Source organism: Syzygium oleosum, unplaced genomic scaffold, assembly GCF_021117445.2.
Source record: "Syzygium oleosum isolate NSW1041296 unplaced genomic scaffold, Sole_v2.1 Sole_v2.28, whole genome shotgun sequence".
NCBI classification, from domain to species: Eukaryota; Viridiplantae; Streptophyta; class Magnoliopsida; order Myrtales; family Myrtaceae; genus Syzygium; species Syzygium oleosum.
In genome coordinates, this window is record NW_026607512.1 from 2,178,310 (window position 1) to 2,239,257 (window position 60,948).

General features: G+C 39.3%; 4 protein-coding genes across 8 annotated transcripts in view; all 4 read left to right on the plus strand.

Moving 5' to 3' along the window:
- Positions 1-1,793, plus strand: part of LOC130135143 (putative disease resistance protein RGA4) — a 1,815-nt gene extending 22 nt beyond the window's left edge. Inside the window, exons 1-3 of the mRNA XM_056303570.1 lie at positions 1-182; positions 475-1,749; positions 1,788-1,793. The exon at positions 1-182 is cut by the window's left edge and continues 22 nt beyond it. Of these exons, the coding sequence (XP_056159545.1) occupies positions 859-1,749; positions 1,788-1,793 (897 nt within the window). The 5' untranslated portion in view covers positions 1-182; positions 475-858. The remainder of the gene's footprint in view (positions 183-474; positions 1,750-1,787) is intronic.
- Positions 1,794-42,282: 40,489 nt separating this feature from the next.
- On the plus strand, positions 42,283-45,872 carry LOC115675268 (putative disease resistance protein RGA4). 5 transcript variants are annotated; one of them, XR_008814628.1, is made up of 3 exons: positions 42,283-42,502; positions 42,789-45,337; positions 45,410-45,872. XR_008814628.1 is itself a non-coding variant. In XM_056303589.1 (2 exons), the coding sequence occupies exon 2, from the start codon at positions 43,173-43,175 to the stop codon at positions 44,145-44,147; it is 975 nt and encodes a 324-aa protein (XP_056159564.1). In that variant the 5' UTR covers positions 42,283-42,502; positions 42,789-43,172; the 3' UTR covers positions 44,148-45,872. The 5 variants fall into 5 exon arrangements, 2 of the variants coding, with proteins under 2 accessions (XP_056159564.1, XP_056159565.1); XR_008814627.1 differs by having other exon boundaries at positions 45,437-45,872; XR_008814629.1 differs by having other exon boundaries at positions 45,516-45,872.
- Positions 45,873-47,203: 1,331 nt separating this feature from the next.
- LOC130135132 (uncharacterized) lies at positions 47,204-48,650 on the plus strand. Its single transcript, XM_056303543.1, has 2 exons — positions 47,204-47,654; positions 48,480-48,650. Exons 1-2 carry the CDS (start codon positions 47,364-47,366, stop codon positions 48,648-48,650), a joined length of 462 nt encoding a protein of 153 aa, XP_056159518.1. The 5' UTR covers positions 47,204-47,363.
- A 1,527-nt stretch (positions 48,651-50,177) lies between these two features.
- On the plus strand, positions 50,178-51,185 carry LOC115675321 (40S ribosomal protein S5-like). Its single transcript, XM_030597925.2, has 3 exons — positions 50,178-50,451; positions 50,659-50,862; positions 50,983-51,185. Exons 1-3 carry the CDS (start codon positions 50,324-50,326, stop codon positions 51,035-51,037), a joined length of 387 nt encoding a protein of 128 aa, XP_030453785.1. The 5' UTR covers positions 50,178-50,323; the 3' UTR covers positions 51,038-51,185.
- The last annotated feature ends 9,763 nt before the right edge of the window (positions 51,186-60,948 follow it).

The following is a 60,948-nucleotide window of genomic DNA, read 5'->3' on the forward strand; positions in this document are numbered from 1 at the left end:
TGCCTCGCCGCCTCGCCTCGCCGCATCGCCTCACCGCCTCACCTCGCCTGTTGTTCGGTTCGCTCTGACTGCTAGGGTTCTCTCTCTCCCCCTTTCTCTCCTGCTAGTCCAGCCATTGTGATCCCGAGGCCAGCCATTGTCTCGAACATTTTCAAGAGATCTCGACGCAGGGAGAGCTTTTGGTCTGGGTCAGTATGATTTACCATTTCACTTTTGTCGTTTTGAATATTACATCTCCTGGTCTTCATCGTCCACGCTCGTCACTCGTGTCTTTGGTTTTGTCATGCTCTGTTTCGGATGGATTTAGAGGTTTCTTTTGCGTTCCGCTTGATTTTTCTCGTAATTTCTTGTGTTGAAGTTCGGTTTTGTGTGATTTTCGTTATATTGCAGTGTTTTTAACGCTCTTATGGTGTTCATTTTTCGCACCATGTGTCTTTCGCTATCTGTCTGATAACAAGTTTATTTCCTGCATAGTGGTTAAGCCAAACCATGACGAGTGCAGTTGTATCTGGCATCCTTAAACCTCTTTTGGAGAAACTAGCTTCATCGGCTGTTGAAGAACTTGAATTGGTATGTGGCGTCAAGGATGATCGAGAGAAGCTCAAGAACACGCTAGAGACGATCCAGAGGGTGCTCGCTGATGCTGAATAGAGGCAGACTAAAGATGAAGCCGTTAGCATTTGGCTATCGAAGCTTAAAGACTTCTGCTACGATGCCGAGGACGTGCTGGACGATTTCGAAGCTAGGGCTTTGGAGAGGCGGGTGAGGTCTACCGAGCACTTGACCCTCAAAAGGAAAGTAAGCTACTTGTTCTCGTGGATATCTAATTTCATTTTCCAGTTTAAGATAGCACATAATATGAAAGAACTGAGAAAGAGACTTGATGGGATCAACGAAGAGAAAAGTCAGTTCAACTTGTCGGGGGATGTTCATGACAAGATTATAGTTCCATGGAGAGAAACCCATTCTTTTGTGACCCCTTTAGTTATGATTGGCAGAAATGAAGAAAAGGAAATGATATTAGAGCTATTAAGAAGATCAAATGATGGTGGGGTTGGAATGATAGGAGTCATTTCGATTCTTGGAATGGGAGGTATTGGAAAGACAGTTCTTACTCAATTGGTGTACAATGACAATTGGGTAAACAAATATTTTGATCTCAAAGTTTGGTTAACCATGCCATTAGGATTCGAAACTGAGAACATAATAAGACGCATCCTCAAGTCTTTGGGTCACAAAAACAAAGATGATGGGCTGGAAATGCTGCAACATATCTTGAGAAGCATTGTGTGGAACAAAAGGTGTCTGTTTGTAATGGACAATGTGTGGGAAGTGAGGCGGGAGGGTTGGGTGGAATTTAGAAATTTGTTACGAGGTGCTTCCGAGGGTAGTAAAGTCATTGTGACTTTGCGGAATATGTCGGTCGCCTCAATCATGGGTTGTGTCCGCCCGCTTAATTTGACCGGACTTTCGTGGAATGATTCTTTTACTTTGTTCGTGAAGTGTGCATTCGATCAAGAGCAAGAGAAGAATCACCCGGACCTTATGGAAATCGCCAATGCCATCGTGAAAAAGTGTTGGGGAAATCCTCTTGCGGTGAAGAGTTTGAGAAGCTTGTTGTATTCAAAATACAACAAAACCGACTGGGCATATGTAAGAGATAGTGAGATGTGGCAACTACAAACTGATATTTTACCTTCACTGAGAATAAGCTATGATATAATGCCGTCATACTTGAAACAATGTTTCGCTTTATTGCTCAATATTCCGAACTGCGTTATCGCGAGCAATGATCCGATCTCACTGTGGATCTCGAATGGGCTTATCTAGTCCAGAGGAGATAATTGGGAGCTGGAAGAGATTGGATGGCAGTACATGATGGAGCTGTGTTCAAGGTCCTTCTTTGAAGTTAGTGTGGAAAGGTTTCCACCGCTGTCTATCTGAATGCACAATCTCGTTTACAAACTTGCCATTTCGGTGGCACGAACCGAATGGTCCATATTTCAAGTGGTCACAGCACAGGATATAACCCCGACGATTCGGCATGTATCTTTTCGACGCCCAGTTTGTTTTTCAAATAACGAAATACGTAGCCAGTTGAGCAAACTCAGGCAAGTTCGTACCATCTCTTTTGATACTGGTACCATTGATGGGTTATTTTCGGAGGCAAGCCTTTCACAACTCAAGCACTTGCAAGTGCTATGGACAAATCGGGGTTATTTTGACCGACTGCCTAGTTCCATTGGTGGTCTAAAGCAATTGAGGTTACTTAGTTTATTAAACAACTTTCATATCAAGAAACTCCCCGAATCGGTCTGCGAGCTTCGCAATCTGTATGAATTACGTCTTGCTGGGTGCATAGAACTCGAGGAATTGCCTGCAAACATCAAGAACATGGTCAGCCTCCGCACTTTGTCTATAACCACGCAACAGCAGCGTTTCCCGGAGAATGGAATAGGATGCTTGACCTCTCTGCGGTCACTATCCATATAACACTGCATGTTTTTGGAGGCCTTGTTCGATGATATTAATTCGCTCATGTTTCTTCGTTCGTTGTTCATTGGATGTTGTCCGAAGTTGGCCTCCTTACCACAAGGCTTAAAAAAATTGATGGCATTGGAGGAACTCTCGATTTGCGACTGCACAAGCTTGAAGCTGCCTGAAGGTGAAAGTAATAAAGAACACTCCATGTTGATGCTTCGTTACTTGAGACTCGAGGAATTACCGGAACTAGTTTCTTTCCTCGGGTGGCTTGAAGGTTCTGCAAGTACACTGCAGATGATAACAATTGAGAACTGTCCCAACTTGAGTGCATTGCCCGAGTGACTGCAAAATAGTTCTTCTCTGAGATCACTGAAGATTGAAGACTGTCCTAGATTATCCTCTTTACTAGACGGCATTCGCCGCATCGTCGCATTGAGAGAGCTGCAGATAATTAATTGCGAGGGAATTGAGCAGGAGAACCGCTATTGAAGGAGAAAATAGTTGCCGAGAGACAGATTACTTGCTTTTACTTACAGGTATGTGTCGACTTTTAGTCCTCCCGTGGAACCTTTAACCTAAGTTCTTGGTTTGTTGTCTTTCATTTGCAGTGACATTATAGCTATGAACTGCTGCAGCTTGCTTTTTCCCTCTTTTTGGAGTATCTTTGGATGCTTTATATTCCTTCCTAATGCTTGGCAAATTCGAGATGCTTGCAGGAGAAGTTAAAAAAGATGGAGCTGCATAACTACTTGGTTTGCATCCATGCATATTCCGGCCTAAGCATTCGAGCGAGCTCGGGAATGAGTTTTGTCTATTCACTAACTACGATCGGGGGATGCGATTGGGAGGATGGGAGCAACAGAAATAGATAATGCTTCTTTTGATGTGAATTTTGTTTGTTAGTGTTGTTTTTCATGTCAAAAGGGATGTCATGGACTAAACAGTTTGCCTGGAGGCATGACCCTAAAATCAAGTGAGACATAGTATTTGCATTTTCTCTGCAAACTTAACCCTAGGTTGATGAATGGTATGACTTTTGCCTTAATGCTTGCATTTGGTTCATTCTTTGTTTCCGATTTTCTTGTTCTAAACCTCTTCTTTACATCGAGTATGATCCAAACGATACACGGATGAGATCATCCTCCACATGTTGAAACTTAGACAAAGATCCAATTGATAGCTTGTCGATGGTTATGCCTCCAGGCGTTCTTTGTGGAGATGGTTGCGCCTAGCGAGGCTTTCTCTATTAGCGAGACTCCTGGTTGGTGATTCCATTGCTTTTTGTGGAAGGGATCTTACAGGCTATATCGTCCTTATTCTTCCCTGTTCTTGTTATATTTTAGCTGATCGCAATGACTTGTAGCTTTATTTGATGCTACGAGTTGCTGGACGTTTCCTTTTTCTTTATGATTTCATTTCCAAAAGATTTTGATGGCGCAACTTCTATCGAGATTTGGAACTTCTTGCTGTTCCTCAATTGCGCAGCATTATTTCGAACTTCCATTTAGCCTATCGTCCCCTTGCTTCAGAAAACTTATAGAGATCGCGGGGAGCAAGTACAGCGCAAGTGCCATAACTTTTGTACGGAGGACACTTAAGTGCCGTAACTTTTTTTTGGCTCACTTGAGTGCCATAACTTCCAAAAAAACAGATCACTTAAGTGCCACTTACGAGCTGGTCGTGAGAGCCCAAAACCGCGACTTTTTCGGCCGAACGGTGACCTTCCCGGTGAGGTGAGCACCACCAGCTTGAAGAAGGGGTGTCGGTGAATCATTCCATGGCCTCCGTTCGTCTCGAAATTTCCGTTTTAGCCTCCGTTGACGAAGGTAAAAATGCTTCGTAGTCACACAATTTATCGAACAATCCTTGTTCGTGTTGCATTCACCAATCACGGCCATTGAAGATGGCAGACTTGCCCACATTGAAACGAAGACGAGCATGAGCACGAGAGCCAACTTAGATGATCTCCTCTCCATCACGATCAATCGACTTTGTTGCAGATGTAAGTATTCACCCGAATGAATCTTGCGTGTAGGACGATGGTGCATTTTATAGGCATCATTGAGGGAGAAAGTAAAAAATTGTAATTTTTTTAATATTTAGTCATTTATGGAAATCAAATCTGAGTTAGAACCTTTCATCATTAAAATTTTCTTGTTGAGGAAACGGATGTGAATTTTTTGAATTTCTTAAAATGTATTTGTGATATGGACAAAAATGGTCAGCACATAATGGCAAAAAATTTATTGTAATTATTTCACGGCATTTTTACAATTCGATATCTCGATTCGATTACTATAGTTAGAGTTATGTCACGCCGCGCCTTTTCGGGCAGGTACTTCCATTTATCACGAATGGGGAAACTGTCCCCGAATGGGCTACTAAGGTTTGATACGGATATTTCGTCCAGACGTCCCACAGACGTCCCATCACTAAACAAACGGGGGTCTCTCCCAGACCATACCTCACGTGATAGCGGATTGTAATTTTTATCTTTCTATTCAATCTATGTTTTTGATTTGGAGTTTCTACTAGTCATTATTGGTAGATTGACTAAAAACCTAATTGGGGTACGGGAGAAATACCACGATTCTACAAACTAGAGATTCTGAATACGGAGACTTGGTTACGTTAATGATCCCGAATCAAGATCCCTAACACCCTTTGGGTACCTAAAATGATATGATGTGTCTAACGTGTCACACGAGTTTCCGAGGTCTATCCAGTAATTCTAACCATTCTAATCGTGGGAACTCAATCAATCAATATAAGCAGCACAATCAATTACAATCAAACAACACAATCTTAATTTGTCTCTAAAATGAAAATCAATTCAAAACACCTAAACCCTAGTAAAGCCCTAAAGCTCATTCATTCAATGATTTGTGCTGATTTAGGGAATTAGGGTTTTTTTAGGGGTTGTGACCATTTTAACCCCTAAATTGAAAGGTCTTAAAAAATGTCATTTAGACACTTCTAAAAATTCTAATTTCACTTGCAAAGGTTGGCCACAATGTTTTTGAGTCATTTTGTGAGTTTTTGAAATTTTTTATTTTTCTTTTGGAAAAATATTTCTGAGAATTATCCTTCCCGAGAGTTAATTTTTTTATTTTCTAAAATTTTTTGAAATTTTTGAAATTTTGAAACTTTTTTATGGATTTTTAAATTTTTTTTGTATTTTTCTGAATTTTTCACATTTTTTTGGATTTTTTTTGAAAATTTTCGAATTTTTATGAAATTTTCAGAAATTTTCCAATTTTTATTAAGATTTCTGAATTTCTGAATTTTTTTTGAATTTTCTGAAATTTTTATTGAATTTTCAATTTTTTTAGAAATTTTTTGAATTTTCTATTTTTTTATAGGAATTTTCAAGATTTTTTTAATTTATTATTTTTAAAATTTTTCCCGCCGGAGGTTGAATCGGACCGGACCGGTTCAAACCTGTCCGACTAAGTCGGACCGGCCGGCACCGGCGTTGGCCAGCGCACCAGCAGGCACAACGCCGAAACAACGTCGTTTCCATTATTTTTCTCTTCAGCATTTTGCCGAGCACCTGGCGAGCATGATCTGGATTTGATCATTATCGAGACCGCCGGTTTGAGCTCACCGTCGGTGAGCCTCCAACGATCTTTTTACCATTTCGATTAATTCTGTGTATAGTTCATGTCACCTCCAATCAGCCTCAACTTACTGATTTACAGCCAGACCATCGCCGGCCGACGAAAAACCGATCAAAATATCTTAAACCATCATTGACTTAATCAACCCAATCTCTTACACAAATCAACCTACAGAACGCCTTAGCCATGTAAATCGATCCAAAACAATATTCAAAACATCAAACAAAGGTTGGGAATCACTGACTTGGATAGCCTAAGTCATTTTGGCACTCCGGCAAAGGTCTCCGATTTCCGGCAAGGTTTAACAATCATGGCCGACTCGGTTAGATGCATTTTCAAGCCAGATTTTGCAATCAATCAATGAAACTTGTGATCAGAATTAGCTTTTGAACATCCAGAAACTCAAAATCATAAAAAAAAAATACACAATTAAGCATGGTAAAGCTCAAACGCACAATCTAGAATTTTTTGTAAACCGTGGGTACGAGCTGACTTTACCTTCTTCGTTTGAGCTTGATTCTGAATTTCCAAACCGAATGGCGACTGTCAAGCCCTTCCTTGTCACCTGAACTTCAAGACGATGGCTTTGGCTTCGCCGGAGTAGCTCTAGACACGCCGGCCGAGGTCAGTTTTCAGAGCTTCATGACTAGATTTGCACTGGTCGCCTTTGGAGGAGATCCTCCCTGGTTGATCGATTTTTCGGCGCCATTCAATTGATTAGCGTCGATCACTCGATCAGGGGATCTCCACTCCTCTTTCTTTCTCTGGATTTCCCTCTCTTTCTCTCTCTATCTCTCTCTCTTCTCTCTTTGGATTTTTCCTAAGCACCTCTTATGAGTTTGATAATGTTTCTTCAGTTTTTCTAGCTAGATTTTCCCGCCCAAAGTTTGTTATTCACCGACCTCGAATTGGTTGGATTGAATCTCCGATGCTAGCCGGAGATTCTCTAGCTGAAATCGGAGTTTAAAACGTGATCATTTAGCTGGATTAAGTCAGTGAAGAGGCGGGCACGAGTTGATTTTTCTAGGAGTTATCACGTTTTGGGCGAGTCGGGTAAGGAAGGAGACCGACACGGGTTGGGTCGGGTTGACCCGGCCGACCAGGTAGACTCGGGTTGGTCTAAAATCGCAAATTAAGCCCGATTTTGACCCAATTTTTCATATTTAACCTCGAAATTGAATTCCTTGGCACATTTTGCATCAAAATATGAGATTTGCCCTAATTTTTGTCACAATTAAACCAAAAATTTCCAAATTTTTGAATTCGAGTCACTGGGGTTCTATTCAATCCAGTACTTAAATGACCTGATTGAGCAAAATTGATGCTAAAATTGGGTTACCCATGACTGATTAACCCTAGAAATAATGGTCTCATGGTTCGACAATTTCAAATTGATAATGATCCCCAATTTGGGCTAAAAATCCCTAATTTTCAATTAGATTTTGGGGTTTTTTTATTTCTTTGGAAAATTGTGCAATTGGACTGACCATTATGTAATTCAAGGTTTCAGGATCATTTGTTGTGAATATACTATAGCCTAAAAATGACTAGAAATGGCTCAATTGAATTTTTTATTCAATTTGGGCTTGTTTTTACCCAATTTTGAGAAAAACACATTCCCAATTGAAATTTTCTAAAATTTATGCTATATTAATGAAATTGGATTTAAAATAAGACTAATGACTATTTTTATGGAATTGTTGGATTCCGTTTGCTATTTTTCTTGATTTTCTCTCTTATTTTGGTTAAAAGAAATTAAAGAAAAATTCTAAAAATTTTATTTTTGGTTTAGGAATAGGTTCCTATGCTTGGCCAAGGTTCCTAATCCTAGTTTTGTGATTTTTGGAAAAATTTGAAAAATGAGCTAAAAATCAAGTGTCAATAGCTGCCTCACTTTGAGATTGAGCTCGTTAGAGGTTAATCTCAAAGACAAGGTGACATATGAACTTTTAGTCGACTCTATGGACAAAACAAATGGAAAATTTACAATAACTGGTTAGGAATCTTGCTTGAAATTCATGATTCAACCCAAAATTTTCTCTTTTAAATGCATTTGAGAGGTTCTGAATGATTGAGGGAAATGGAAACTTATCTGTTTGCGAGCATTTCCTTGTTGATTATCTCCAAAGTGTGAATTGATGATAGTGATGGTGATGATTATGATGAATTAAATTATGATCTCATGGTTTAAGGATATACCCACGAACCATGAGTACCTAGGGCTCATCGCCCAAGAATTTGGTGGTTTGCCGAGTGGCTCCTCGCCAGTAAGACTTAGTAATTGCCTTGTGGCTCCTCGCCAGTAGGACTTAAGATTTACCTAGTAGCTTCTCGCCAGTAGAACTTACGATTTGCCTAGTGGCTCCTCGTCAGTAGGACTTAGGATTTGCCTAGTGGCTCCTCGTCAGTAGGATTTGCCTAGTGGCTCTTCACCAGGAGGACTTAAGATTTGCCTAGTAGCTCCTCGCCAGTAGGACTTAGGATTTACCTAGTGACTCCTCGTTAGTAGGATTTAAAAAGATTTGTCTAGTGACTCTTCGCCAGTAGGACTTGGAAATTTTCTAAGTGGCTCCTCGCTAGCAGGACTTGGGAATTTGTTTAGTGATTCCTCGCCAGTAAGACTTGGGAATTTGGCTAGTGGCTCCTCACCAGTAGGACTTGGGAATTGCTTAGTGATTCCTCGCCAGTAGGACTTAACAAGATTTCAAACAATAAGTACCTGGGGCTCCTCGCCCGAGGATTTGATGATTTGCCTGGTAACTCCTCGCCTACAGGACTTAAAAAAAGCTTCAAATAATAGGTATGTAGGGCTCCTTACCCGAGAATTTAATGATTTGCCTGGTGACTTTTTGCCAGCAGGACTTGAAAAAGGCTTCAAATAATAAGTACCTGGGACTCCTCGCCTGAGGATTTGATGATTTGCCTGGTGACTCCTCGCCATCAGGACTTGAAAAAGGCTCGAGCAATGAGTACCTTATGGTATTAGATTAACCATGAATCATACAGTTTTAAGGTTCCACTAACCTTTGTATGGTTTTTAGTTGATCAAAAACTATTAAAACGTGGTTTTATGTTTACCACTGACTGTTTGAAATGTGGTTTTAAGTTTAGTACTAACTGTCTGAAAACTTGATTTTGAGTTGACCAAAAACTATTTGAAATGTGGATTTGGAAACATGCATTCTTTATGCCAATGCATTCACACAATCAAATTTCCTTTCTAAGAAAGTATTTGAGCAAATTGCTTGTAATCTTTCAAGAGATGCTTGAAACAATCATTTGAAAGACCTTCATTAGAAAGGATGTGTCTCAATATATGAATCTGGTCTTTTCTTCACTATTTGAAATGAGAATCATCTTGAGACTCTCAATTCATCTCTCTTAACTGATCCTTAGGTACTCGGAGATGTTCGCAATGTATACAATCCGATTGATCCGATAAGATCTTTCAAAGGATTGTAAAGTAGGCTTGGTCAATGGCTATTCAAAGGATAGACATTTTGAGGCCAAGAAAAGAATTTCATCATATTTTTTCGACTCACTTCAGGTCAACAAGTTAATAACCTCGAGAACAAGACAAGACATTATAGCGTACACTCCTTTGAGCGATGACTTCTTGTCATAAAGTCATGTTTTCACTCTCAACATCTCAATCTGAAGAGTCTTTGTGGAGAGGTTGTAATGTTGGTATTGGGTAGGCTCAAAAAAGCTCATTTGTTTTAGAATTCAAGGCTTTTGTGAAATTGGTGATTTTCTTGGCATCACCACTCCTTTTCCTTTTGTCTGCTAGGGATCTTTTCTCTTTCATGACCACAAGAGTCATCTAAATACTTATGATGATATTTTTTTTTCTCTTTTTTATCGTACTTGCTTATTGTGATCTTTGATTATTTTGAGCTTTCTTTCGAACTCTCCTTTTCTTTTCTTCATTTTCTTGGACATTTGGCCTTACTTTTACCAAGCACATTACTTTTTTATGCCCCTGATTCTTTTGTTTTTTCTAAACCTTTTGGCTTTCGACCTTTTTGAGTTCTAAGAACTCTGTATCATGCCTTTTGTTTCTTATTTATCCAAAGTGGATCATATGCTCATGCTCTAGTGTGAAGAGATGATAACCAATTTAGGGTTCTGAAATTAATATTCAGGCTCAATCGGGCTTTGCAAAAGGTAATGTGTTTGGGGATAGGAAATGAAATGCTCTTCTTCCTCTTGGGATGTTGTGAGCTTCCATATGACTTCATCTGAAGTCATCACAGAAAGATTGATGCAAGTGTATGCAATAAAATCTTTCTTAATCTTTTTCTCCATAAATGTTGACCATAAACCTCCTAGTTTGCCCCGATGTGGAGTGGTTTTTAACAGGGTTGTTTTGAAAAACTTCTCCACTGTTTAGGCTCAAATTTGGTTTGTAAGGGATAATCATGTGTTTGAGATAGTGAAATGATCGCCTTTCATCATTTTAATCCATGTAATCATTGCGAACATGCCCTATCTCCTTAGGATGAGGTTTTTCTCGCTTTTAGCACTCATTCTGTCATTCCACTCGAGTGTATAGGAGACGTGTTTGGACACAGCTTACCTTTAATCATTTGAAGGTCTTTCCATTGGATTTTATCCAAACGCATTTTTTTTGAAATCTTTCAAAACTTTTTGTCAAATCATCTTTTTTAGGGAATTCTGTTGCATAGTATATGCTCAAAGAATGCATGTTTCAAAACTTTTTTCGATTGAAACTCTTTGAGATGATCATTGAAACAATCTATTTTGTTTTGTTTAGCTTTCACATTAATCCGCTTAGGGAAAAAGAAGTTCCATCTTTCTAGAAAAGTAAACTCTTTAAAACTCAAATTGTTTTTTCAAATATCTGATCGTTTTGATGAAATTCCTTTTTGACTTGATGAAGGTTCTGCAAAATTAGGAATCAAGTGTTAAAATTCATTTGAGCAATTCTTAAAAAAAATTGGAACGATTACCGCCAATTCTATCATATGTTTCCACTTTGATTTCACTGGGGATTTTCTTTTCGTTGCTTTCTATCTTTGAGCTCCCTAGAGATGACAAAAAGTAAGAACATATTAAAAGATGACATTAAGGAAAGTAAATTGGGAACGATACTTTTCTTTATCTTTTATTAACTCCGTTGGGGCTTTAGAGATCTTTGATCATCTTATACTCCTCCAAAAAAGAACAAACATGTTTATGAAATGCATGATATGCACATGTTCTAGAGTGACCCAAATCATTTCATTTCATGGGTTGAATATCTTTACAGCATCTGCATTTACAAGATGTGCCAATTCTGTTCTAACCATATCTATAATAATCAATACTCTTCCAGGAAGAACTTTCTTGACAACATATAGACCTTCATAATTTGGAGTGAATTTCCTGCGAGGATCTAAATTATTGGAAACGACTTTCTTCACTACCAAATCTTCTACCTTAAAATGCCTTGGTTTCACTTTTCAATTAAAGGATTTGACGACTCTCTTCTGATAGGCTTGTCCATGATATATAGCATTTAGCCTCTTTTCATAAATTATGTTGGGTTGTTCACATCTCTGCTGAATCCATTCAGCTTTTGAAAGCTTCAATTGAGATGATATCCTTAATGAAGAAATTTCCACTTTAATGGGTAATACCGCTTCCATTCCATAAACTAAGGAAAATGGAGTTGCCCCAGTTGATATTCGAATTGAAGTTCGGTATGCTATTAGAGCATATGGCAACCTTTCATGCCAGTCACAATAATTCTCAGCTATCTTGGATAATATCTTCTTAATGTTCTCGTTTGCTGCTTTCACCGTTCCATTCATTTGTGGACGATATGGGGACGAGTTCAAATGTCGAACATGAAAATGTTTAAGCAAATTATCCACAATCTTGTTATTTAGTTTGAGCCGTTGTCAGTAATGATTGCTCCTGGAACTTCATATCTAGCAATGATGTCTCGCCTAATGAATTTTGCGACGTTCTTGATAGTGACATTTGTGTAAGAATTTGCTTCAATCCACTTGATGAAATAATCAATTACATCAAAGATGCAGCGATATCCATTCGAGGCCTTGGGGTTGATTGGGCCAATCATATCGATCTCCCACATCGAGAATGGCCATGACTCTGACATTTGATACAGCTCATTCGACGGTGCATTGATTCTGTCTCCATAAACTTGATATTGATGATAACATCTCATATGTTAGATGCAATCCGTTTCCATTGTCATATAATAGTATCCCAACCTCATGATCTTTTAGGCTAGGAGATGGCCATTCATGTGTGGCCCGCATTCGCCTTCATGGATTTCTTTCATGATCTGTTTAGCTTCTTTAATAACCACATCTTAATAGGACCGAATCAAATGATTTCTTGTAAAGAGTTTGACCGCTGAGGAAGAATTTGGTGGCTATCTTCTTTATAAACTTTCTGTCACCTGGTTGGCTTCCTTCAGGAAATTCTCCAGTTTGGAGATACTTCTTAATGTCATGGAACCACGGTTCATTATAAAACTCATATTGAATCACCATGCAAGGGGTTGGTTGTTCAAGAATGTCAATTCTCAATGGTTTTACATCCATACCATCTTCAGTTTGCAGTAAGGACGACAAAGTTGCAAGAGCATTTGCGAAATAATTCTGAGCTCTTGGAAGATAATCAAATGTTATTTCTTCAAATTCCTCCACCATTCCTTCTAAGTATTTGTGATAGGATATCAACTTGGTATCTCGAGTTTGCCACTCACTAGTTATTTACAATATGATGAGCATTGAATCTCCATAAACTTGCAATCTCTTTACCTTCATTAAGATGGCTAATTGTAAGCCAAAAATACATGCTTCATACTCAGCAATGTTATTAGTGCATGGAAATGTCAGTTTTGCAGATACTGGATAATGTTGGCCTTCTGGGGAAATCAACACTACCCCAATTCCTGATCCAGATAAATTGGTTGCACCATCAAAATATATAGTCCATTTATCATCAACCAATGCTAATATACGATTGTCAAATCGTTCCTCCTTAGGATTAATAGTGTTCTGAGAATTCTCTGCCAGCATGTCCACTATTGCTCGTCCCTTGACTAATTTTTATGGTGAACTTCTGATATTAAATTCTGATAACAAGACTTGCCACTTTGCTAACTTTTCGACCAAAGAGGATTTCTCAAGTAAATACTTGATCGGGTCATTTTCAGTCACCAGCAAGATTTGATGATGAAGGGTATATTGCTTTAGTCTATACAACATCCATATCAATGCAACACGTGTCTTTTCAACTGCTGGGTAATTCATCTCTGATATTGTAAACTTCTTGCTCAGATAATAAATGGCTTGCTTCTTACCATTGTCTGGTCTTCTTTGGACAAGCACCGCTCCTAACGACTCGTGGTGAATTGTTAGGTATAAGATCAGTGGAATTTCAGGGATTGGTGGTACAAAGACGAGTGGACATACAAGATATTCTATGATCTTGTCAAAGGCTTGTTGACATTCTGCGTCCCATTTCACTTTAGCATTTTTCTTCAGCAGTTTGAAGAATGGCTTTGCAGTTTCAAAAAGCTGAAAGATAAATCGGACAATGTAATTTAATCGCCCCAATAAACTTTTTACCTCTTTTACTGTGGAAGAAGTCTTAAGATCATATATTGCCTTGATCTTTGAGGGGTCTATTTCAATGCCCCTATTGCTGACCACAAATCCTAGCAACTTACCAGATTTTGCCCCAAATACACATTTGTGGGGGGTTTAACCTCAACTTGTATTTTCTAAGTCTTTTGAACGATTTCCGAGCACTTCAACATGATCTTCTCCTTGTCTGGATTTTGCAATCATGTCATCTGCATATACTTCAATTTCTCTATGCATCATATCATGGAACAAAGTTACCATTGCCCTCTGATACGTGGCACCAGCATTTTTCAAATCGAAAGGCATCACTTTATAACAAAATGTGCCCCATGGTGTAATGAAGGATGTTTTCGCCTTATCCTCTTTCTTCATGAGAATTTGATTATATCTAGAAAAGTCATCCATGAATGAAAGCATTTCAAATCCAGCAGTACTATCCACTAGTACATCGATGTGTGGAAGTGGAAATCATTATTGGAGCTTGCTTTATTTAAGTCACGATAATCAATGCAAACCCGTACCTGCCCATCTTTTTTCAATATGGGAACTATGTTAGCAACCCATTCTGGATATGGTACTACTTCGATGAATCCAACTTAAAGCAATTTCATCAATTCCCCTTCTATTTTCTTTGCTAATTCCGGATTGGTCCGCCGAAGTTTCTGTTTCTTCAGAGGGATACTTGGATCGATTGGTAAAGCATGTTCAACTATATTCGGATCAAGGCCTGGAATGTCGACGTAGGACCATGCGAATATATCTTGATATTCTCTGAGTAAAATAATAATTCTCTTTGCTTTTGCAGAAGAAAGACTTTCTCCGATCTCAACTTCTTTGGGATTCTTCTTATCACCAAGATTGACGGTAACTGTTTTCTCTAATGTAAGTGGCTTTGATTCTTCATGACGAATCCATTCCTTCCTGACCCATTCTTCATCCTCGTTACCCTCTTCGATATCACAAGTGATTTCTTCCAAAGGATTTTGGTCACATAAGAACCTATTATGAATATGCGAATGCTCATGCCTGACATGCAATAAACATGATTAGTAATCGCATATGAAGTATAACAATGCATGAGGTTTCATAAAAAGCCTTTTTGGAAATTCATTTTGAAATCCATTTTAAAAGAATAGAAAGATGGAGCTAGTCCTCATATCCTTGGACTTCCTTGCTCTTAAAACCATTTTTGCAACCAGGAGTAATATAGAAACCCAAAACCTTAAGCCTCACGAGTGAGGATAATTTTCATCATAGGTTTAGTTTTATTTTCATGTGTCCTTAACAAAACATTGAACAATTTTATTGAATTGAAAAGTGTGATTATAGCTACATCAATAGGAATGGAAATTGCAACTAAATTTGAAATTACAAATAGAACTAGTATGAAACTAGAAACTACAAAAGCAATAATGCAATGGAAAAGACAACAAACAAGTAAAAGCTTGAGAGAATCTTCCTAATCCAGTGCGTAGGTATTTTCTGCTTCGGTTATGATGATGTTGATAACATCCTCCTCAAACAAGCCAAGTAAAATAGATTCTTCCTTTGTGCATAAATCATCCTCTTGAAGCAGCTTAGCCTTGATATGAATCTGGTAATAAGATGTAACAGTCTGAATTTTCGATCCTTTTCCCGGGATTTAAGAAATGAATTTGACCAATGCACTATAGTGAGGTCTCACCCGGAAATGCGCATTCACGGGATGCTAACCTTAGGGGTAGGGCCGTTACGGGATTGACTTCGCACGACCAAAGAACTCGACCTGAGTTCGATCTTCGACCATATGGATTGACGAGGGAATGTTTTGAGCCAACCGAGATCGGTCTACTTGATTGATCGTGTCCGAAGGGAACTAGCGACAGACCCTCGCAATTATATGACAACCGAGGTCGTCCTGGGTAGAGTAAACTTAAACATGATTTGACTTAGTGTAAGTCACGGGTCGAGAGCGCGTAATTCCAGAGAGCCACCCGTTAGCCAGAGATAAGCTAAAGTTGCGATTGCTCGATTTTAGTCATTTCTTGGAATTCGGGCCCGGGAATCGAGAATTTTGAAAGTGACAATTTTGGACGGCCGATGACGTTTTTGGCTTGGCCAACTTTGGGGCCAACCATTTCTGCAAAAAAATGGATTTCGGTTCGGGACCGGGAAAATTACGATTTTGCCCCTGTGGGCACCGAGGCTGGATTCGGAGGCCGTTTGAGGTTATTTTTCACGGCCAAGGTCATTTTGGGGTGGCCACGCACATTCAGAGTGGTTTTGGCCAAAAATTGGAATTTCGACAAAAATTGGAAAAATAATATTATTTTATTCCCGAAACTTTGGCGTGGATTTTCAAGGGCTTGCGCGATGAATTTCGCAATTCCGACGCTATATTATGTTGGCCACGTACATATGGAACACGTATGTGCGAAAATTGGAATTTCGGTTTGGGATCGGAAAATTACGAAAATACCCCTAGGCCATTTTTAATTAATTCCGAAATTTGGATTAATTTTGGGATTAACCAAGGTGAGTTAGGCTTAACTCAGGTCTGGTCAACCATGGTTAAGAGTAAATGACCATTCTACCCCTAAATTATTGGATTGGATCAAATTTGGGCCCTTGGATTAGGGGCAAAATTGTCAAATGGGCTTAGATTTTGACACTTGGACTCCACTAAGACCATCTTTGACCCATTTGACCAGACCCTCTCTCTCTCCTCCAGCCATTCTGCCGAGATCTCCCTTCTTCCTCTTCTTCTTCATTGTTTCATCTTCTTCGTGGATTGCATTACGTTCATCCAGATCGTTCACGCCGGAACAGTACCGGCCCAGGTCTTGTCCCCGCCGAGCCGGAACCACCGGCAGCTAGTTCCACCTGCGTGCGCCACCACCCCCGAGTTTTTGTCCAAAACAGCCTTGTTTCTATGTTTTTCTCTTTCCGGTCTCGCAAACAAGATGCAGTCGGAGCTTCGCCGGAGACTCCGATCGCTGTCCGTCGACACCCGGCCGTCCAGCCTCGCCGTACGTCGCCGTCGGCCAGACCGTACGGTGTCCGTGTCCGTGGGGGTGCATTCACCGTCCGTACGGATCACTGCATTCACGCCGGACCGTCGGACGCCGCGGCATCACCGGCACCTCGCCGGCCACCGTCCCAGGCCTCGTCCGTACGGAGTACTGTTCACCGTCGTACGGGGGGATCACTGTTCACGCCGTCCGTACATCGCCGGCGACGCTGCTGCCGCTGTCCCGGCCCGTTCCAGCCCCGTTCTGTCTCGCCTTTTTGGGTAAGTGTCTCCCCCAAAAACTACCTAGGAGCTCGGGTATTTCTAGACTCGTTTAGGACCCGGTTTAGGCGATTTGTGACTGTTTTAGGGGCTGTTCGGGACTGATTTGAGTGACTGATTATTTGGTGGTTGCGGACTGATTAGGCGAAGAATTTTGAGGTTTAGGGAGCTTGGATTAGGGCTGTGATGTTGGGGTTTGATCGGAATTAATTTGTGCGATTAATTAATGGGATTGTGCCTTGAATGGAAATTTGTGCGTGGTTGTGTGATTGTGCTTGTTGGTTGGCTTGGAAATCGTTGTGGGCTGATTTGGTTTGTGCATTGGGCTGAATGTGGTGTGGTGGCGTGCCGTGTTTATGTAGCCGTGAAGTGTGGTGATATGGTGATGTGAATGTGCATTGAATTCGAGTGCCGAAAGCGTGTGGTTAAATGGTGCGTGTTCGTGTGACGAGAATGCGAAATTATGGAATGTGTGTGAAGTGTGTATGTTTGGCAGTGTGTTTATGTGGTGGCGTGGTACGTGTGGAGAGTGTGGAACGAAGGTTTGGAAATGTGGGATTGGTTGGAAAGGATCCGTCCTGAGGCGTGTTCGTTTACGCGGGACGATGCCGTCCCTGACGAGGTGACGATGCCCGGCCTGACGAGGTGTCGATGCCTGACGTGGTCAGAAGATCGTTGGCCTGATGCGTTTTACGCGGGCGCGGTAGAAGGAAAGTGTGTGTAGGATTCCGTCCTGAGGCGTGTACGTTTACGCGGGACGATGCCGTCCCTGACGAGGTGACGATGCCCGGCCCGACGGGGTGACGATGCCTGACGAGGTCAGAAGACCGTTGGCCTGATGCGTTTTACGCGGGCGCGGTAGTGGTGGAAAGGTTGAGAATGAGTGGGATTTGGCAAGACAAGCGAGAGGATTGTGGAAAGTGACGCATGGTGTGAGTAGCGTGCGAGTGTGTTTGTATCGCGTGATGTGGTGCTTAATTATGGGGTAGAAACTGCTAGGCACGGTATGGGACGTGCCCAAGTGGTTTCTGTCTTATAATTAAGGCACGCGCGCGTCTGTATTCCTTGCTGTGATGTGTTGGCTGTGTTATTGTCTAACGTGCAGGAATGTGCATGATGGATTCCAGGTAGGGTCGCATGTGATTGTTAGTTTGGCCAATCGTTGTGTGTTATGTGTGTTTTCGTCTGGCGGTACGTGAGTGCCTACGTGGGGTTTGGGGTTGTACACTTATTGAGATTCGTCTCACGGTTGTATAACCGCCACTTTCAGACCCCCGGCTCTAAACCCGGGAAGTGCGCCTTTTCTTTTTGGAAGTCCGGGGAGCTACTGTTGGTGCCCAGTGGAGCTGCAGGTGAGTTCTAGAGATTCGAGCCAGAGATTCAGAAGCAGACTGGAGGAGGGCGATCCTTAGGTTTTTTTTCCTTAAGATTTTTGGGGGTTGTGTAAATCGGGTTGACCCATAGGGAAGTTAAGTTAACCAGACCCTGATATTTTGTTGACGGTGATTTCGGATGCTAGTTTGTTAATTATGCCTGTAATATGATGTATGTATATTTGGTGTTGTATGAATATGTGGTTGCTAGATTGTTCTGTTGTTCTACCCCGTTGTCGTCATTATTTGTCCGGGGTTTTATTATTCGCTTCCGCATGTGGCTCTGATGTTTGGGTTGGGTCGGCGACGTTCCTGGGACGTCGCATCATTTCGACCGGAGCAGGGGATGTCGCGAGCTCGATGGGGTTCGGGGCATGACATAAGAAGCTCCTTAGTTTTACCTTTTCATATTGACGGATTAATAACATGATCACCTCGGCTTCCATAGCCTCCATGGTTCTTTTGAACTCGGCCTTGACCTCCATAGTGATTATTAGAGCTCCCTATGACATAACCTACTCCGTGTCTCTTCTTCGTGGCAAGTGGGATAATAGGTTCCTTGATCCCTTGGGCTTTTGATCCAAGTCCGTCATCAGGAGTGAATCCATATTGGCATAACACCTTCCCTGACATAATAGATGATGTTGAGAGTTCTGGGGACTTTATGATACTTCCGGTGGGTATTTGCATCATTGAAATCATTTCGAAAGAATGATAGATCGGTTCATCTCAGGTTCAATATATGGTATTGCACCTTTCTTATAAGTGGTGAAATCTGTCTCTCTATGTACAATGATCATTTTGCCGTTAATAACGAATCTAACCTTCTGATGAAGACTTGAAGGGATAGCACCGGCCATATGAATCCAAGGCCTTCCCAGCAGCAGGTTGAAAGTCCTCGGAATATTCACCACTTGAAAATCAATTACGAAGGGCACAGGGCCAATACTCACTTCAAGCTCGATATCGCCAACGATATCTTTCTTCATTCCGTCAAACGAATGCATAGTTACTTTAGAGGGTTTAATGAACTCTTCACTGATCCCCAAGGGATGCAGTGTGCTCAGAGGATACAAATTAAGTGCAAAGCCATTATCAATTAACATACATGATACTTCTTTGCCCCGTCATTTGACGGCAATATATAGGGCCTTATTGTGTAAACGTCCGTCTATCGGGAAATCCTCATCAGAAAAAGCGATCTGATCTTTCAAAAGAATAGTGCCAATGAAATCCTCCAACTGCACTTCGTTAATTGTCTCCGAAACATGTGCTTCATTAAGAAGTTTCATAAGCACCATTTTATGACTCTCTGAGGTTTTAAAGAGACCTAGCAAGAAAATTTGTGCCGGCATCTTCCTTAGTTGTTCAATTACTTCATACCCGCTTGTCTTCATGACTGATAGCAACTGTTTCACATCTTCCTCGGTTACTCATTTCTTTTCATGATCACCCTCCTTCGGGACATAGCACCTTCTCGATCAAGTTATGGCATCAATTTCTTTAGGTGCGTAATCCCAGGACACACACTTAGTGTCAAACTTTTCTTTTGGAGGCAAAGTAATGATCATAGGCTGTGTCTCCTTTTCCTTGATCATTAGCTGATCAATTGGAAGTTGAATGGTAATTGGTTCAACATAACCTTTTTCTTCCTTATATTTATCCACTTCATCAAGTTTGATTAGAAATGGTGTGACCATAGACACTATGCTTCCATTGGCTTCATCGGCATCTATTTCACCCCAACCATCAGGTATGATCATTTCGTTCTTAAAAGCCCAGGGAGGGGGTGTATATTTGACACGGTAATTATACCGACCACTATCTTGGCCCAAGAAGTCCACAACTTCGCATTGTTTTCGTGCTTTGCGAACAAACCGCCTATCTCCTCGGCGATTCTTTTTCTTCTTTTTCTCCTCTCGATCTTCATTTTCCTCGAGACTTAGTTTGTTAATTGAAACCTCGTCCATGCCACCCCATCCGTCAGGCACGATAACTTCATTTTTAAATGCCTATGGAGATTGGGTGTATTTAACGCGGTAGTTATATTTGCCGCTATCTTGACCAAGTAGGTCAACAGTTTCACCCTACTTGAGTGATTCTTGGGTAAAACGCTTTTCACCCTGACGGATCCTTTCCTTCTCTTTTTCATATCGATCAGTTTCTTTTTCGAACGGAATTTCATTCTCACGATTCAGCTCGTCATCCATACCGCCCCAACCATCGGGCACAATTACTTCATTCTTGAATGCCCATGGTGGTGGGGTATATTTCACTTTGTAGTTATACTTACCAGAGTCTTCTCTCAAGTTGTCTATAATTTCATCTTTTAGAAGTGTTTTATGACGAAAACGGGCATTCCCTAGTCGAGAAGCTTTCGGCTTGGCTTCATATTCATCTTCATCGTTAGACCTAATTATTTTTTCTTCACCTCGGATCATGTTTACCGCATTGTGCTCTGGAAGAGGATTCTGATGTACGTTTGGTTTTGGACTCTTGGAAGTTAAGTATCTTCTTGTCAATGAGCTGCTGAACCTTGTATTTTAGAGTGAGACAATTATCTAAGTCATGTCCACTTTCTGCCATGTGGTACGCATAAGTTTTTGATTCATCATACCAAGGAAACTTTGCAGGATTGTCTCTTGGCACCTCTTTTGCCACCAAATGTCTTTCTAGAAGTATCGGTAATAATTTTGATAGGGGTCACGGCAAAGGTGTGAATTACCTTACAGGCCTTTTCTTTGGCTCAAACTGCCTTGGGTTCTTCCAGGCGATGTTGGATTGCTTTGGAAATGGCGTCCGATGAATGTTTGGGCTAGACACCATAGCTACCTCACGAACGTGCTCTGTCTTTCCTACCAGGATAAGGCCTCCATGTTATTGTTTCTTGGGCTTTTCTTTCAATCCCCCCTCGATCCTTTTACCCACTTTTATCAACATGGTAAATGTTTGACAGCCTGACACTTATAGCTTGTCGTAATATTCAATTGGCAATGATTTTAAAAAGAGCTCAATAAGCTCATCCTTGCTTATGGCAGGTTTTACTTGCAAAGCGATAGCTTTCCATCTCTGAACATAAGCTTGAAACCCTTCATTCTTTCATTTCTCCGTTTTAACGAGATCCTCCTTAGTTAGGAGTACTTCAACATTGAATTTGTATTGGCAGAGGAATTCTCCAACCAAATGATATCATTTTGTGAAATCTTCTATGTCAAGTACAGTGTACCATGCCAAGGCCGCTCCTCTAAAGCTATCTTGAAACGTGCTAATGAGAAGTGACGTGTTGTCTGAATACCTCGCCATTTTACGAAGATAATACTTCAAATGGCTTTTGAGATAGCCAGTTCCATCATATTTACTCACGAACTCTGGTTCCTTGTAATTTTCCAGAACAACTACTTTTGCATACGTCGAGAATTTATCGAATCTTTGAAGTTCATATCCCTGACTTGCCAAACATTCTTCAATTTTAGACAATCTTTTGGACTCTGCTTCATCCTTCACTTTGGATGTCTTCTTGGCTAGATCATCTTGTTCCAAATTTACTATTTCAAGGGTAGCTTTTGGAGGATTCTCTTAGACCGGTTCTTTACTTCTAACTGGTTCTTCAATAGGAGCTTTTGTAGCATTTGAAGTTCCAGTATTAGGAATGGTGGGATAAGATCCTTTGGAAGCAATGATGAAAGCTTTCATTTCCGCCATCATGGCGGTCATTTGGTTCTCGACTTCAGCTAGTCGAGTACGAGTTTCTTCTTTCGCCATTTTAGTCTACTAACGAGTTCGGATTCGGGTTCTTTCTTCCGTTGCTATGCTACCTGCTTTATGAAAAGACAAGGTGTTAGCATGATGAAACAATCATGAAGACCTACTTTTTTTCAATTGTATGGTTTTTCTTGTGATTAACAAGGATAAGAACTTTCATATAAGTTTTAGCCTTGTATAAAACTTCTTATCAATGTCTCTCTCAAATAATCATACAATTCAAATAATTGTAATCCATGGTGATTTTTTTTACGTTTTGAAATCATGTTTTGAACTTAAGCATACACATTTAGAAAGTGATCAATTCATCATTGTATATAAAACTTGAAATTGTTTAACATCATGATCTTAAACTCAAATGGGAATCTAAATCATCCAATTCTAGGCTTTTTGCTAGCTAAGGTAGCTTCCGCCTTTTGGTATTCCTCCCATTCCTTGATACGAGATTCCCATTCATCAACATCGATCACGACCTCTTCAGGGACATAGGGCTCCACTCCAGGCGTGTTTGGAACAATATATTCTGGAACATACTCTTCCTCGGGATCTGATAGAAAACTCACGGGACATACGGCTCTACATCAATTGGATGCTTGCTTTCTATCCATTTGATGTATTCTTTGGATGCCATGTAACTCTTTATATCATCTTCCAAGCTTTTAGGCCATTCAGTTACTTGTTCTGATGAGTTATATAAAGATAGAATGATTTTGTAGATCTTGATTTGAAGGCTATTCTTCTCCTCTTTGAGTATAATTCCACCTAGGATGTCAAAGGCAAACTCCTCGGGATTCCATGTTGGCGGGACTTGCTAAAGCATCCCGAATTGTCTGACGACCCTTAGGGGGCAATATGCAACTCCTCCATTCAATCTAAGTAGTGGTACCATATTCCCGTCTTGGTTTGTAATCATTTCCTTGTCAATCTTTGGTCAATTAATCCGCCATTGGATTTGATCTGGAGTTAGAGCACGAATGAAATTGGCCCAATCTAAGAAAGATTGATTGGGTAATTTATTTTGAAGGCGAATGTATCGCTCTATCGGATTTGTTGCTGAACAAATTTCACGAATGTTCATGAAACGACACCATGGTCGAATGTGTGAGATAAATCATAGTGAAAGAAGACCGGTAAAAGCTTGAAAGACACCCTTTTCCACGATTTTGGTACGTGTTTAGGGAAATAATAGTATATGCAAGAAGCACATTTTAGAAGTCCCACTTGAGACATGCTTGTCTCGCAATCACAGCAACTAAAGGATCTAATCCCGTTCTAGACACGGGGAATAAAATGAAGCCGAAGAAGGCTAGAATGAATACCTGAGCTGAAGTGTTTCCCATTTCCCTATGAAGTTTTGAAAAGTTGGCTATTAAGAAGGATAATGGAAATCTACCTGTGTTTGATTTGATTAGCTTTTCAATTTTAGAAGTTTTGAGATTAAGGAATTCAGCTAGAATGCTTACAGGAAGTCCAACGGGTGGCACTACAATTCTAGGCTTAGAATTGATGCCAATGGCAGCTTGATACTCTTCTAAGGTTGGTACCAATTCATGTTCTCCAAACTGGAAGGTAGCAGTAGAAACTTTCCAAAAATGAGCTAAAGCTTGGACTAAGCTAACTTGATGTTCTACATGCATTAGCTCGAGAAGATATCCAAGCCTTTCTTGGACATAGATTTGGTTGTCCTTAGACATGTCCTTCCACCAAGCAATGAGCTCCTTATGAGGAATAGGACTTACTTGGATGTCTAGCTTTCCCATTTGAGTCCAATCATGCAAAGAAAAATTCATCATTATTCACCATGGATTACGAATCAATTTTAATGCATCCATTTCAATTATATGTCATTTCTAAGGTAAAATGGAGGTAAAGTACATTTGCATACTTAAAAAGTAGTATAAATGTCAAATTAGGTCCATTCATGCCTTAAAAGAGCATATAATTGAGAATGGGTAATGAAACCAGTATTTGATATAAATGCCCTTTTGGCATGCTCCATGTAGACCATAAAGGCCTAGCATATGGTTTATAACTTCGAATACATCAAAATGAACACTCAACTCATTGAATTGTACATGTCACATTTTGAGCATATCGTCACTTGAATTACATTGAAAATTCACCATGGACCTATATATTCCATCTAAAAATGAAAGAATGGCCAAATGGAGCATGTTAACCTAATCATTCATTCTAGTATAAAAGGGCATCTAAATCAATCATTGGTTGTCATTTAGACATATTTTTTTTTAAATCGTGCTAACTAACTTGCATAATTGAAAGTGAAAGGAATGGAATGATACTTACTTACCGGAGCATTTTTGTTTGGTTTTAGGTATATCAACCACAAAGGCAAGCATATGCAACAAGTGAGGTTTTGACGCCTAAAAGGGGAGGATATACTAAAGGCTCGAGGTCACCACCTTAATGGACAAGGGATTCCATTCCAATAAGCAATCATCCTAAAGTAATGAAATATTATTCCATTTTGGTGATCGGTATTGCATTTAAACGATCCCATGAGCAATCGGCTCATAGTTTCGCCTAAACACATACCTCCTAAGGGTAATCCTAAATATAGCCAGGGTTGGGCCACGAGTGGTGTGTGCGAATGGTGTAGTGCTAAAGTAATTTAAAGGCATGTATAGCAATTAAATAACCAAACAGCACTTCAAAAATTCAATCAAATCACATTCAATCCCAACACCATCCTGTAAAGCAAGGGTTAGCAAAAACAACACCCCTTATACCTTCCACCTACAAAACTATTTAACACGATCATTAATGGGACGTACCTGGGATCCTTTCCCGAGCACAAAACACATACATATTGTTCTATCTAGGCCTAAGTCCACTGAGAAATCTAATTTCCCCAGTGGAGTCACCAAGCCTATCGCGCCGTGTCTTTTCGGGCACACTAAGGAGGTACTTTCATTTATCATGAATGGGGAAACTGTCCCCGAATGGGCTACTAAGGTCTGATACGGATATTTCGCCTAGACGTCCCACAGACATCCCATCACTAAACAAACGGGGGGTCTCTCCCAGACCATACCTCATGTGACAACAGATTGTAATTTTTATCTTTCTATTAAATCTATGTTTTTGATTTGGAGTCGCCATTAGTCATTATTGGTAGGTTGACTAGAAACCTAATTGGGGTACGGGAGAAATACCACGTTTCTGCGAACTAGAGATTTTGATATGGGGACTTGGTTACGCTAATGATCCCGAATCGAGATCCTTAACGCCCTTTCGGTACCTAAAATGATATGATGTGTCTAACGTGTTACACGAGTTTTCGAGGTTTATCCACTAATTCTAACCATTCTAATCGTGGGAACTCAATCAATCAATATAAGCAGCACAACCAATTGCAATCAAACAGCACAATCCTAATTTGTCTCTAAAATGAAAATCAATTCAAAACACCTAAACCCTAGTAAAGCCCTAAGGCTTCCATTCAATGATTTGTGTTGATTTAGGGAATTAGGGTTTTTAAGGGGTTGTGACCTTTTTAACCCCTAAATTAAAGAGTCTTCAAAAATGTCCTTTAGACACTTCTAAAAATTGTGATTTCACTTGCAAAGGTTGGTCACAATGGTTTTGAGTCATTCTGTGAGTTTTTGAAATTTTTGATTTTTTTTGAAAAAATATTTGTGAGAATTATCCTTCCCGAGAGTTAATTTTTTTATTTTCTGAAATTTTTTGAAATTTTTGAAATTTTGAAATTTTTATGGATTTTTCGATTTTCGAATTTTTTTTGTATTTTTCTAAATTTTTCACATTTTTTTTTGGATTTTTTTTTGAAAATTTTTGAATTTTTATGAATTTTTCAGAAATTTTCCAATTTTTATTAAGTTTTCTGAATTTCTGAAATTTTTTTGAATTTTCTGAAATTTTTATTGAATTTTCGAATTTTTTTAGGAATTTTCTGAATTTTCTACTTTTTTAAGGAATTTTCTAGATTTTATTTATTTATTTTATTATTATTATGTTTTAAAATTTTTCTCGCTGGAGGTTGAATCGGACCGAACCGGCCGGCACCGACGTTGGCCAGCACTCCGGTGTGTACAGTGTTGAAACGGCGTCGTTTCCACTGTTTTTCTCTTCGGCATTTCGCCGAGCACCTGGCGAGCATCATATGGGTTTAATCATTATCGAGACCCTCGGTTTGAGCTCACCGTCGGTGAGCCTCCGACAACCTTTTTACCATTTCAATTAGTTCTGTGTATAGTTCATGTCACCTCCTATCAACATCAACTTATTGATTATCGCCGGCCGGCGAAAAATCGATCAAAATACCCTAAACCATCATTGACTTAATCAACTCAATATCTTGCACAGATCAACCTACAAAACGCCCTAGATGTCTAAATCGATCCAAAACAATATTCAAAACATCAAACAAAGGTTGGGAATCACTGACTTGGATAGCCTAAGTCATTTTGGCGCTCCGGCGAAGGTCTTCGATTTCCGACGAGGTTCAACAATCATGACCGACTCGGTCAAATGCATTTTCAAGCTAGATTTTACAATCAATCAATGAAACTTGTGATCAGAATTAGCTTTTGAACATCTAGAAACTCAAAATCATAAAAAAAAAATACACGATCAAGCACGGTAAAGCTCAAACGCACAATCTGGAATGTTTGCTAAATCGTGGGTACGAGCTGACTTTACCTTTTTCGTTTGAGCTTAATTCTGAATTTCCAAACCTAACGGCAACTGTCAAGCCCTTCCCTGTCACCTGAACTGCAAGACGGTGGCTTTGGTTTCGCCGGAGTAGCTCTGATCACGCCGGCCGAGGTCAGTTTTCAGAGCTTTGCGACCAGATTTGCGTTGGTCTCCTGAGGAGGAGATCCTCCCTGGTTGATCGATTTGCTGGTGTCGTTCAATCAACCGGCGCCGATCACTCGATCAAGGGATCTCCACTCCTCTCTCTCTCTCTCTCTCTCTCTCTCTCTCTCTCTCTCTCTCTCTCTCTCTCTCTCTCTCTCTCTCTAGATTTCCCTCTCTCTCTCTCTCTGGATTTTTCCCGAGCACCTCTTATGCATTTGATAATGTTTCTTCAGTTTTTCTAGCTAGATTTTCCCACCCAAAGTTTGGTATTCACCGATCTCTAATCAGTTGGATCGAATCTCGGATGCTAGCTGGAGATTTTCCAGCTGGAATCGGAGTTTAAAACGTGATCATTTAGCTGGATTAAGTCTGTAAAAAGGCGGGCACGAGTTGATTTTTCTGGGTTTTACCACATTCTGGGCGAGTCGGGTAAGAAAAGAGACCGACCCAGGTCGAGTCAGGTTGACCCAGCCGACCCGGCAGACCCGGGTTGGTCTAAAATCCCAAATTAAGCCCGATTTTGACCCAATTTTTCAGATTGAACCTCAAAATTGAATTCCTTGGCACATTTTGCATCAAAATATGAGATTTGCCCTAATTTTTGTCGCAATTAAACAAAAAATTCCCGAATTTTTGAATCCGGGTCACTAGGGTTCTATTCAATCCAGTACTTAAATGACCTGATTGAGAAAAATTGATGCCAAAATTGGATTACCCATGACTGATTAACCCTAGAAATGATGGTCTCATGGTTCGACAATTTCGAATTGATAATGATCCCCAATTTGGGCTAAAAATCTCTAATTTTCAATTGGATTTTGGGGTTTTTTGATTTCTTTAATAAATTGTGCAATTGGACCAACCATTATGTAATTCAAGGTTCCATGATCATTTGTTGTGAAGACACTATAGCCTAGAAATGACTAGAAATGACTCAATTGAATTTTTTATTCAATTTGGGCTTGTTTTTACCCAATTTTCGGAAAAACACGTTCCAAATTTAAATTTTATAAAATTGATGCTGTATTAATAAAATTAGATTTAAAAGGAGACTAATGACTATTTTTATGGAATTTTTGGATTCCATTTGCTATTTTTCTTGATTTTCTCTCTTATTTTGGTTAAAAGAAATTAAAGAAAAATTCAGAAAAATTATAACAAAATTATTTTTGGTTTAGGAATAGGTTCCTACGCTTGACCAAGTTTCCTAATCCTAGTTTTATGATTTTTGGAAAAATTTGAAAAATGAGCTAAAAATCAAGTGTTAACAAGTTAGAGAGGGAAATTTCAGGGCTATAATCCACTTTGTTCCTTTAATAAAATTGTGTATGATACCCCGTAGATGTTACTTACCTATTTTAATTTAGTATAAGATTTCGAAGTTTATTTGTTAGAAAAATAATTAGTCAAAGAAAATTATCTATAATACTCAAAATATATTGAATGACCTTGGACGTAATCTATGATTTGGATGTTTCAATCTTTAATAAGTTCATATTCCCACAAATAACGGGCAAAATCATATGTAATTAGGGAATTTTGAGCTGATCAATTGATTTCATAGAATATATAAAGCATCATGGCTATTACCAAGTAATTATTCACTACGTTAACTTACTAAATGGAGAGCATTATAGTACTCGTTAGCTCTTCTTTTTCTGATTGTTATGGCGATATCTTCTAAAATTTTAGAATATCTAAATTTTTTTTGCACATTCTTTTAATAACTTAAAATCTTCATGTGCACCCCAAAAAATCTTCTTGTGCCAGCCACTCTCTTCCATTAATTTAAACTCATCCCTACGTGCAGACCCGCGAACCAGCCTAGTTGGGTAAGTTCGAAAATGAGCATTGGAGATTGCACATTAGGTTTTAGGATCCAAAATTTTGGAACATGTGCATACATAATATTTTTCAAGGTTTGGAGTCATGTTGACCTTGTATTAACCATGTATAATGTGCTAGATACCCAGTTCAAAAGTAAAGGGTACCTTTTTAAAATATATTTTATGAAAATTTATGTACTTATTTATTTGTGACTATTTTTCTCCTAATAATATTTTCACGTATAAATGAATGAAAATCCAAAACTTTAACCCCATTAGAAAAGAAAGTCTCCTACCCTCTCTCTCTCTCTCTCTCTCTCTCTCTCTCTCTCTCTCTCTCTCTCTCTCTCTCTCTCTCTCTCTCTCTCTCTCTCTCTCTCTCTCTCTCTCTCTCTCTCTCTCTCTCTCTCTCTCTCTCTCTCTCTCTCTCATACCCATTATGTCCAGGACGATACATTTAGTTCATGCTCTCAGTAGATTGAGATAAATTTCTTAGAACCTGCACTGCACATAGTGGCGGCACCACTTTATGAAGAGTGGGGAAATAAAATTGGAAATATTTTTATTATTAGAATAAATATTCTAAGTGTAGGTTAATTTGACTACACTAATTTCACAGTTTTGGCCTGATTAATTTTTCTGAACAATAAAATTGGCCTCGCTATTGCCTCCACTCAAATTGCAAAAGTATTTATTATTACCATTTATGTTCTAGGCATGGACTAGTTCGAAACCCCACTAAATTCTATATTTTGACTCTGAATACATTTTCCTAAACCACAAAATTGGCCTCACTGAAAGTTACAATGAAAAAGTCAAACATAAAAACCAACTCAATATATAAATAAAAAAAATGTCTTTTTGATTGAAACTCGATATATTTACTTCGACACTAAAAATATAATGAAAGTTGAAGTTTTAGTTCTCCAATTTTCTTTCTTGCATAAATGTGATTTTGGCTCTTCTTAGCATTGAATTCACGTTGCAATACAGTCAATTGAGCTAAATTTGAAGGATACTTGTAAGTTACATTTTATTAACGAATGTCTTGAGATACTGGTTGAACAATCACACATAAAACATTTACAGATATACTTCTGTCATGTTTTGTGTAATCTATGCATTAAAAATTCCAACATTTGTTATTATGTTTGTTTAACCTGAAGTTAAACCAAACTTAAAAGTTCTATATGAGTGATCTTCGGTAGTGTTGATGAGTTCACCGTAACAACTCATTTGTATGCCGCATTCATGGGAAAAGTGTCAAAAAAGTCCTAAACCTTTTGCATTTATGCCAATTTAGTCATAAACTTTTTTTTGTGCCAATTTAGTCCTAAACCTTTTGCATTTGTGCCAATTGAGTCTTAAACCATTTGCATTGATGCCAATTCAGTTCTAAACCTTTTGCATTGATGCCAATTTAGTCATAAACCTTTTGTATTGGTGCCAATTCAGTCATTCGACATGTGAATAGCTATTAGCTAGAAGGATTGAATTGGTACCAATACAAAAGGTTTAGGACTGAATTGGCACAAATGCAAAAGGTTTAGAACTGAATTGGCACAAAAAAAGGTTTAGGACTAAATTAGCACCAATGCAAAAAGGTTTAGGACTGAATTGACATCAAAAAAAGTTTTAGGACTTTTTTGACACTTTTCTCTCGCATTCATGAAGAATTGATTGTATTAGTATTCTCAGGACATTTCAATTCATATCAATTTGATTTTTTTTTAAGTAGTTTTCTTACTCAAAAAATAATCAAGTTCAAGTAAACAAGAAAAGTAAAGAAGTTCGTGTTCCATCGTCAAAATATTGACAATTATGAAAATTCTTGCAAACAGAACCGTTTATTTCATGGAAAATCGACAATTTGTAAAATGTTTTTGTCCTTATATATGTTTCACTTGCATCGTTTACTAAAGTGAATTGATGCAAGATATTTTCTTCATCAACAAATATGTTTAGGCATATGCTGTTGTTGTTGCTGATAATGAATTGATGTCGTATGTTCGCCATTGCCGAGGCCCGGCGACCGGCTAGGAAGAAAGGGAAGAAAAAAAAAGAAAAGAAAAAATAAAATAAAATAAAATATTTCAAAAAATATTAAAATATAATTAAAAATTATTTACGTCAGCGCCGATCGTATCACATAAGACGGCTAGCACCCACGTCAGTAATTTCTAGTGAAAATTGATCAGATGAACTTAATTAATAAAACATGTAAAGATTTATGACTCAATTGACGCAATTAAGAGGTTTAGACTGAATTGGCAAAAGTGCAATAGGTTTAGGAGTTTTTGGACAATTTTCCCTCTTTTGAGTTGTTATGTAGTTATGATATATGCACATGCCTCTCTAACATACAGCCTTATCATTATTGCACGTAAAGGCATAGCCAAGTGAAGCGCGACTAAGTGAAGATGAATCAGGCTTCAGTCTCGGCAAAGGATTCATCTCATTCTACCGATAGAATAAGGAGTCTTAGGTTCCGTTCGTTTTGAGATAAATGAATTATTTGAAAAATATTTTCCAAAAAATGATCACTTGTATCGCTTGAAATAATTAGTTAATGGAAAATGTGTACGTTATCGACAATAATTTATATCTGAACATTTTCGTGGATGCTGAAAATATTTTTCGTTCACTTATTTTTGTAAATGATACAAAGCGATCATTTTTAGGAAAATGTTCTTCAAACATTTACTTTCCGCGAAACAAACGAAACCTTAAGCTATATAATTTTTAATGAGAAATTGGGTAAGAAATATATGAATTCATGGGGCTCGGGGCGTGCCTTCAAGGTTTTCTTGCTGTAACCTCTTTCCTTGATTTTCTCTTTATAAATTTGGTAAATTCTAGGTGTGAGAAAAATATTTTTCGATATCATTGCGCACAATCACTAAATGCTTTTTATGATTTCCCTTACCTTCCAACGCCCCGTTTGTTTAGGGGGAAATAACAAATCCGAAACACGTTTCTTGATCTTGTTCTTTTTTGTTCTTTATAAATAAATTTAAATAGTGAAAAATGTTTTTATTATTAAAATCAACTTATGCCCAACTAATTTCGTTGACAATGGAAACACTTTATGATAACTCATTTTACTAAGCAATATAGATGATCACAATTAAGCATTTCTATTTTTAATTTGTTAATTTTTTGCAAAATAATCAAAGCTATACATGTCTCAAGGAATTAAAATGTAATTCGTTGATGTTGATGCGCTTACAAGCTCTCCCGGCAACGATCGGATCTACGCACCACAGAGAGAGGAGGACACTCCGAAATTGAGATAGTAACAATGGTCATTGTCGTTAGGCCATAAGGGTCATATCTTTGTAAGGAGATATGGTCTCTGGTAATTATAGTGTGGAAATTGGATTGTCTTTAAGTTTGGGCATTTACTCATGGGCATGCATAGTGGACCAGTATTCACAAGATATAATAATTTAGGAATTTGGCTTAAATGGTTGAGCTGCTTAATTGATAAGCCGAGTTAATTTTTAACCACAACAGTTGTATATTATAGAGAGATGAGTGACTACAGAAAAATACTTCATATGTACAATTACACAACTTAACATCATTAAGATTTACATAGAATGAATAATGGTGGGTAGATATAGAAAAATAAGGGAAATACACACATTCATGTGTCTAAAAATAAAAAGAAATAGAGAGAGATATGGATAATGTAGCGACATATATTTTAACGCCCTTCTTATCTCTTGATAATATATTTTTCTTCAAGCGAAAAGAGACATACTTCATCCAGGTGTTGCAATCTATTACTAAAAGTATAAAAACATTTCACAATATAATTACGGCACAGTTGCAGTTCAGCCACACCTATAACAAACGGGCTTAGCAGATTAAACCAATGCAGTGTGATGTCATGTATAAAGGACTACGATAATATTATGTGTTATACATTGGGAATTTTTTTTTTTAGTTTATGATAAAATTGAAGGTCGGTTATCAATAACTGAGTCTATCGGAATTCTCTTGACATAATCAAGTTCAAGTAAACAAGACTATCAGAGAAGTAAGTGTTCCAACATTAAAATATTTTTTCAGATTCTGTGTTTTTCTCATCAACAAATATGGAGAAAATTATCAAAACAGTCATAAACCTGTTGTAAATGTGTCAATTCAGTTCAAACCTTTTGCATTTGTGTCAATTTAGTCCATTTTGCCAACTTTTGCCGGCCGGCGCTAACGTGGACGCCGGCCGGCCGATGCTAACGTGGCAATTTTTAAATATTATTTTTTATTTTTTCGAATTTTCTTATTTTTTAATTTCTTGTCTTTTTTCCCTTTTTTTTTCTTTCCTTCATCTTCATCTTCAACCTCGCCAGGGGTGGGCGAGCAATTGTATTAACGCAAACTAGAGGTGTCAAAATGGGTCACTTTAATTTTAAAGAGTCAACCTTAAATGGGTTTTAAATTTTAAAACTTATAGATAAATGGGTCCAAATGGGTTGAGTTTGGAACCCATGTCCAACCCACCCACTAAATCCATCCACACACTCTCTCCCTCTTTATAAAAATGTTTAAAAAAAATCGAAATTTAATTATTTTTATTTTTTCTCTTTTTCTTTTATTTTTTCTTTTTTCTTTTCTCTTCTTTCTTTTTCTTTTTTTTTAATTTTGGCTGGTGGTCGGCCACGGCGACCGGCCACCGGGGCAGGACAACCTCGCCGGATCTGGCGAGGTGGAGCCTCGCCCGAGGCTAGCGAGACTCGAGCTCGCCCGAGGCTGGCAAGGCTCGGCTTGCCGGAATCGGACGAGCTGGAGCCTCACTTGTGGTAGGTCGCCGGCCATGGTGGCCGACGATGGGCCAAAAATAAAGGAAAAAGAAAAAAAGAAAAAAAGAATTAAAAATTCGATTTAAAAAATACAAAAATATTAATATTATTAAAATGAATGCACACAGTAAAATCAAATCAGATTTTATATACCAAATTTTTCACTAGCTTTGTATTGCATAAAATATTTTAGCAATATAATTTAAAAAAAAATCATAAGAAACAAGTATTCCTAGATTAGGTTAAATATAAAAGTGTTTTAGCAATATGGGTCGGGTCGGGTATGGGTTGGGTATGGGTCGAGATATTTATACTACGAATAAATGGGTCATAAATGAGTTAATGGGTCAATTTGGGTCGGACCATTTATGACTCGACCCAAACCCGACCCGACCCACCTGTTTAACAGGTCTAACGCAAACCAAAAGTACAATAATATCATAAAGAGAAGAGCAATATTTCACTAAAATTTCGTCCCCTGATCCTATTTTATTTCATAATAAGTAGACATTCTCATATGGCTTCATCAAGGCGTGTTTACGCTTCGAAGGCGGTAAACGCTATTGCAACGCGGTGGCTTCCCATCGAAACAATTGCATTCGGTTTTGATGCAAAGTCCACAGCCTGAGGCACAGATGGTGGCACAGTCTGCGTTCTTGTGGCATTCACCAATCGCGGCCATTGAAGATGGTAGACTTGCCCACAGCAAAGCGAAGACGAGCATGAGCGCGAAAGCTAACTTGGATGATCTCCTCTCCATCACGATCGATCGGCTCTGTTGCAGATGTAAGTATTCACCCCAAATGAACCTTTGTGTTGTAGGATGCTGCATTTTATAGGGGTCGTTGAGGGAAAAAAGCAATTATATTTTAATTTTTTTTTTGTATCTAGTCATTTATGGAAATCAAATCTGAGTTAAAACCTTCCATAATTTAGGTTTTCTTGATAAGGAAGAAAACAGGTGTGAATTTTGTGGAAATTTTAAAAAATTCATTAGTGATATTGGCATTAAATAGCTATGTTGCACCGACACACTCCGGAGGCCACGCGTCCGACGACACGACAGGCGTCCCACATGCGGACACGCGGCGTACACGCGGCCAACGCGCAGGCGACACGCGAGTCCCGGAGCGCCGACGAGGAGCTCCTGGCGGAGACAGAAGAAAGAAAAGCGACCGAAGAGAATCGGGCGAGACGAACCTGCACTTCCTGGCGGAAGCGACGCAGACGGCGGAGAGCCGACGAGGAGAGCAGTCCCGAGAGAGGAAGCGAAGCTCCGGGCGACATTGGAGGAGGTGGTGGTGGTGGCGGCGGCGGCGGCGGTAGGGGGAAAACAGCCTACGAGGAGAGAGAGAGAGGAGGAAGGGCAAGTCGCGAAGTGAGGGAGAGGAGCGGCCATGGAAGAGAAGAGAGGGAGGATATGGAAATCTAGGGTTTGGGGCTGAGGAGGGAATTTGCGATTTCGGCCATGGAAGAGGAGCGGCCACGGAAGAGAAGATGGGTAGGGTTCGTCTGACCGAGAGAGAGGAGTAACGCTAAGATAACGGCACCGTTACTTAACGGTGCCGCTGGCATCACTCGTTTTCATAAGGAAACCGGATGAATATATTTGTAATCTTTTGTGGGGGAAAAAAACGAAAATAATCAAGAGAAAAATATATGTGGCCAAAGGGACTTTACTATATCACATGGCTTAATAAAATATGTCATGAATAATTTATCAAATTAATTTGATTTTGTTATTATTTATTTTTTTATACATTTGAATCAAATTTATTTGATTGAAATAATCGTAAAAATAATAATTTATCATGTATATATAAAAATACACATTTTAATATATAACGTGTCCCAACGTGTCAGAATTCTCTACTTTTTTAGAAATGACGTGTCAGCGTATCGTGTCGTGTCGTGTCGTGTCGTGTCGTGTCGCGTGTCGGTGCAACATAGTAAAATAGTACACACATATTTGGCAAAAAAAAATCATTGCAATTATTTTACCGCATTTTACATAAACCGATTCTCGATTTACCATTCGTGAATTTAATGATTTAAATTCACGATTTGGTATCTCGATTTGCCAATTGTAGTCAGGGCTATATTCCACATTGTTCCTTAAATGGAAATTGTGTATGATATACCCCAAAGATAATACTTACCTATTTTGTTTTAGTATAAGATTTCGAACTTTATTTGTTAGAAAAATACTAAATCGAAGAAAATTGTCTATGATACGTAAAATATATGGAATGACCTAGCATGTAATCCATCCTTCGTATATTTCAATCTCTAATAACTTCACATTTGGATGTTTCAATCTCTAAGACTACATTTGGTCGCCCGGATTTAGAATGGGATATGATAGGATTCTTCAAATATGATTCAAATTTTTTGAAAATCTCCTTGCTCAGAGAGGTGATGCTCTCCAAATCTAAGGCACCATCCCCTTGATGTAATCTCGCACGATTGAGACTAGCACCATTTTGAGCGATCACTGTTTTCGCCTAAGCTCCTCGTTTTCCTTTGAAATCTTCCGATTGTCAACACATAGTAGATGACGGGACGGAAAAATCAGGTGACCATTCTTCTTTTTCAAAGATGACTTTTCGGGTTGATCAACTGATTTCGGGTCATTCACCAGCGATAGCTGGTTTGGTTAGATAGTTGTCGGAGGACAATCAGCTGGACGGCGATAACGATCGATGTTGGTAGGAGATGATGACGATTGCACGGGGGTCAAGACTAATAGGTTACTGTATTGACGGTCCTTGCGCGGTGGCCGGCGAAGTCGGACTCCATCACTCCATGGAAGGAAATTGTTATGTTTTTTTTTTAAACTTTTTTATCCAATCTAGTTCTTTCCCCCTCGGCCTGGATTTCTTATTCGGTATTTTATCCAGGTATATCCGGTCCAGAAGACATCGCCAAACACTGGATAGGATATTTTGTTATTCTATCCAGACTACCAAACGTAGGTTTTAAGATTTGAGTCACGCCGACCTTGTATTAACCTGTATTATGTGAAGGATACCGGGTTGAGAAGTAAAGGGCACTTTTTAATATTTTTTATGAAAGTATATCTACTTTTTTAGTAGTGACTTTTTTTAATAATATTTTCGCATTTAAATGTGTGAAAACCCTAACTAATTAGCAAACCTTAATCCCATTAGAAATAATTTAGTTCGTTCTCTCAGTAGAATGAGATAAATTCTTAGAACCTACATTGCACATAGTGGCGGCACCACTATAACATCCTCAATCTCAGTCCCTGGGAAATGACTATGGTTTAAGTTTGGTAGCTTTTCAATTGGAACTAATTTTACTCTTGTTATGGAAAACCCAGTTTCGAATCCTTTGTACCACTTCATTTTGTTATTTTTGTGGAGACTTTTGTGATCCGAATTTCCAAACACTTCCTCCTTGAAAGTTTCTCCAAACATCTTGAAGTTTTACATACTTTTATTTCAGAATTTTTGAACCTAATATGAGTAGTACGACAGCCTAATTTTCCGGACCGTGTAAAACTGCCCAGAATGGGTATTTCGATGATATTTACACTTTCTTTATTTTATACAAGCTTTTCTGGGCCGATTTTGGAAAAGTTTCCTTCATAAAAGTTGTTGAGAACTTCTTTTTCTATAACATATATAAATTTGGGAATTTTTCGAGATTGTTATACGTGTTTTGTCGCGGTAAACCCTCGGAAAATCTTGAGAACTAAGCATGATGCGGGTTGTGATTTTAGTGCCAATGAGTCTATTTCGTGTGACCCGATTGGCCCGAATCAATTACGCAAGAAACCAGCAAATCCAGAAGGCTCCAAGGAGTCCACGGTTTTCACGATCTAGAAAAGTTTAGAAGAGGATAGAAGATAAGGCTTTGACATGATCAAAGCTTCTCCTTCAAGCTTCCATCATTAAGGTTCATTAATGCCATTAAATGGCCCTTGACTTAGAAGCCCCATTCATGATGACAAGCCTTAATTAGCTGGACTTTGGAGGCACTATCATCATGACATGCATTAATGGCCTTGAGTAGGGAGTAAGAAAGAACTTCTATAAATAGGGAGAAAGAGAGAGAGAGAGAGTCTCACGTGAAGCCCTCCTCTCTCACGCCATTTCCTCTTCATTCTCACACCATCACCATCTTGCTTCTTGCTTCCTTGCTTCTTGTTCACGCCAAATAGAGAGAGGGGGAGAGGAAGGACTGCACCAACCCGCCATAGCTCTCTAGTGTTCAGCCACATAAAGTCCACGTTCAAGGGTCGTGTGATAGTGTTCAAGCCACACACCAAGAATCATTCGAGACTCCCGTGTTCCTTTCTTGTCCTAGTTTTATTTCACAGTGTAAGTAAACTTCTTACTTTCGGGAAAGGAAGTTGTGATACGGTTTGCTTGGATCGTTTCTCGGTCGTTTGGTTGGTTGTAGTTGGTTCATTTCTCGATTTAATCATGTTTTGTGTTTGACGTTTGTTTTGGAGATAGAACCGAGACTTGAATGGCAAGGTGCACATGTTATAGCAATGCTTGATGTTTTCGTGTATGAACTTTGCTATTGATCTGCCATTGATGCGGGTACGGTAAGAGCCGACTTATGTTAATGGTGATCCCCCCGTCCTCGCTCGATATTAGTAGGTTTACTTGTTGAGTCTCCTTGACTCATCCTCTGTTATTTCCTTTTCAGGTCCGAAGAATGGCGTCTCCCCTAACTCGGTTCGGCAACCCCGTGGAAATGAGAGCCGAAGTGCTCACCGTGATAGATGCCCGAGAAGGCCGAGCCTACCGTCGGATCACGACGTGTGTGATGGTCAATGAGGGCCTAACGGACTTGGTGCCTCACCCGTACGTAGCATGGCATGGCTACACTGACGGAGAATGGGTAGTACCCCTATGTGGGTTCAATAGACCTTTTGGCGGTGTAGGCGGGCCAGCTCCGGGGCATGCCACGGGTGGGGTGTAGATCGGCCATGCGGACGGGAAGCGGGGAGGAGATGTGGATAGAGTTAGAAGCGAGAAGATGATGTAGAGGAGACAAGATCACCCAAGCCGAGTTTTACTATTCATAGTCGGCTAGGAACGGATGAGCCTCTAGAATATACATGTAAAATATGTGATGTTTGCCATGGCCCGAAGGGCTTGTTAAAACATGTTTGCATGCACGGTAAACATAAGATTTGCTTATGATGCTATTTGTCTAAATTCCTCTGTTGTTCTGAATGTGATTGTCACAAAATTATGCTTCCACTTGTGTGTAAAAAAAGATAATAATGAACGGGATGTCACGTTAACGACCCCAAGGTGGGGGCGTTACAACCACTTTACGAAGAGTGGGGGGCATTTCACTGTAAATATTTTATTAATTAGCATAATTAATAAAAGTATAGGTTAATTTGACCCCGCTCCCCCCGCCCTAATTTCAATATTTTGGCCCCATTAAGTTTTTTTTAACAATAAAATTGGCCTCACCATTGCCCCCACTCAAATTGCAAAAGTCTTTGTTCTTACCATAAATATTCTACGCATGGACTAATTTGAAACCCCAAATTAGTAAATTCTATGTTTTGACCCCCGATGCATTTTGTTTGAAAAACAAAATTGGTCTGACTAAAAGTAACAATGAAAAAGTCAAACTTAAAAACCAACCCGATATATTCACTTTGACAATGTAAACATAATTAAAGTTGAAGTTTTAGTTATCAAATTTTCATTCTTGTATGAATGTGATATTTGCTCTTATTATCATTGAATTTATATCGTGATACATTCAATCGAGCTAAATTTGAAGGATATTTATAAGTTACATTTTATTAATGAGTGCCTTGAGACACTAATTAAGCAATCACAGAACATTAAATTACGAAATTACTTAACTCACGGTATGTGTAATCGATGTATGAAAAATTCAAACATTTGTTATTATGTATACTTAACCTGAAGTAGTCTCTAACATATAAAAAGCCCCTTTTTAAATAGTGAATTTCTTGCAGACTAATGCATTTGTTTCGTGAAAAATCAATGATTTGAAAAATATTTTTCAAAAAATGTTCGCTTGCATCTTTAATGAAAGTTGTTTTTATCAGACGAATATGTCTAGGCATAGTACTAGTGTTGATAATGAAAATATTTTTTGGTGACCAATTAGTCTAAGGGATGTAAAAAAATCATTTTTAGAAAAAGTTCATGGGAGTTATTCTTACGTTGTTTCCAAATAAAGTTCTTGAGTTATGTTAGTTATATGGATCAATTGAGCAATTATTTCTCCACGAACCAAAGTACAGTAAAGACATAAAGAGTGGAGCAATATTTCACTAAGTATCGTCACACGATCATATTTTACTTCGCAATAAGGACATAAGTTCGAATCAAAGTAAGCAAATATCCTCATATGACTTCATCAAGGAGTGTTCATGCTTCGAAGGCGGTAACAGCTGATGCATTCCTCATTGGGTTTTTAATCTTCCAAGAAATTTATGGGACCTCATCTGTTCCGGGGCCCATATCTTTTGTAATGCCGAACCCACTTGAAGTTATGAAAGGAGTTTGATTCTGAACAAAAAAGCCCACCACTTGCTTTATTAGATTATCGCCAAAATTGGCATAAAAAAACAAATTTAAGACATTTTATATTTTGTGCATTACGAGAAAATGGGAGCAAGGAGGAGATTTGCTCTTCTTTATAGCAAGTCAAGCCCACTACTTTCTTCATTAGATTATCGTCAAAATTGGTAAAGAAAAAAGCCATTTTCAGGCACTTAATATTTGCGTTGAGAGAAAATTTGAGCAAGGAAGAGATTTTATGTCATTTATATCAAGTCAAGCTCACCACTTGCTTCGTTAGATTATCGCTAAAATTGGCATAAAAAACCATTTTAAGATGTTTTATATTTTGTGCATTACGAGAACATTGGAGTAAGGAGGAGATTTTCTCTCATTTATAGTCATTTATAAAAGTAATTAATTTAAATTTTTTATATATAGTAATTTATGGGAAATCAAATATGAGTTAGAACTTTTCTGTCATTTAGGTTTTCTTGATGAGGAAATGGATGTGAACTTGTGGATTTTTTTTTTCAAAAAGTATTAGTGATCCTAGCAAAAATGGTACACACATATGGATTTTGGAAAATCGAATTATTATATGATGAGGACTTTTTACGAGATAGTCGTTGGATATATATGCATACGGTGACTTGTTGGGGTCCACTTGCTACTATTCTGAATTTTTAAGGTTATAAAACTAATTCAAATTGGTGATACAGAGCAACGTAAGAATGACTGGATTAAAGTTTATGTTTTTGGATAATGCTTACTCGAGAAAAGAAAAACTTAGAGATTGGGTCCCTAATACTAATTCGGGCCAAATGAAAATGCTGGGAATTCCATGTTGATTGTGGCTTGACTTCACTTAATCAAAAACTTCGAAGCACTTTCGTGTTAAACAGAAGACCAGATATCTAGAAAGGAACACGAACTCGATATCGGGTCTTCAAATCCAGCTCTAGATCAATCCCAAGTTCTTGAAGGCAATGGCATCTCGAGCAAGAAGTTGGGGTTTAAACCAGTTTGAATTTAAGATGTATTACCAAGTGATTGCAGAGTGAGTCTAGGGTGGGAGATCACGGGGAAGTGTCCATATTCTTCATGCCCATCACCCATTAATCTTTCGAGACAATGACCGGCGTTTGGAGAATCTCGTTGACTGGAATTTCTATTACGGGGTCTTCTTCCCATGCTTTAGTGATTACTCCGAAATTGGCGTTCCACATTCAACCTCCAGGCGTGCCGTTTTGATTGCGCCAAAATTACATGGATTGAAAATTCTAGGTGTCTCGTTGTTTGTCGGATGACTTTGCCAAATCGAAACTTGTATGCAATGTAGTCCATGTCCGTTAAATAGATGACTGAGGATCTAGAAGGGAACAAGAACTCGATCTCGGGTCTTAAAGTTGAGGTATAAAATAGGCACTCAATCATGGGTTCCCAAAGGTGATAATAGTACGAGCATGAAATGAGGATTTTGACTACGTTGAATTTATGTTACGAGAATGTAAAGGCACAACATATTGAAAGAAAAATTTAAATTACCTGTGATTATACAATAAAAATGATAAATCCATATGTAATTTGTGGGAGAATTGTACTACATATGTGACACAACACCTATTTATAGGCAAAAATTACACGTCCGTAAGAAAAAAAAATACTTATTTATTTAATATTATATTTCTCAATAGTATTTTGGCATCTACATGTTTGAAAACCCTAACTAATTAACAAACTTTAAACCGAAAAAACAAAACAAATAAAGACGCAGAGTCTCCGAACAATCTGGACCCTCACGCTTTCACCTCACTCGCTTCGCTCGCCGGCCTCCCTCGGTCGCCTCGCTGCCTCGCCGCCTCGCCTCGCTACCCTCACCTTTCGCCTCGCTCGCCGGCCTCCCTCGGTCGTCTCGCCACCTGCCTCGCCGCCTGGCCTCGCCGCCTGCCTCGCAGCATCGCCTCGCCGCCTGGCCTCGCCGCATCGCCTCGCCGCCTGGCCTCGCCGCCTGGCCTCACCGCATCGCCTCGCCGCATCGTCTCGCCGCTTGCCTCGCCGCCTGGCCTTGCCGCATCACCTCGCCGTCTGGCCTCGCCGCCTGCCTCGTCGCCTGCCTCGCCGCCTGCCTCGCCGCCTGGCCTCGCCGCTTGCCTCGCCGCCTGGCCTCGCCACATCGCCTCGCCGCCTCGCCTCGCCGCCTCGCCTCGCCTGTTGTTCGGTTCGCTCTGACTGCTAGGGTTCTCTCTCTCCCCCTTTCTCTCCTGCTAGTCCAGCCATTGTGATCCCGAGGCCAGCCATTGTCTCGAACATTTTCAAGAGATCTCGACGCAGGGAGAGCTTTTGGTCTGGGTCAGTATGATTTACCATTTCACTTTTGTCGTTTTGAATATTACATCTCCTGGTCTTCATCGTCCACGCTCGTCACTCGTGTCTTTGGTTTTGTCATGCTCTGTTTCGGATGGATTTAGAGGTTTCTTTTGCGTTCCGCTTGATTTTTCTCGTAATTTCTTGTGTTGAAGTTCGGTTTTGTGTGATTTTCGTTATATTGCAGTGTTTTTAACGCTCTTATGGTGTTCATTTTTCGCACCATGTGTCTTTCGCTATCTGTCTGATAACAAGTTTATTTCCTGCACAGTGGTTAAGCCAAACCATGACGAGTGCAGTTGTATCTGGCATCCTTAAACCTCTTTTGGAGAAACTAGCTTCATCGGCTGTTGAAGAACTTGAATTGGTATGTGGCGTCAAGGATGATCGAGAGAAGCTCAAGAACACGCTAGAGACGATCTAGAGGGTGCTCGCTGATGCTGAACAGAGGCAAACTAAAGATGAAGCCGTTAGCATTTGGCTGTCGAAGCTTAAAGACTTCTGCTATGATGCCGAGGACGTGCTGGACGATTTCGAAGCCAGGGCTTTGGAGAGGCGGGTGAGGTCTACCGAGCACTTGACCCTCAAAAGGAAAGTAAGCTACTTGTTCTCGTGGATATCTAATTTCATTTTCCAGTTTAAGATAGCACATAATATGAAAGAACTGAGAAAGAGACTTGATGGGATCAACGAAGAGAAAAGTCAGTTCAACTTGTCAGGGGATGTTCATGACAAGATTATAGTTCCATGGAGAGAAACCCATTCTTTTGTGACCCCTTTAGATATTATTGGCAGAAATGAAGAAAAGGAAATGATATTAGAGCTATTAAGAAGATCAAATGATGGTGGGGTTGGAATGATAGGAGTCATTTCGATTCTTGGAATGGGAGGTATTGGAAAGACAGTTCTTACTCAATTGGTGTACAATGACGATTGGGTAAACAGATATGTTGATCTCAAAGTTTGGTTATCCATGCCATTAGGATTCGAAACTGAGAACATAATAAGACGCATCCTCAAGTCTTTGGGTCACAAAAACAAAGATGATGGGCTGGAAATGCTGCAACATATCCTGAGAAGCATCATGTGGAACAAAAGGTGTCTGTTTGTAATGGACAATGTGTGGGAAGTGAGGCGGGAGGATTGGGTGGAATTTAGAAATTTGTTACGAGGTGCTTCCGAGGGTAGTAAAGTCATTGTGACTTCACGGAATATGTCGGTCGCCTCAATCATGGGTTCTGTCCGCCCGCTTAATTTGACCGGACTTTCGTGGAATGATTCTTTTACTTTGTTCGTGAAGTGTGCATTCGATCAAGAGCAAGAGAAGAATCACCCGGACCTTATGGAAATCGCCAATGCCATCGTGAAAAAGTGTTGGGGAAATCCTCTTGCAGTGAAGAGTTTGGGAAGCTTGTTGTATTCAAAATACAACAAAACCGACTGGGCATATGTAAGAGATAGTGAGATGTGGCAACTACAAACTGATATTTTACCTTCACTGAGAATAAGCTACGATCTAATGCCGTCATACTTGAAACAATGTTTCGCTTATTGCTCAATATTCCTGCAGAACTGCGTTATCAGCAGCAATGATCTGATCTCACTGTGGATCTCGAATGGGCTTATCTAGTCCAGAGGAGATAATTGGGAGCTGGAAGAGATTGGATGGCAGTACATGATGGAGCTGTGTTCAAGGTCCTTCTTTGAAGTTAGTGTGGAAACGTTTCCACCGCTGTCTATCAGAATGCACAATCTCGTTTACAAACTTGCCATTTCGGTGGCACGAACCGAATGGTCCATATTGCAAGTGGTCACAGCACAGGATATAACCCCGACGATTCGGCATGTATCTTTTGGACCCCCAGTTTGTTCTTCAAATAACGATATACGCGGCCAGTTGAGCAAACTCAGGCAAGTTCGTACCATCTCTTTAGATACTGGTACCATTTAGGGGTTATTTTCGGAGGCAAGCCTTTCACAACTCAAGCACTTGCGAGTGCTATGGACAAATCGGGGTTATTTTGACCGACTGCCTAGTTCCATTGGTGGTCTAAAGCAATTGAGGTTACTTAGTTTATTAAACAACTTTCATATCAAGAAACTCCCCGAATCGGTCTGCGAGCTTCGCAATCTGTATGAATTACGTCTTGCTGGGTGCATAGAACTCGAGGAATTGCCTGCAAACATCAAGAACATGGTCAGCCTCCGCACTTTGTCTATAACCACGCAACAGCAGCGTTTCCCGGAGAATGGAATAGGATGCTTGACCTCTCTGCGGTCACTATCCATACAAGACTGCATGTTTTTGGAGGCCTTGTTCGATGATATCAATTCGCTCATGTTTCTTCGTTCGTTGTTCATTGGATGTTGTCCGAAGTTGGCCTCCTTACCATAAGGCTTAAAAAAATTGATGGCATTGGAGGAACTCTCGATTTGCGACTGCATAAGCTTGAAGCTGCCCGAAAGTGAAAGTAATGAAGAACACTCCATGTTGATGCTTCGTTACTTGAGACTCGAGGAATTACCGGAACTAGTTTCTTTCCCCGGGTGGCTTGAAGGTTCTGCAAGTACACTGCAGATGATAACAATTGAGAATTGTCCCAACTTGAGTGCATTGCCCGAATGGCTGCAAAATAGTTCTTCTCTGAGATCACTGAAGATTGAAGACTGTCCCAGATTATCCTCTTTACCAGACGGCATTCACCGCATCGCCACATTGAGAGAGCTGCAGATAATTAATTGCGAGGGAATTGAGTAGGAGAACCTCTGTTGAAGGAGAAAATAGTTGCCGAGAGACAGATTACTTGCTTTTACTTACAGGTATGTATCGACTTTTAGTCCTCCCGTGGAACCTTTAACCTAAGTTCTTGGTTTGTTGTCTTTCATTTGCAGTGACATTATAGCTATGAACTGCTGCAGTTGCTTTTTCCCCCTTTTTGGAGTATGCTGGATGCTTTATATTCCTTCCTAATGCTGGCAAATTCTGAGATGCTTGCAGGAGAAGTTAAAAAAGATGGAGCTGCATAACTACTTGATTTGCATCCATGCATATTCCGGCCTAAGCATTCGAGCAAGCTCGGTAATGAGTTTTGTCTATTCACTAACTACGATCCGGGGATGCGATTGGGAGGATGGGAGCAACAGAAATAGATAATGCTTCTTTTGATGTGAATTTTATTTGTTAGTGTTGTTTTTCATGTCAAAAGGGATGTCATGGACTAACCAGTTTGCCTGGAGGCATGACCCTAAAATCAAGTGAGACATAGTATTTGCATTTTCTCTGCAAACTTAACCCTAGGTTGATGAATGGTACGACTTTTGCCTTAATGCTTGCATTTGGTTCATTCTTTGTTTCCGATTTTCTTGTTCTAAACCTCTTCTTTACATCGAGTGTGATCCAGACGATACACGGATGAGATCATCCTCCACATGTTGAAACTTAGACAAAGATCCAATTGATAGCTTGTCGATGGTTATGCCTCCAGACGTTGCTGTGGAGATGGTTGCAGTCTAGCAGAGGCTTTCTCTAATAGCGAGACTCCTGGTTGGTGATTCCATTGCTTTTTGTGGAAGGGATCTTACAGGCTATATCTTCCTTATTCTTCCCTGTTCTTGTTATATTTTAGCTGATCGCAATGACTTGTAGCTTTATTTGATGCTACGAGTTGCTGGACGTTTCCTTTGTCTTTATGATTTCATTTCCAAAAGATTTTGATGGTGCAACTTCTATCGAGATTTGGAACTTCTTGCTGTTCCTCAATTGCGCAGCATTATTTCGAACTTCCATTTAGCCTATCGTCCCCTGGCTTCAGAAAACTTACAGAGATCGCGGAGTATCATAGCAAGCACGCAAGCAGGCTAGTAGCCAAGAGATTGAAACTTGGAACTTGGTTGGGTGGAAAAGAACTATGCTTGATGGGAGTGACGGAGACCTCTGAGATAAAAATTGAAAACAAGAAACATTTCTATGAAAAGCTTGTTCCACCATGTAACTGCACAGATTAGGTCTTGCTGTCAATGGTACGAAACATTTTCTAATAGCGAGAATCCTGTTTCGCATCATACCCGATTGCTCTCAGTAAGATGGCGTGTGATTGAAGCAAGTACTCATCGATGGTGCAAACTGCCCATTCATTTTCGCCACCTTCTCTGGCAGATGATGTTAAGCTCATCATAATCAATCATAATCAATCTCATGGTTGTTCATTTCCAGGGACGGCTGCTCGGTTCTTGCAGTTAATGTCAAGCGAATGTGTGGTCCATGGTTTATTGATGCGTATAAGGCGCAATGGGATCAGAATTCGTTGTTAAAAAATGGAGCACCGAGTTCATCATCTGGATCTCTTTCGGCTTTTCCCACTTTCTACGTGTTCAATATATTATCATTTTTCGTGATTTTACCTTTCGTCTCATTTTGTGATTAACCGAATGAAAATGTGTCCTTGAATTTTCCGATAATTTAAGATTCATAAGGGATTGAAGACTGAGATTACAAAATTATTTGGAGTCTTTGCTGTTCCACCTTTGGCTTTATCTTATAAAAGCAAATCATGATTTTATTGAGAACAATTTAAAACTTCAAAAAAGAAAATGATGTGTGTTATATATATGTATCTCTACATGAATATATTTAAGTATTTCGAATCAAATAAAATTTAAATTACGAGACTCGTAAATTTGAAGACAGCAAAAAATTGTTCACCCAATTTTCACTTAAGAATTTAGAAAATGCAGAACAATAAATTAAGAAAAAAGGAAATTAAGAGGAGTGCGCCTTCTATGGATATTAGTGTTGCAGCTACTTGACCCCGCCCGCGGTCCTCGCATCACCATCCCTTTCCCAGCCATGGAAGAACTCGCAAATCACAACGCCGACGTCGACAACGCCAACGACGACGAAGCACCGATGCTCAGCTCTAAAGCCCTCGTGGCTCCCCAGGAATTCCACTGCAAGCAGAACCAGTCACCGGCGGACCAGCCGGAGGTGGCTCTGGTGACGGAGGATTGGAGGCTGAGCCAGTTCTGCTACGATTGCGGGACGGCCGAGACCGTGGCCAATGAGGTCCTCGCTCTCTGTTCGGGCACTCGCTTTCGTGTGGCTTGCATCGCTTGCCCCAGGCTTTATGCTTATCTCAAAGTGCGTCATTTTTTTGTTCCATCGGCTTTTCCGTGGTTGAGCAAATCTTTTTTTTTTTATGATAAGCGTACTAAAAATTTTAAAATTTATCACGAAAGTATAATCGAGTTTTAAAACTTTCAGAAAGTGTAACAAAGTTCTAAAATTTATTACGAAAGTACAATTGAGTACCAAAACTTTCAAAATGTGCGATCAACAATAGAACTTGATTGGACCAATTTTACAAATTTTAGGACTTGATTACTTTTTGAAAGTTTTTAGGATTCCATTGCACTTTCGCGATAAGCACTTTCGCGATAAGTTTTAGGATTTAATTGTATTTTTTTTGAAAGTTTTAGGACTCCATTACACTTTCATGACAAGTTTTATGATTTGTCACAAGTGTGCAATTTTAGAGTTTTTTGTGATAAAAAATTTAATTTGAGATAAATTTGTCATAGATTATCAGTTTAGTATTTTTCGTAGTATTAACCCTTTTATATAATGTAAGTAGTAGGTGGGTTTGTGGTGTCTTGTCAACTATCAAATGGGAAGATAATTTTGTAAAATGTGCGAACAATCGATATGTGTTGCGTTATGCCATTTGTTGTAGTACAAGTAATATATTTCGTGTGCCTGTCAAACGTATGATTTAGGCCAGCTTTAACGTCTGAGAGAAGATCCGGGCATAATGAGAATATTTATAGTAGCGCTCTTATCAACTATTGGTGGAATGTGTTTACTCTTTTCATCAACACTCGTTTCTCAGATTATGAAGTGCGCATGTCATTGGCTTGTCATTATGTGAAAGGTCTTTGAAGTTACTTATTTGTGGTATCATCTCAGAGAATTGATCCCAGTGTCTCCGTGCAACTGCTCGAGTGCGACAAACGTTTTGAACAATACGAAAGTGACTTCCCGTTTTATGACTACAACCAACCGGGAGAGTTGCCAACTGAAATGAAGCATGCTTACCAAGTTATAGTTGCAGATCCTCCGTACCTGGTAAGGGCCTAAGCATTTGACCAAGCTCGGGAATGAGTTTCGTCAATTCACTAACTACGATCCAAGGATGCGATTGGGAGGATGGGAGCAAGAGAAATAGATAACGCTTCTTTTGACGTGAACTTTCTTTGTTAGTGTTGTTTTTCATGTCAAAAACCTCACAATTTGCTGCCCCCCCCCACACACACACACACACACACACACACACACACACACACACACATATATATATACTACTCTACATCCTTAACTTTTAAAACCCTCAATTGGTATCTTAGGCTACCCTAGAAGCGTAATTACCCTTCCTCCAACGAACAAAATCCAAGATGGGTCGAAAAATATGATAAGGTAATTTTTGGAAGAAAAGTAACAATTTCTGATATCCGTCGGAGACTCTTGGGTTTTTCATGTCTCTTTATTATGCTGATTAGTAGAATTCTTGTTTATCCTTCAGTATGTTTCTTTTAGCTAAAGGTTCCCTTTAAGTGTTCGAAGTATTCCTCTTTCTTTTTTTTTTGTCGAAGAAGTATTCCTCTTCACTCAGTGACTTCTAGTTTCGTTTGTTTGGCCTAAATTTGTTAGATTTTATGTTTTCAAATCTAATAGGATCATTTCATTTTATTTTGGGAAAATTCCAAATAAAGGTATGAAGTGTCATCATTTTCTCAAATAAGGGCATGGAGTGGCAATGACAGTTTCAAATAAGAGCTTGACCTTGCCGGCTGGTCAAGGACATTTTCGTCCAAAAACAATTTTAACCTAAATTTTAGTTAAATTAAATTAAAAATTGAGAAAACTAAAAGTTTTTAAAAAAGAAAAAAAAAATAGGCGAGGAGGTTGCCCCAGCCCTATTGCCTGTGGTCGCCGCCCCATCGCCGTTGGGGCGTCAGCGATGGCCAGCGGGGTCACTGGCGCCTCGGCGAGGGCCAACGACCCTTGTGAGAATCGGGATAAGGCCACAACCCTCTCTTAGGTCTGAGCGAGGGTTGTTGACCATCGCCGATGCCCAACCAGCGATCGGCGGCCACAAAGGAAGGGCCTGGGGTTTTTATTTATTTGTGTGTGTGTGTGTTTTTAAGTTTTAGCCGTTTCTTTCTTTTTTGAGTTTATCTATTTTATGGAAAAAAGAAAAAAAGGAAAAAAAATCATAAAAATAAAGGACAAAAATGCCATTGACTAGCCGGTGAGGTTAGGCCCTTCTTTAAGATTGACATGGCCACTTCAGGCCCTTATTTGAAATAAGGTCCACTTCAACGATAGTTGCCCTTTAAACCTTTATTTGGAAATTTTCCTTTTATTTTCAAAACACTGACGAGAGTTGTTGTGGAATCTATATCTAAAGCATGTTCAGGCTCTTATTTGAGAAAATAATGGCACTTCAAACCTTTATTTGAAAATTTTCCTTTTATTTTTAAAACACTGACGAGAGTTACCGTGGAATCTGTAAAGCATGCTTTCCAAAATGTGGAAGCATAAACACTATGATTGAGTTTTTCGATTTTAACATTATTTTGACAATTCCATTTGTTGCTCTTTAGGTGAATGACCTCTCACTGAATGATTACATTGCTGTCCAACCTGCCAAGCACGCCACATAAGTTCCCCACACTGCTGGTAGGTACTCAGTCAAGCTCTTCAGGAAAGCTGAATGTCCAATTGTGGAGAGGCTCACAAACTTCTCCCTGATGATGCCCGGGAGAAACAATGGGAAGATATTGATGGCTGTCAGAATTGTGAAACATGCCATGGAAATCATTCACCTGCTCACAGATCAAAACCCAATCCAAGTTATTGTTGACGCTGTCATCAACAGGTGCGTATCAAGGAAGTGTCTAACTAATATTGCTTGTCCAAGGTTGTTAAGAGTGCTGCTCACTCACTCCTAGTGGGTCAACATAGTTTTGTTGGATTAGTTGGAAAGGCTTGATATTAATGAGAAAAAGTAGCTTACAAATTGAAAGTCGCACTATCGTTGTATTATCCTAGTTTCACTTATATAAATTATGTTCTCTGATTGCAGTGGTCCTCAGGAAGATGCTACTCGTATTGGGTCAGCTGGTGTTGTGAGGTGTCAGGCTGTTGATATCTCCCCCTTGCGACGTGTGAATCAGGCAATCTATCTGCTGATGACTGGTGCTAGGGAGTCAGCTTTCAGGAACATCAAGACAATCGCCGAGTGTCTGGCTGATGAACTTCTTAATGCTGCTAAGGGTTCATCCAACAGGTAACCGATGCCCAATTTTTTTGTCTTCCTCACGAGGCTGACCCTTTTGCTGTTAAACTTTCTGCTTATAATTATTTTACTTTGGTCATGTGCACTTTTTCTAAGTTAATTCTTCCGCAGCTATGCCATCAAGAAGAAAGACGAGATAGAGAGAGTTGCCAAGTCCAACCGTTGAGTTGAATTGCAAAGTCTCGAAGTGCGAGTAGTAGCTTTTGTTTTCATTATGGTTGTCTTTTCGGAACAATGTCACTGGATATGCCTTTGCTTATGAAATTTTGAATTGAATTATTCCAATGTTATGAAGATTAAAGAGGATGGTGATGCTTTATGTTTTCAGCTGCATTTATTGGAGTCATCCTATTGGTGTTGGCGTTTTGTATGCATTGTGTTTTTGCATGCTTTCGCTTCTTGATGGGTTGCGCCCCTCTTCAAAATGCATTTCAAGTTCACAGTTTCGTCGGCATCTCATCTTTTATCTCTCGGCAGCAACAAACACTCCTCTACTTGTTTATTTTCTCCTTCGAAGTTGGCTCAAGCTGGTTGCGGCGGATTCACTTGACTATTCCGTGTATCATCTTGGCGGAGTGCTGAATAATTTGCAAGGTTTACGCCGGAGATTCCTCCATTCCATGACGTTCCGAATCTCATAACGAGAGATAGGACTGAGCCTTCGAACTTCAAGGGGTGGTTCGCATTTCTACCAAGCGAAAGAGGTGGAGCTCGGATTTTCATCTTCATTTTACTCTGGTTTTGGAATCCATCTATTGGGATGGAATTGAAATTAACTTAGTTGAATTTAGATATCGAAAACAATGGCTTTGGTTCATGGAACCTATCAATATGTACCTGAACTATAAATGGTATGGTCTGCTCTGCCCGATTTCATCTGTAACATCCCGGGTCTATACTGTATAATATTCTCCGCTTTGGGCGCATTGACCCTCACGGCCTTAAAACGTGTTGCACAGATATAGAACCCCAAATCTTATAAGCTAGTCCAGAACTCCCCCTTAGGCCTAGGCGATGTGGGACAAGAGAGGCTCCCCCTCCCTTCCCTGCGCACGTCCAACGACCGAGGTGTGGACGCACCGCCATCCCTCCTCCCCGCGCACCACCGCCTGGGCTGTCACACTCTCTATCCCTTACGAGCATAGCGCCCTCGCTGTGGCCCCACACGCGATCGGGAGTCGGCTCTATTTTGGGGCGACCAAGCTGGGGCTTTTGTAATAGTCTGAACGGGCTTTCTTTTGACTATAAGTTTGTTATAATCAGAGTTTTTTTTTTTTTGGTCTGAGTTATAATCAGAGTTTGTTGGAGAGAATTACGGCGCGATCAAGTTTCACGATCAAGTTCCTCATTGCAGATAATTTTGAATATCCGCTTCGGTTGTGAGTTTTGTTAGCGCGTAGGAGTCTTTTTGTTAGCGTTTAAGCTTACTATAGCCGTTTCGTAGTTATCGTAGTATTTTACTTGATTTTGACGTTGATTCTCGTTTAATTGTTAGGATTGCGAGATCGTCGACTCGTTTAGCTGCGTGTTGTTGCTTTCGGGTATTCCCAGGTGAGTGATACTATCTCTTCTTTGGTTTTGTAAAAATCAGGTCTCGAAGAAATTATGATTCGATATAGATATATATATATATATATATATATATATATATATATTGAACTTAAAAAAACATTTTGTTGTATAAATCGGGATCGAGCATTTACTACTTTTTAGTATTTAAGAATGATTTGGGAATCGTTTTTGGAAATATATTATGAAAGAATTCATATGTGTATCGTGTTACGAACTAGTTTATGAATTGAGTTCGGAAATAATTCAAGAAATGCTCCACGAAATGTATTTCTGGTGGATGAGCTGTGTTGTGAGAAAGTTATTTGTTTGGTTGGTGGAATGTATTCTGGAATGGATTTCTGATATTGGATTATGATTATTTGATGCTCAACATGACTGTGAACTCGGGTAGGGGTTTTGGGGTATGCATACTGGTTTAGGATATTCTTCTGGGCCAAACCACCAGTTTTGTAGGTGGAGACCTTGTCAAGGGGGGAATCTTGGTCGCCTTGTCACCAGGCTTTGTGTCATGACCATGGTAGTAATTGAGCAATAGATTAGTCAATGGAATGAACCATTGACATGGTTTTTATAGAGATTGATCAATGGACTTGACCATTGATAGTTTGAGTTGTGATGGTGGATTTAAATGTGTATTTGTGTCTTGTACAAAGCTTTGATGAAATGAAACAACTCTTATGTGATTTTATATGTATTTTAAACCTTAAGTTTAGCTTTTGAAGTTTTGGTATTGCTTTGTACACATGATAGTGATTGCTCGATCTACTTAAAAGATATGTACTATTCATTGGGCTGTAGTTGCTCATCCCTCTCTTTCCCAATCTTTTCAAGTTCCTCGGCTAACTGCCATTAGTACGAAAGTGCTATCGCGGGGACTTTTGGGAGTTAGATTTTGGGTATGATTTTTGGGAGTTGTATGTAAGGTTATTGATAGTTCGTCGGGTTGGCTGAGTTCTTGATGTACATGTTCTTTTGGTGGATTATAAAAACTCTGATGTTATAACCAATCTGTTGGTTTATATAATATATATGTGGTTTGAGATATATATATATATATATATATATATATATATATATATATATAGGTTGTTGATAGCAGGTTGTTGGTTATTGTTGAGGCTGCGTCTTTCGTGTGGAAAGACGGCCGTATCATCCCCATTTTCTAGTTGTTTTCGAGGTGTGACATCATTTTCCAGTCCCACGAGGTCCACGATCGTAAGGGCATCTACGGGAGAATGCATCAAGTATATGGCGATTCGAACTCGAGCTTTGAACAGAAGGGAACAACCCCTTTTGATTGATTAGATTGATGATGATATTTAATTAAATCTTTTCCACTTTCCACGTTATGCACATAGCTTTGGTAAAAGAATTTGTGATATTTATGTACCACAATAGAAATTAAATAATTTTTTTAAAAAAAGAGAGAGGAGAAAATAAGGCTGCAATGCAAGGCTTGGCACCATACCGTATCAAGGCTGGAATTTTCCGACGTTCGTAATATTGAGTTCATTTGTCCTAAGTAGGCCGGCAAATGGGTGGGTCGGGCCAGTTTGGGTCGGATTGAAATTTGTTAGACCTAAATTGACCCATATAACCCATACTGCAATGCAATTTTAGCAACCCATACCCAACCTGACCAAAACCCTAGCTACTCAAACCATATTACTAAAACGCATACACAATTAAACCAATTTATGAAAATGCATACCCATCTATTTTATCCACTTTAACCTCTTCATTTGAATATGTTGTTTGGATAAAGTTTTATGTCAAATTGAAAAGGTAAATTAATAAATAAAAAAATATGCTAGTAATAAAATAAAGCTCGTAAAAAAAAATAAAGAACGAAACATATTACTTTATTTGCTCAAGTCAATTTTAATTATTTTTTCCGCTTATAACTTAAACATATAATAAGTGGAAGTAATATATATTTTTTCAAAAAACAAATCTAGTGATCTCGTGTATATGTGCTGCAACAATTACACATTTAGCGACCTACGACAGTTCAAAGATTGTGCAACACAATCTTTATGTAGATAGCCTTGGTGTAATGATGCGCACGGTGACATTTCTAGCATGCTATGATCTTATGTAGAGTAGATCCATGTCCAACATTGATGCTGAATCTAAATAAACACTTTGTCATTAATTATGCAACAAGGACTTGGCCATGAAGAGACTCAAACATCATGTCTATTAACTGGGACCTGCAGGAAGATTATTAGTTGAGCTGATGTTCTTCCAGCGACACCTGGTACTGATGGTATGCGCTCACAGGACATGCATGAATTGGGAGCTTTCAAGAACATCAAGTCCGTGGTGGCAAGGCGAGGGGTGTAGTGGGTAGACACTCACGGTAAGAGAGAGAGTTCAGCAAACATCTCTAGAGCCACTAGCTTACAGTGAGAATTGGACCCCGACGAAAGAGGGGAAGCAATAGCAGAAGCCATAATTTTTCTTTGCAGCACTCTCTCTTAATTGTCTTTCTCAGATTAATCAAGTTAAAGACTTTGTTAGAGAATAGAGAGTATTCGCTGGGCACATGTATAGGTGTTGGCACTGGGGGTGTCAGAATCGAAATCAGAACCAAACCGAAATTTCATGCACTTTTCTATTCTGTTCGGATAATGAAAAAATAACCTTCGTTTTGCCGGTTTGGATTTCTTTGGTTCGGTTCGGTAACGCCAAAACATAATGTCACTTAGAGTAACTCAAATTTTCAAACCCTAAGGTTTGAGCTTTTCGGCGACCCTTTTAAAGAACGTGAAGATTGTAACTAGAAAACCTTTGAATGTTATCTGATTGAGCAACAAGGTGAAATTTCCCATTATCTAATTTAATTGAAAATTTTTTGGGCGGGATGGATATCGCGTCAATAAAAAGGGCTAGTTTCCTATCTTGAATCCAAATAGAATATACAGTGCTCTCAAATCGCCTTTTTAACGATTCTTGAATTTGTCGAGGGCATGTGCAAGTCCAAGATAAAGATAACCAAGTGAGATTTCTCAAATTCATGTTCTCTTTTTCTCTCCCCCTCTCTTTGCTAGGGTTTCAGAGCCGCCGCGTTCACTCATCAACTCAGATGTAAGTCTCTTCCTCTACCCTTTGTTTTCACGGTTTGAACATTTTCACGCTCGTCATGCATTCTGACTCATATATTTGGTTTTGTCATGCTTTGTTTCTAATGGATTTAGAGGTTTATTTTGCGTTTCGCTTGATTTTTCTCGTAATTTCACGCAATCCTAGTATATCCTTGGTTGTGTAGCTTAAATTCCAATCGAATGAATTCACAGGTCATACTTTTTTGGTTCGTTTTATGCTTTGAATTTCAAGATATGAGGTTTTCCCTTTCCTTTTGTAATTTAATTCAATGTTTCAACATGAGGACGATCTTTGTAGTTGTTTTTGGTGCTTTTTTGTTCTTCTCTCCTTAAAGTGCGTTGGGTCTGGAGTTAATTTGACTAGGTTTTCAGTTAGTGCCATCTTTGATTAGAACAGCACCTGAAACTTTTTTCAAAATCCATCTCTTGCTGGATTTTTTTGACCAAGTTAGTAACCTAATTAAGTGAAGTGATTCTTTATTACATACTCTGGTGCCCAAAATTTTTCCTGTAGACATGTTCTTTACGAGATTTTAAGTTCATTTTTCCTAATAGATTTTCAGTTAGTAACCTAATTAAGTGAAGTGATTCTTTATTCTGGTTTTTGCGTTTACATCATGGGTCGTGATTCCGTTTGTTATTTTGTCATGGGTCTGTAGAGGAAAATTGGTCTGACACATTATATCTTATGGGATGAATGTGCCCTTTTGTCTGGTTTTGTTCTGAAATGAGAATGTTGTTTGTCGGATTGGGTCGCACTTCTTTTTTAAACTTCATTATTGCTATGGGAAACAAGGTTATGCAAAGTACTGCTTAAGTTTTCTCTTTCGCACCATGTGTCTTCCGGCATCTATGCCTATATAACCTGGCAAAATCATGTTTCGTTTGCTGATCTGCTCCTAATATCAAGTTTAATTCCTGCACAGCGGCTACGCTCCTCCTCGAAAACCAATAAAACCAATCACAACCATGTCCGTGGTTGTATCTAGAGTCCTTGAACCTCTTGTGGAGAAACTAGCTTCATCAACTTTTGAAGAATGTCAATTGGTATGTGGCGTCAAGGATGACCGAGAGAAGATCAAGAACACGCTAGAGACGATCCAGAGGATGCTCGCTGATGCTGAGCAGAAGCAAACTAAAGATGAAGCTATGAGGATTTGGCTATCGAAGCTTAAAGACTTCTGCTATGATGCCGAGGACGTGCTCGGCAAATTTGAAGCCAGGACTTTGCGGAGGCAGGCGAGGTCCACTGAGCAGTTGACCCTCAAAAGGAAAGTATGCTACTTGTCCTTGCGGATATCCAACTTCATTTTCCATTTTAAAATGGCACACAATATGAAAGAACTAAGAAAGAGACTTGATGGGATCAATGAAGAGAAAACTCAGTTAAACTTGTCAAGTGATGTTTATGACAAGACTATAGTTACGCGGAGGGAAACTCATTATTTTGTGTCCCCTTCAAATATGATTGGAAAAAATGAAGAAAAGGAAATGATAATAAAGCTGTTGAGAAGATCAGATGATGGCAGAGCTGGAATGATAGAAGTCATTCCGATTCTTGGAATCGAGGGTATTGGAAAGACGACTCTCGCTCAATTAGTATACAATGATGATTAGGTAAACAAACATTTTGATCTCAAAGTTTGGTTATACATGCCAGTAGAATTCAAAGTTAAGAAGATAATAAAAGGCATCATCGAGTCTCTTGGTCATATAGAAGAATATGATAGCCTTGAAATGCTTCAAAATTGCCTAAGAAGTATCGTGGAGACCAAAAGATGTTTGTTCGTAATGGGCGATGTGTGGGAAGTGAGGCGGGAGGATTGGGTGGGATTGAGAGATTTGTTAGGAAGCGTTTCCAAGGGAAGTAAATTCATCTTGACTTCGCGGAATATATCGGTCGCCTCAATCATGGGCAATGTCCCCCCGCTTAATTTGTTTGTAAAGTGTGCGTTCAATCAAGGGCAAGAGAAGAATCACCCGGACCTCATGTTAATCGGCGAGGAAATCGTGAGCAGGTGTTGGGGAAATCCTCTGGCGGGAAGACTTTGGGAAGCTCGTTGTATTCAAAAAACAACCGAAGCGACTGGGAAAATGCAATTTGATTCTCGATTTGCCATTCTTGAATTTGTGATCCAAATATACGATTCGGTATCTCGATTTGACAATTGTAGTTAGAGCTAGGAAAATTTCAGGGATATAAGCCACTTTGTTCCATAAATAATATTGTGTGTGCTACCCCAAAGATAATATTTACCTATTTTGTTTTAGTATATGATTTCGAACTTTATTTATAGTTAAGTCCAAGAAAATTGTCTGTGATACTGAAAATATACTGAAAATTGTCTGTTCTTTGGATGTTTCCATCTCTAATAAGGTCATATCTATGGGATCATATCCCACATTCATATCTGTTCATTTCTTCTTCGCGCATGTCCCGTGTTTCTTTTCCACAGTTGAAATTCAGCGTTACACTCTGCTTGATCGCTCATATTGAGTGGCAATTCGATCGGCTTTTGGCGTGCGTCGTATTGGGAATCTTTAAATTGAAATGGAGAAGCCTCTTCGCCACGGTATAATTATCTCAATCTCCTTACTCCTCTGCTTTTTTGCTGCTTCTTCCTATTTCTTTATTGTTTACTTTCTGGCGAATTCACTTCTAGCGCAGGGCGTCGGTCAAGTTTTTCAGTTGCAGTGTGTGGGTTGGTGAGTGGATTTCACTTCCATGCTAATTGCTCCGTTTTTATCACCGACTGAATTTGTGTTGTTTGAGTTTATAAATTTACAGTTTTGGAGTGTCATTGCGTGAATGTCATTCCCATTTTTGCTGAGGGAGAGATCTGCGTGATGATAATGCCGTCTACTTCTGTAATTAGTTCTTGTATTCGGCCAAGTTTGTTCATGGGTTTTCCTCTTTCGAGGGGAAGCTCTCTTTTAACTGTTAATTCAGCTTCTGGGATCTATCCAAAGCATATCTGTCAATCATGACAAGAATAGATATATTGCGAATTGGCCCATTGTCATGGTATGTGAGCTTGCTAGAAAGGAGTGGATTTTAATTATTAGATTTTAGGGGATGGGACACCAATGGAAGCTCTCATTAAACACTTCCACAGGAGTCAAAGGGCTGTATAAGGCTAGGAACAATGATGAACTTGGATGCTAATACATAAGCGAACTATATACATTATGAAATATGTCAATATAAGTGCTGGATCAGCCACCGCTTATGAAATTGAATATAATCGTCTCATAAGCCTTATTGTAGTCTCTCTGTTTTAATTCCCCTACTACTTTTGTATCCCGTGCTCTCGTAATGGCTTTGGTTGTGTATATGCGATGGCGACGATGGGAATACCGTGGTGACCGGAGATGTAGAGTAAAACATGCGTATGCCCTTCTAGAATGAAGGGTGCATATATGTGTAGTGCGCTTGTGAGTGTTGAGTCTTGGTCTGAAGTTTTGGTAAGTTTTGTTTTGGAGTGTTTTAAGTGTACATGGAAAACAATGGAATTAGCAAAGGAAATAAACGAAAATTTTCCTTACAAAACGACAAAAAATGTTTTCTAGTTCAGCTTCAGTTTCAGCCAAAGACCTGAAAATATTATCATTTTCCTGAAAAATGTTTTTCAAAAATATCGCATTTGCAGCTAAACAAACTAAATCATGGAGCCTTAGGGCTATACTCCACTTTGTTCCTTAAATGAAATTGGGTCCCTAATATTAATTCGGGCCAACTTTTTTGGTCAAAAAGCTGGGCCAAGTGATTGGGCTACAACTGCATGAATGAAATTGTTGCTTGACTTCACTTGATCGAAAAATTCCAAACGACTGTAGTGTTTGTGTTAAATAGAAGACCAACGCTCGAGAAAGGAACACGAACTTAATATCGGGTCTTCAAGTCAAGCTCTAGATCAATCCCAATTTCTCGAAGGCAATGGCATCTCGAGCAAGAAGTTGGGGTTTAAATTTAAGATTTAACCAAGGGGAAACGTCCATATTCCTCATGTCCATCACCACTTAATCTTTCGAGACAATGACTGGCATTTGGAGAATCTAGTCTAGAATGTCAATTAGAGGGTCTTTTTGGAAAAATTATCAAAAAAGTTATGAACTTATTGCTCTCATGTCAATTCAGTCCTAAACTTTTTAATTTATCTAATTAGTCGTAAACATTTTGATAATTTCCCAATTAGGTCATTTTGACCAAATTTGGTCAAAAATTGTTGTGTGGACGTCAACCTTCTGACATGGCATGGCGAGCGCTGACTTTAATAATTTTTGTAATTTTTTTAAAATTTTAATTTGTTTTTTCTTCTTATTTTGCCTTTTTATTCATTGTGCCTACAATTCTCGCTAGCTGCGAAGGCCTCGCCCAAATGTGGCAAAGGCCTTTGTACCTCGACTGACGGGTCGCTAAGGCCCTATGCAAGGCCATGGCAATTGGTGTGGGTTACCGATGACCCTCGTCTACACAATGAAAAATAAAAGCAAAGAACAAATACAAATATAAATACAAAAAATAGAAAATTCAAAAAAATTTACATAAATTACCAAAATTATTCACGTTAACACAGATTATGCCACGTAAAACAGCTGGTTTCCACATTAACGATTTCCCAAATGTCTCAATTGGCAAATTGCCAATACGTTTAGCACTAGATTAGCCGTATTGAAAAGTTTATGATTGAATTGGCATACGTGCAATAAATTTATGGCTTTTTTGGTAATTTCCCCGGTCTTCTTGCCATGGTTTACTGATTACTCTGAAATTGGCATTCCTCATTCATCCTCTTCTTTAGTGTGAGTACCACCAAGCATGCCATTTTGATTGCGCTAAAATTACATAGATCAAAAGTTTTAGGTGTTGTTGTATGTCGATTACTTCACCAAATCGAAAACTCTCACACAACCGCAGTCCATGTGGGTCAAATAGACGATTGACGATCGGGAAGGGAACAAGAACTCGATTTGGGTCTTAAAGTTGAGGTCTAGAGTAGGCACTCAATCGTGGTTTCTCAAGGCGATAACCAGTGCCGGCACAAAATGAGAATTTTGACTACATTGGATCTATGTTACAAGATTGTAAAGGCACAAGAAATTGAAAAGAAAAGGTTAGAGTAAAACCAACTTGTGATTATATAATAAAAATGATAGATTTACGACCTATTGATAGGCAACTATAAACGGAAATTCGATTCAAACATAATCCAACTTTACAAAAACTACATGTATGAAAGAAACAAAAAACCAGATATCCATCGGCAACATCTCGTGTCAATACTTACCTGAGTTGAATTCCACACAGTGGACGCTTTTGGCAACAGAGTTTTCTGAAATGGGGAATGTGGTCGGCAAAGTAATTATTAGAGGTGGCGAAATGGTCTAGAACTCATAT

Excerpts from the sequence above, each read along its gene's own strand:
- LOC115675268 (XM_056303589.1), top strand. The coding sequence starts at position 43,173 with ATGAAAGAACTGAGAAAGAGACTTGATGGGATCAACGAAGAGAAAAGT.
- LOC130135132 (XM_056303543.1), top strand. The coding sequence starts at position 47,364 with ATGGAAGAACTCGCAAATCACAACGCCGACGTCGACAACGCCAACGAC. Across the intron at positions 47,655-48,479 it reads GGCTTTATGCTTATCTCAAA|AGAATTGATCCCAGTGTCTC; the intron begins GTGCGTCATTTT and ends GTATCATCTCAG.
- LOC115675321 (XM_030597925.2), top strand. The coding sequence starts at position 50,324 with ATGATGCCCGGGAGAAACAATGGGAAGATATTGATGGCTGTCAGAATT. Across the intron at positions 50,452-50,658 it reads GTTGACGCTGTCATCAACAG|TGGTCCTCAGGAAGATGCTA; the intron begins GTGCGTATCAAG and ends CTCTGATTGCAG. Across the intron at positions 50,863-50,982 it reads GCTAAGGGTTCATCCAACAG|CTATGCCATCAAGAAGAAAG; the intron begins GTAACCGATGCC and ends ATTCTTCCGCAG.